Consider the following 72,089-nt stretch of genomic DNA (forward strand, 5'->3'; position numbering starts at 1 on the left):
GAGCGGGGCGGCGCCGGCGAGCACAGGCGGCGGGGCGTGCAGACGGGCGGCGGGCGCGGCACTGGGCCCGCGGGGCCGGACGCGGGCCTGGCGGGTGCGGGGCAGATGGGGGCTGAGGTGGCGGCGCCCTATTGGAGGAGGGAGGCGGCGGAGGCAACGTGGCGCCTCATGATTGGTCGGGGCGACGTGGCTGGAGGCGGTGGACGCGTCCGGCGGCGGAGTGGACATGTCCGGCGCGGCGCGGAGGGAAAATCTAGGGTTTCGTCCATGAAAATGAACGGGGTGCACATATTTATAGGTAGAGGGAGCTAGGAGAGTCCAAATGAGGTGCGGTTTTCGGCCACGCGATCGTGATCGAACGACCGATATGATGGAGGAGGTTTAGGTGGGTTTTGGGCCACTTCGGAGGGGTGTTGGGCTGCAACACTCACGAGGCCTTTTCGGTCCCTCGGTTAACCGTTGGAGTATCAAACGAAGTCCAAATGGCACGAAACTTGACAGGCGGTCTACCGGTAGTAAACGAAGGCCGCAATACAAGTCTCGGTCCAATCCGAAAACGTTTAACACCCGCACATGAAAAGAGGTAGAAAGGGACACCGGGTGACATAGGAGCGCCGGATTGCAAAACGGACAACGGGAAAAATGCTCGGATGCATGAGACGAACATGTATGCAAATTCAATGTGCATGATGACATGATATGAGATGCATGACATGCAAACAATGACAAGGCAACAACAGCGAATAACTGGAGGACACCTGGCACATCGGTCTCGGGGCGTTACAATAGGACCTCTCTGGCACCTTGTCGGAGGGGGCCATCATCACTGGAGGGCATGTAGGAGGATCCCGGAGGGGCCATCATCACCATGAAGGCCAAGTACCAGAGGGGGAGCCTCTCCCCATCCAGGGGGAGGCCATGGAGGAGGAAGCACAAGGGGGAGAACCTCTCCTCCTCTCTCTTGGTGGCACCGGAGTGCCATCGAGAGGGGAATCATCGCCGCAGTGATCGTCTTCATCAACATCACCATCCTCATCTCTTTTTCGCGGTCCACTCTCCCGCACCCCGTTGTAATACCTACTTGAACATGGTGCTTTATGCCACATGTTATGATCTAATGATGTGTTGCCGTCCTATGATGTTTTGAGTAGATATCTTTTGTCTTTGGGTTGATTGATGATCTAGGTTGGTACGAGTTGTATGTTTTATTTTGGTGCTGCCCTATGGTGCCCTCTGTGTCGCGCAAGCGTGAGGGATTCCCGATGTAGGGTGTTGCAATACGTTTATGATTCACTTATAGTGGGTTGCGTGAGTGACTGAAACACAAACCTGAGTAAGGGGGTTGTTGCATATGGGATAAAGAGGACTTGATGCTTTAATGCTATGGTTGGGTTTTACCTTAATGATCTTTAGTAGTTGCGGATGCTTGCTAGAGTTCCAATCATAAGTGCATATGATCCAAGAAGAGAAAGTATGTTAGCTTTATGATATTAATGCTTTATGATATGCTCTAATGCTGTTAACAATTACCTAGGACAATTCTGCACACCGATCCACCATTATTCCACACTCGCTATTTATAATATTTAGTAATATATTCTAACTTTATCATAACAGCACCTACTTTCATATTTTAGCTCTCCGATATCATGCAAAGTTATCCACTTCATACCCACAACATAGTTTTATTTCTCGTTGCTAGTTGGAAGCAAACGTTCGGTGTACGTAGAGTCGTATCAGTGGCAGATAGGACTTGAGAGAATATTGATCTTACCTTTAGCTCGTTGTGGGTTCGACACTCCATACTTATCACTTCCACCATTGGGAATTGCTAAGATGATTCCTTGCACTTGGGGATTATCATTATGCTTTTGGAAAACAAAGTTGATATCATCATACTAATGTGGACCACTACTTATAAGAAAATCACGATCTGCCGCGCTGCTTAAATGAACAAGTGCATGACCAAAGGGGCATCTAGTAATGGAAACAACACCCATCCTCTTGGAATGGAGGAACTCCTAGAGTATCTCTCTGACATTAGTGAAAGCAACCTCACCGTGCGACATTGGGATGATGGAGACAATGGCGATATCTTCATTGGACGACACTAGATTGTCGTGGATGACGCGGTGGCGAGCAGGTCAGCCTTCGACCTTAATAGCATGGTAACCTGTGGGAAGAAAAGGTGCAGGGTCGAAAGGGAAGGTGGCCATTGATGGCAACTCGAACGGAGCATAGGAGGAGAGAAACCCTGACGGAGGAGTAGAGAGCTGCAGTAGTGGTGGATTTGGACGGTGGGAGTGCGAGATGGCAGGGGCGGTAATGCTAGTGGTCAGTTGATTTGACTGAACAAGAGGATTTGTTATCTCTCTAGGGGTGGGCCAGTAGCAGAAGCGAGGCGGTTGCCACGGTCACTGGCCAAAATAAGATTTTGTGGTTGATTCGGGGCCCTGACCGCGAAAGATGGAGTGTTAACCGCGCCACCAAAATGGCAGGTGACCTGGATATGGCCCAAACACTTGCATCCTCTACACCTAATTCTGCTGGTGCATTTGGGCCGGAGATGGCCTGATGAGAGGCAGCGGACACAGAAATTGGGCCACGACCCTGAGCCCCCGATGAGAAGAGCGAGGCCCTGGCCCAGACATTTGAATGTCTGAGGATCCTGCCCTGCCTAGAGCAACATTATTGGGTGAGGTTAAGACAACATTAATGGCAGGCACTGATTGAGCCAAGCATTCCGAAACTGAAAGAACACGCGGATTACTGTCATGAACCCCATGAACTGGAGAATCAGAATAAGAAGAAAATGGGGGGTTTGAAAAACAATGGCATAAAATCGACGATCACTAGGTCGGTCAACAAGAGTCCATTCCTATTCTAACTCTTGGAGGTAGAGTTGATATTATTTGCGAAAATCTGGACTGCCATGGCCCCAGAGAAAGAAACCCACGTTAAAAAGCTCATTCACATAATTTCCACTTTTGATTATCGCAAAACCCACATCTTTGGACGAGACACTAAATTTGAATGACCAGTTCTGAAGGCAAGAGACTTTGAACCAAGAAGCGTGCCCACCGAAGCAATAATGGAGGATGAGACTGATCGATTCATTGTTGATGTGAAGCTTTGATCTGTAGATCTCGGCGACAAGGAATAATTCTCTGAGATTCCCACCGTCCAAATGATTCATCAGAACTCCAAATTGCTTCCAGATGTAGGCTTAAAATGCGAGACCTGGTTCAAACTTGAGGTCCGAGAGGGCCATGCTGGGGTGATCTTGTGATCGTCGATGCCGGAGTGGCGCCTGCCGGAAGGCTATGGATGTCGCGGCTGCAGTGGCAGGCAACAGGTCTAGTGGCTGTCGCGGCCGGAGTGGCTGATGACAGGTCTGTTGGCTGCAGCGGCAGGAGTGGCCAGTGGCAGGGCTAGGTGCGAGGGTCGGGAAGCTAGTTTAAAAGGCATCACCAGTTTGCAGGTAAAATTCTACTCGACGAGGTGGAATATCTCGACGATATGAGATGGTGGGGATTCTGGCGATAAGAGTCATAATCCTTTGTGAGTGGTCTAGACTATAATGGTGTGAGAGAAGGCCCCCCTCTAAAATGCCCCTAGTTCCTATTGTGTATCACAACTTATGAAAGGCTTCCATGTTGGTTCATAGGCAGTAGAAGGCTAGGACTCTGGCCCTTACGTCGGTTAAGACACACATAGGATTTCTTTCCTTGTTCGTAGAGTCCTTCCTTTCTCCTATATGTTTTATGGCGATGTTCTTCCTCCCGAGATGGTGGCGAACCTTATGGGGTCTCAGGATTTTTGGGGCATCTTGGCATCGAAAGGAGGCAAGCCAATAGGTGATTAACGTGTCATTGACAAGTCCCCCATGAGTACTCGTAATGGAGCAAGGTCCGTTGGTAAGGTTGATATAGATACCCCTGGTCGCCTTCGTCTTGTCATCTTGCTTGGGAATTGTGATAGTTTCTCCTTCATCATCTTGTCTTGTGGTTGATATGTATTTGGTGACTCTATCAATAGGAATAATGATGTTTTCAATGTTCTATGTCGAATGATTTCACCATGTGTCGATAGGCAGTCTGTTGGTGCAAAGACCTTGTGCCTCCATGTTGATATTGATGAGCAAAGATCCGATGTAAATGCTCTAGTTGTGGATCAGTTCTCCATAGGTCATCCCCAACCTGTCAGTGGGAAGTAAATATTATTCCAATATTTCTTGTGTCGAGGGTTTGTGTGGCCACATTTTATACTGGCTATTGAGTTCTTGATGTGTCCCTGCCCATGGGGCTCCACGTATCATAGCAGGATGTGTTGGCATGTTGACCAATGGTAATTATGTGTGGTGGTGTTAAAGAGGCCTTCTTACCAAAGCCCCTGAGTTTTGATCCTCTCTTGGCCTTGGTAATTTTTTGTCTTCCTGAGTAAATTCATACCAGATTCCTACTTCGTGGTCCTTTGTCCTTCAAACCCTGGTTATAAATATCTTCGTGAGGTGAGACTTTGCTCATTCCTTTTCTCGCCTCCTTCTATTGCCTTCGGCTGGGTTTCCTTCCTTTACCTCTGTTAGAGCCTCATGGCATTCGACAGTGAGTGGCCACTTCTCTTTGTGGACGAGTCATCTATGGTGGTGATGCTAGAGGATGACAAGCTTCCTTCTCATCTTTTCTTCCATGCCACCATAATGATTCGTCCATGGTTGTGGCTGAATCTTTTGGTCAAGGCTTGCGCTAATCACTTCTCCCTTTTTTCTATACTCTTCTTATAGTGTACGGGATATCGGTGGTAAATCTTACCCCATATTCACTTTATCTGTCACTATTTACGTTCATTTGTGTGAGGCCTATCTAGGCTCGCCTCCAAATTGGTACTTAGTTTGGAGCTATTTTCAGTTGATTTGCCGGAAGAGGGGAATGAATTTTGGTCATATTTGTTGCACTCTAATGATGTGGTGATGTCCCTCCATGTGAGTGTTATGATCATCATGTCGAGGTTTGACAGGGTCAAGCTTCGTTGAGGATTTCCTCCGTCACCGCATTCGCCCGCTGCGGGATAGGCCCCGGGGTGCTCACGAATTTCTGACCCCATAGGTAACCCTTATAATATTTTTTGCTATTCTTCTCTTCTAGCATGATATCATTCTCTGAATTTTTCTTCCTAGAGTCCCTTCGGATTTTTTCAAGGATTGGGAAATTGAACGGGTACTTTTTGAGTATTTTGTCGAAGGTTCCTTGGCTTGGGTTTCAGGTGATACTCTGAGAGCCCTTGTGATTGCAGTTGAAAGTGCATCTAATCCCCTAGGTGGATTTTGGTAATTAATGTTAACATATCAAGGAATCAATGCCTCATACAAGTTTATATAAAAAATGTTTCTTGTGGGTGCAACTAAGGAATCGAAGGTGACCCCTACAAAATGCATGAAGATAAGTTTTGGCTAAGCCATAGGATTCCTATTTCTAATTTTAGCGACCCAAGATCACATCGAGTCCATAGGCATCCCGATACTATCAAAAGCAAACTTATGAGCCTTATGAGCCGTCTGAAAGTTGGTACCATTGTGCGCATTGAAATTTTCGAGATGTGTAATAAAGTTGGTAATGGTCAGATTTCTGGTTCCTCCTATTTATACCACCACCTATCCCTCTAGTTCACTCAAAGCAAACTTCATTCCTCTATCATATATTGTGAAACAGAACCCCACCTCCTTGTGCTAACTAAAAAGGGCTTTGTATTCCAGCCAGCCAATCCAATCCTTTGGGTTATAATCCCCTCTTGCTTTCGACTTATACTTCCCCAATCCAATAGCCAAGTATTGATAGAGTTAGAGTGTTGAGGAGATTAATTATCTTTCGAAGCAAAAGAGCAAGGGATTCATCACCAAGCAACCTCGATCTTGTTGATTTTGGAGGGTGTGTGTGCCTTCTATATAGGCTAGGTGCTTGGAAGTCTTCAAAGATGTGAAGAATCCAAGAAGTTTGTAAAAGCTTGGAGATCATCTATTTCATGAAGATCTACCTTAGTGAGGCTAGTCCTTCCACTACAAAAATACACATTTGTGATTATATGCCTTTGTCATAGTAGGTCATGTTTTCTCTCACCCATGTACATCCATGAGAGTTTTATGAAGGATTCAAGATAGTCATACTTGTGTTGTCGGGGATGTGTTCCATGACAATAATCACTTTTTCATCACCGAAGTGTCCACTTCTATGATGATAAATGGCGCGTCATGGAAGTGTTTTCATCAAGGGTAACCAACATGTGGCATCCACCATAAGGGGTTGCCGTTAAGCTATCAGGTGCGAGTTCCGGATCTCATACCCATTAACAACCCCAACCAATGACAATTTTCCATGTATCAGATTCTCATTCGCTAATGGAGGCACGCGTTAGCTCTACGTTGTGAAAGGTGTCGCCCATCGAACAGATGTATGCGCCTACGAAACATCAACACGTGGCACAACCCAACAATGTCCCATTTAGTTAAAAAGGTCGGCCCGATAAAAGACCCACAAGATTTAGACCAAAGTTAGCGGGACGACCCGCTCAAGGACTACTTGTAAATAGCCCAATTACAACACCGGTCCATTTAGCGAATAAGGACCGGTGCCAATTCGATTTTTCACCGACCCATTGGATATTCGACATCATTGCGGCCCATCGGAAGTTCTGGCCCGTTAACAGACTATTGTTCCTTTGGGCCCAATTACGACTAGGTGTGCCTTCCGACCTACTAAAGGCCCGTGGCACACTTGGACCCATTTGCGGCCCGATGTTTCTTTCGGTTTGTCAGCAGACCGTGCTAGAATTGGGTCATTTTCTGGATGGTGTGTCTTTCGGACTGTTTGCGGCCCATTATGAGTTGGGCCCTTTTCCAGCCCAGTGTGTCTTTCAACCTATTAACGAACAGTGGTATAATTGGGCGCGTTTTTGGTCCATCATGAATTTCGGCATGATAAAGCCTGCTGTATATTTTAGCCCATTTATGGCGGTAGTTGGTTTTGGCATGTTAATGTTGTGACGCCCTGAGTCCGATGCGCCAGGTGTCTTCCAGTTATTCGCCATCATAGCCATGTCACTCGCTTGAGTGTTTCATCTTGCCATGTCATCATGTGCATTGCATCATCATGTTTCCAAAATTTGCATCCGTCCGGTTTCCCCCAGTTCTCTCCATTGTCCGTTCTGAGCCCAGACACACTTGAACGCGCCCGCAGCACCTCCAAAATATTGTTTTATAAGTGTCCAAAGAATGTTCTCGGAGTGGGATGAAAGTTGGCATGCGGTCTTATTATAGTGTAGATAGACCACCTGCCAAGTTTCGTCGCATTCGGAGCTCGTTTGATAGCCCAACTGTTAAACATATAGCAACATTATAGTCGGTTTATTCGTCGGACGTTTCGGTCCCCGAAACTGCCGCCGAGCCTCTCCTTCTCTTCTCTCCTCTCAGCCCACTCCCACTCTAAACCAGCCCACCAACCCCCCCCCCCTCTGCTCCGAACCGTCCGATCAAGATCGAACGGCTCCAAATTGGCCCCAAACCCACCAAACCCTAGCCCCTACCCTATTTAGGCACACCCACATGCCATTTTGGCCTTCTCCCCCCCCTCAAAATCCGTGCCCCAATCATCAGCGCCGCCCCCACCTCCATTTCCGCACCTCCCTAGCCGCCAGCCGCCACTTGGCGCCATCTGAGTGGCCGCGCCGCCACCCAGCGCCTCCATAGCCAACGCTGCGCCTCCACGTCGCCCCCTGGCCTCCCCGCGCCACGCAGCCTGCGTGAGGCCCGCGAAACCCAGATCGGGGCCCGCCCGGACCGGATCTGGTCCTGAGTGCCCCCTCGCGCGCGCCACCTGCTCGCTGCCGCTCCTCCCGAGCTCCGCACCCGCCTTGGTCCTTGCCGGGCCGCTCCGTCACTGCATCAGCCAGCCGCGCCGGCGAGCGCCTCGCCGCCGGTGAGCACCACGTCGCGCCGCCCCGTCTCTCTCCCTTTTTCCGCCGTCCCTTTCCTGTAACCTCTCTCTCTCTCTCCGTTGCCAGGAAGCCGTGCCACCATCGTCGCTTTTCGCCGGCCCGTTGGCACCATCATCCGGCCGGATCCAGGGTCCCCAGGCCCGGATCTGCCCTGTCCCGCGCCGCTGGACCTCCTCCCTCCCTTGCCGGAGGCCCGCACCGCCGTCAAGACCTCCACTCCGGTCCCTCCACTCTCTGCATCGTGCACGAGCACGAGGGTGACGCCCGCCACCACCCGACATGGGCCGCGCCCGCGCGAAGCCCAGCTGCCTCCCCAGCGCCCAAGCGGCCTGCCAGGCCGCCTCCTCCACTGACTGGCCCATGAGGCTTGGTGAGCAGCCCCGCCCTCTGTGCACTGTTGGGCCAGCCTCTGTTTCAGCCTGTTCATGTTTTTTCCAGTTATGCGAGTTTGTCTAATTTCCAGAGAAAAGCAGTTTTGCAGAAAACCCCTTGTGGTTCATGCATATAATAACTTCACAACCATGCATCATAATTAAACAAACTTAATATGTAAAATGCTTAGAATTTTATATAGTTTCATAATATGCTAATTTCATTCATGTTCAAAATGTTTAAAATGTTGTTTGTTTAAACTTTCTTAAATGACATGTTAAAATGTTTTAATTCATAACTAATTAACCGTAGCTCGGTTTTAAATAAACTTCATATGTAAATGGGGTACAAAAATGCATAGTTTAACATGGTGGCATTACTTTGCATGTTTAACAACTCTAAAATATGTTTTAGGGCAGAACAGTACCAAATTCATAATATGCATATGGGGATTTTCTGGAATTGTTGTTTGTTATTTCCGGCCTTATTTAAACTTGCCTAGATAGTTATTTTATATATGTTCACCTCTTGCCATGTTTAACAACATTTAATATTGATGAGTACATAACTGAGAGAGAACTAAATAAGTCATGTGGTGTTTCGTCAATATGCAACTCGTTGCATATTGAGCTCCTCTTAACTTGTAGTGTTGTTTGTGCACTTTGCCATGCCATGCCTCATTAAACCGTACATGCATCATAGTTGATTGTGCATCATGCCATGTTTATGTGATGGTTGTTTACCATGTTGTTTGCTTCTTTCCGGTTGCGCTTCTCCTTGATAGGTCCAGTTACATTGCGTTTGTGAGGATCCATTCGACTACGTTGGTTCGTCTACTTCTTGGTTTGTGTCTTCTTCCTAACGGGATTTCACGCAAGATGACGATTACCCTCGATATCACCTCTATCTTTGCTTGCTAGTTGTTCTCTCTATCGTTATGTCGCGCTACCTACCACTTGTTTATCATGGCTCCCATATTGACATGTCCAGCCTCTAACCCACCTTCCTAGAAAACTGTTGTTTGGCTATGTTACCACTTTTGCTCAGCCCCTCTTATAGTGTTACTAGTTGCAGGTGCCTTGCAGGTTGTTCCATGTTGGAACATGGATATGTTTGGGATATCATATTATCGATTGTTTTAATTTAATGCATCTATATACTTGGTAAAGGGTGGAAGGCTCGGCCTTTTGCCTGGTGTTTTGTTCCACTCTTGCCGCCCTAGTTTCTGTCATACCGGTGTTATGTTCCTTGATTTGCGTTCCTAACGCGATTGGGGTTATGGGACCCCCTTGACAGTTTGCTTTGAATAAAAATCCTCCAGCAAGGCCCAACCTTGGTTTTAACATTTGCCACCACCACCTATTACTTTTCCCATGGGAGTCGCGCTCCCAAGGGTCATCTTTATTTAACGCCCGGGGCCAGTGCTTCTATAAGTGTTGGTCCGAACTGAGTAGACTGCGGGGCCACCTCGGGGAAACTTGAGGTCTGGTTTTACTCATAGGATGTCTCATCTGGTGTGCCCTGAGAACGAGATATGTGCAACTCCTATCGGGATTTGTCGGCACATTTCGGTGGTCTTGCTGGTCTTGTTTTACCATTGTCAAAATGTCTTATAACCGGGATTCCGAGTCTGATCGGTTTGTTCAGGGAGAAGGAATATCCTTCGTTGATCGTGAGAGCTTGTGATGGGCTAAGTTGGGACACCGCTGCAGGGTATAAACTTTCGAGAGCCGTGCCCGCGGTTATGTGGCAGATGGGAATTTGTTAATATCCGGTTGTAGATAACTTGACACTTAACTTAATTAAAATGAATCAACCATGTGTGTAGCCGTGATGGTCTCTTTTCGGCGGAGTCTGGGAAGTGAACACGGTTGGGTTATGTTTGAACGTAAGTAGTTTCAGGATCACTTCTTGATCACTTGTAGTTTAACGACCGTTGCGTAGTTTCTCATCTTACTCTTGTACTCGTAAGTTAGCCACCATATTTTCTTAGCGTTTGCTGCAACTCCACCTCATTACCACATCCTACCCATAAGCTTAAATAGTCTTGATCGCGAGGGTTTTGAGATTGCTGAGTCCTCGTGACTCACGGATACTTCCAAAACAGTAGCAGGTGCCGATGATACCAGTGCAGGTGACACAACCGAGCTCAAGTGGGATCTCAATGAAGATCTTGGTCATTGTTATGTGTCTTTTCCGGATGATCAGTAGTGGTGCCCAGTTGAGACGATCGGGGATCTAGCATTTGGGGTTGTCTTCTTTTATTTTGGTTCCGTAGTCGAACCTTGACTGTACTCTGGATGATGTATGTTTAACTTGTTATTTGTGTGTAGTGGCGATTGTAAGCCAACACTTTATCCCTTTCTTATTCAGTACATGGGATTGTGTGAAGATTACCCCTCTTGCAACAAAACCACCATGCGGTTATGCCTCTAAGTCGTGCCTCGACACGTGGGAGATATAGCCGCATCGTGGGTGTTACAAGTTGGTATCAGAGCCATCCCCGACTTAGGAGCCCCCTGCTTGATCGAACCGTTGACGTTGTCGAGTCTAGAACAAAAATGTTTTGAGTCGTATGATTATATATATCAGAGAGTAGGATTCTTTTTACTCCTCAGTCCCTTCATCGCTCTAGTGAGGTCTCCTGACGTAGATGTTTTGTCTTTCCTTTGCTCAATTTTCACTAAATTTTTTTAGGATCATGCGGGTATCTTGGGATCGTTCCGATATTCTTGTGACGAGCACATTGTTCTTGGTGCCTCCTAACATTTAGGGGTTGTGGCAGTGTCCCGGGGAGTTGAGCTCTGAGGTGTTGTCGTCACAATTTTATCGTTGCAGTTCTGGAATACCTGAGTTTGCCAACATCGAAAATCTCTTTTATGCAATTAGTGGTGAGATAACCTCGACGCCACCCAGTATTGGGGCGGGAGTTTGGGAGTATTGCCAGATATCTTATAACGGATGCTTTTCGAAGGTTGAGGTACACGATTTCCGGAGTTTTCTTGGTTATGTGTTGACGGATGGATACAGTGGAGCGTAGGGCTTGCTAGTTATGTGATATATATTGTGCCTCCCTGTATCCCCAACACCAGATTGCATAACTAGAAATTTCTGGGAGTTTTTAGGTGGGAATTCAAGTATCATGTAGGATATCTTTCCAACAAACACATGATACGATATGGGGTCTATCATATGTTTGTTTCTGGCTTATTATGCAAGCCAAATCCTTTGTTTTGTTTTGAGTTGTGGTATTCGATTTGCTTCGATGTCAAGTGTTGGTTCCATACCTCATTCTAAGAGGTGTTCTCATGTTTCTATGGGAGTGCTAATCCTTCTTGTTCATCAAGATTGTCTTGTCAATCCTTTCTCAACTGGTGCTTTCATCTTCAAGTTATTCCATCCACTTCATCCTTGTAAGATCAACTCTCATCTTCTCAATGGTGTCGTTTCCCCATCCCCATTTATTTTATTTCCCACCCTCCTGCCCTTTTTGTTCATGGAGTCTGAAGTCGATAATTGAGTATCCTTTTATTCATGTGGAATGGTCGTGCCAATTCTTTTCCATCCGAAGTGCTCCTCTTCAAGAGGATCCGATCATTTTCAACATCCGCAAGATCAACTCTAAGTTTTCTCAGCGGTGTTTGTGTCATCCGTCCCAAGTTGTCTTTGTTTTCGCAACCCTCCCACCCTTTTCTTCAAGGACTCGGATTTCTTATTCAAGTATCTTTTATTGATGGGAAGTCTCTCCATTCTTTTCCAACAATGTTCTTATCCGGTGATTCTCAGGAAGATACTAACAGAGCTTCAAGTTATCATTCTTCGTTCTCTTTTATTTTCCGGTGGACTCATGTAACACCCTCGATGCGACTATATCTCCCACATGTCGAGGCACGACTTAGAGGCATAATCGCATTGAAGGCATATGTCGCAAGTTAGACAATCTTCACAACATCCCATGTAATATAGATGTAATAAAAGGGGAGATAACATAGTTGGCTTACACTCGCCACGTCAATCAAGTACATAATTAACATTACATCATCCAAACACTCATGGCCCGACTACGGCGCCAAAATAAAAGAGAACCCAACATGCGACACGGTCCCGATCACCCCCAACTGGGCACCACTACTGATCATCAGGAAAGGAGACATAGTAACGTTGAGAGTCTTCGTCAAACTCCCACTTGAGCTCAAGCGCGTCACCTGGAGTGGAATCATCAGGCCCTACATCTGGTGTAATAGTAATCTGTGAGCCACATGGACTCAGAAATCTCGCACCCTCGTGATCAAGACTATTTAAGCTTATAGGTAAGGCAAGGTAAAAGTATATGGGGAGCTGCAGCAAGCGACTAGCAAATATGGTGGCTATTCTGAACGCAAAAGAGAGCGAGAAGAGGAGGCAAAGCGCGAGCGAGAAACTAGAGGACAACCTGCGCAAACATTACTCCAACACCGTGTCCACCTCCCGGACTCCGCCGAGAAGAGGCCATCACGGTAACACACTCAGTTGATTCATTTTAATTAAATTAAGGTTCAAGTTATCTACAACCGGACATTAACAAATTCCCATCTGCCCATAACCGCGGGCACGGCTTTCGAAAGTTCAAAACCCTACAGGGGAGTCCCAACTTATCCCATGACAAGCTCTCACGGTCAACGAAGGAATAGACCTCCTCCCAAGACGTTCCGATCAGACTCGGTATCTCGGTACTTCAAGACAACTCCGACAATGGTAAAACAAGTCCAGCAACACCACCCGCTGTGCCGACAAATCCCGATAGGAGCTGCACATATCTCGTTCTCAGGGCACACCGGATAAGCTAAGCGTACGGGAACCAACGTAACCCAAGTTGCCAAGGGACGGCCCCGCACGGTGCTCTAGGTTGGACCAACACTCAGAGGAGCACTGGCCCAGGGGGGGTTTAAAATAAGATGACCCTTGAGTCTGCGAAACCCAAGGGAAAAGGCTAGGTGGCAAATGGTAAAACCAAGGTTGGGCATTGCTGGAGGAGTTTTATTCAAAACGTACTGTCAAGGGGTTCCCATTATAACCCAACCGCGTAAGGAACGCAAAATCCGGGAACATAACACCGATATGACGGAAACTAGGGCGGCAAGAGTGGAACAAAACACTAGGCGAGAGGCCGAGCCTTCCACCCTTTACCAAGTGTATAGATGCATAAAGATAACATGGCAATATAATGATATCCCAACAAGTAAAATAAATGTTCCAACAAGGAACGGCCTCCAATCTTCACCTGCAACTAGCAACGCTATAAGAGGGGCTGAGCAAAGCGGTAACATAGCCAATCAATGGTTTGCTAGGACATGGTGGGTTAGAGGTTTGACATGGCAATTTGGGAGGCTTGAAAGCAAATGGTAGGCATCGTATCATTGGCATAGCAAAAGAGCGAGCAAACTAGCATAGCAAGGATAGTAGTGATTTCGAGGGTATGATCATCTTACCTGCACAGTTGTCAGAGTTGACTGGATCCTCGAAAGCAAACTCAACGGGCTCCTCGTTAGCGAACTCGTCTCCCGGCTCTACCCAAACAAGACAAACAAGCAACAAGGACACAATCAACCACGTGCAAGACTCAAACAATATGATGCAATGATGGTATGCTATGCGGGATGCGATGCGGGATGCATGAACCTAGCCTCAACTTCAAAATCCAAGGGTGCCACTGGAAAGATGAGATGAAAACACTTGAAAACGATATAAGGAACGCCGGAATCGGAGTTACGGTTTGAAAATGGCAAGCGATTCAAAAATGACACCGGTCTGCGATTTACAGCAAGTAGCCTTCTAAATGCAATGAGATGAACATGCTACAGCACTCAAACATGACAACAAAATACATGGCAGGGATGAATTCAAGATGCTTAACAAAAGTCTAGCACTGAGCTACGGCCAATTCATCCATTAACAGGTTCAAACAAGCATGGCAAAAATAAATATGGCAAACAGATCTCAGACTTAGTGAAATTAACACTTATATGGAATTTCAGATCAGGTAGCACTCTTTGGAGCAACAAAACTACATGCTATAGGACCTGAACATGGCAAAGTAAAGCATGGCATGGAGCTACTCAAAGAGCTTAACGAAAGTCCCTTAGTGACCTTGAGCCAAAAAGGACCAGAAAATACAATTGCAAGCATGTGAACAAGGCAAAAACATAATCAGTTTTCAGACTTAGTGAAAACTGACACATGCTGAAACATAACTCAAGTAGGCATGTTTACGAGCTCGATGCACTCAACACGGAGCAAGTCATGACTAACTAAGCATACACCCATCAAGAATACACAAAATTCAAGCTAGACATGGCAAGAACAATAACATAGCATGCACGGATCAACTACAATATCATCAACAAAATTGCAAACAAGTTGACAATCTGCCCAGATTCACAAAGTAGAAAAAGTAGAGCTCGATTGACTCAAGCTAGGTTGCTCCATAATTGCAACCAAAGACATGGATGGATAGAGAAATACAAGATTAACAAAACATCCTTACTGATCATCCTCAAAAGAGGCACAGATCACTAGGAATCAACATGAACATATGGCATCATGAGATAAACAGCTCAAGGACTTAGTGGAAATGCTAAGTCCCTGAAATCAGAATTAACAAGTGCACCACTTAACAAGCTTGTGCTAGACACCACACACATCACAAAAATACATGGGTTGCACCTCTGGAAAGATGACAAGACCCTTAACAAAACATATGTAGAACTCATGGGCATAGCATGCACACAATAATCATGGCAAAAATGACAAAAAGCTAAATGAAGTAACAGATCTGACAATTATCTCAAGTAGCCCTCTTCTAACAGAATTTCGGGCATCAGGATGAACTCAAATTAAAATGATGCAATGGAATGAAATGGTTTACTCTCTGAGATGAACATTTTGATATGCTATATGCCCAAAACGGAGCTACGGATGCAAAGTTACGAGGCCATGAACAGGAGCATATGGATCTGTGGAAACAGGGACTTAGAAGAAAAAAACACCTCCGGATCTAGGGTTTGACCTGGGCACGCAAAACGAGGCGGCGGCGCTGCTTGCCGGAGTTTGAAGACGGCGGCCGGCGAGGTCGAGGTCGCCAGATCCGGTCGCTCCTTGACCGAATCTGGACGGAGGAGGGAGGGAACGGCGAGGCGGCAGCGGAGAGCGGCGTCGGCGGGGAGGCGGAGCCGCGGCGGCCGGCGACGAGCTCGGGCAGCGCGCGGATGCGGCGGCGCCGGCGAGGGCGCGTGGTGGCGGCGGCGAGGGCGCGCGGTGGCGGCGGGAGCAGCGCGGGCGGCGCTCGGGCGGCGGGGAGGCGGGCGAAGCGGCGGCGGAGACTCGGGCCGGGAGGGCCGCGGTCGGGCCCCGCGGGCCAGCGCAGTGGGAGGCGGCGGAGCCGCCACGTGGCGATCGCTGAGAGGGCGCGGGCGGCGGCGGACGTTGTCCGGCGCGCGGAGAGGAGCGGGGAGCTAGGGTTAGGGTCGACTTGATCCGAAATTTTTGGGGAGGAGGCTATATTTATAGGTAGAGGGAGCTAGGAGAGTCCAAATGAGGTGCGGTTTTTGGCCACGCGATCGTGATCGAACGCTCTAGATGATGGAGAGGGTTTAGGTGGGTTTTGGGCCAAATTGGAGGGGTGTTGGGCTGCAACACACACGAGGCCTTTTCGGTCCCTCGGTTAACCGTTGGAGTATCAAACGAAGTCCAAATGGTACGAAACTTGACAGGCGGTCTACCGGTAGTAAACCAAGGCCGCTTGGCAAGTCTCGGTCCAATCCGGAAATGTTTAATCCCCACACACGAAAGAAAAGGTAGAAATGACCACCGGAGGAGAACGAAGCGCCGGAATGCAAAACGGACAACGGGAAAAATGCTCGAATGCATGATATGAACACGCATGCAAATGCAATGCATATGATGACATGATATGAGATGCATGACAACGATAACAACACACGGAGGCAAAAACCCGAACCCGAGGAAATAAAATAACTTAATGCCGGAAACGGACAAGAGTTGGAGTACAAATTGGGAAAGTTACATCCGGGGTGTTACAACTCAATTCAAGCTTCGGTGTTGAGCATATTCCTTTCATTTGTCCAATGCTTTCTCATGGTGGTGCACCTCTCAACCATCTACTTCTCGCCATTCATTTGTTCTGGAGTACTGAAGATATCTCAGGAGATTCGTGTTTTCATTCCTAATCCGTTCAAGATATCTCGAGGTTGTTATCTCATTCAAGCCATTTAATTCAACCGGCGCAATCTCTCTTTAAATTGTTCAACGGTGTATCTTTTGAGTGGACCCTAACCCACAGGTCTTTTACCAGGATCTTACCTGACTCTTCTAAATTTCCCGGAGCTATTCCCAAATTCATTTCAAAGTTGGACGTAAGTATGAGTTATCATCAGTCAAATGTCTTTCTCTAAGATCTTTCGAATTATTTTCATCGTGGGTTCAACCTTTCTAATTTTCATTCCGGAGTGCCTCAACAATTCATGATGGTGTTTCTCATCGTCATTCTTGGGTTGTGAAAACCGAAGAGGAGTTCCTCTTATATCCTTACCCGTTCTTCCAAAAATGCGAAATTCAAGCTTGATGCCATCCTCTCATAATTGTTTTTTGATTGTGAGAATTCTTTTCACCCATCTGAAGCATTTCAGAAGTTTTTCTCATTTCTATATCATCGGAAGGCCATCATTTCTGAAGATTCTCTTTGTTCTAAGCTTTTCGCTACCGGTCTCCAAATCTCACCAGTGCATCGTTCAAGTATTCTCTATTCAGCTTGCCATCTCTTCATTCCCTGGTATCCAAATTCACTCAAGCATCTTCGTTCGTTTTCTAATTCTTCCCGGTGATTCGTCCCTTCTTGCTACATCCAGTTTCAATTCTTATGGTGGTTCGTTCAAGATTCATCTTCCTTTGTTATCATACCAATTCATTTGTTCCTTTCCAAATCCTACCGGTGGTTTGTTCAAGTCTTTGCCAAGATTGCGCTATATCTCGCCAATCCATTTCAAGAAGAACAAGTATCATGCCTATACATTGCTTGTCATCAATTTAATTTGATGAAGATAAGCATACAATAAATCTTATTCTTTTTTCCTCGAGGTGTTTCAATTCTGTTCTTCTAGAGATTGTTCATGATGAGTAAACTCTTGATTACAAGTGATTCATCTTTCTTTCTGGAGTTGTTCATCGTGTCACATTCTCGGTTCGAGATGCTTCATATTTTCTTTTCGGAGTTCCAAGCTCTCTCATTTATCTCGTCGCGAAGCTCTATCTGAATCATTGCAAGGCTTCACCTTGTGTTTTCAACCTATCTTTCTTTCTATCATCCTTTTATTACCGGAGTTCTTCATGGAGGTTCTACATGGTGGTTCGTCAAGGATTCTTTTCATTCTGAAATTGTTCTTCAAGATTTCTCTTGAAGTTCAGATCCGCCAAGCTATACTCGAAAATAAACATGGTGCTCAACGCATGTCTTGTTTTCAGGAGTTCAAGCATTCTTCATCTTGCATTCTGAAGTGCAATTCTTTCTCTCTTATCTTCTGAGGTGGTGCTATGTCATTATTGACAATTTCCCTTCGTGATTCAACTTGTCAAGAATGAGATATTTTAAATCCATCAGTTTCCCTTCCGTCAGGAGATCCTTTGCAACCAATCAATCTATTAGTTGGAGCTATCTTGGTCTAGATTTCACCTAAAGCTTTTCCAAAGGAATGTTGCTATTGTGGTGCTTATCAATGATCCAATCTTATCCTTCCCATCTCGGTGAAGAAGTTTTTCATCTCTTCATTGTCCTCTACCAATCATTGTTTTCGGTGGCAGAATTTCACCTCAGTTTTGAGATGTTTTCCATAAGCCCACTACAAGCTTATTCGTTTCGTTGTTGGTTTTTCCAACAACTCCGTTTTAACCTTCTTGGAAGGGTGCTTTCCTAGTTCATTGGTGGCAGACGTTGACTTTTTCTTCTCCATTATGTGATTCCAATGATCTATCTTCTTTCATTTCTATCGGAGGCATTGTGATGTTGCTCTCTTCACTCATCATCTCGAATTGAGGATCGTGTTATTTTCATGCTTATCCTTTTAACCGGAGTGTTGTGTCATATCTTCAAGTTCTTTCCATATTATCAAGTCTTGCATCTCTTTTCAACCGGAGTGCTGTTCGTATTTGTTCTTCCTTGTTCCTTGTTCATTTCGTTTCAACCAGAGTGGTTTGAATTCCTTCTTCTCCATTGTGCTCGGCATTCATAGTATTGCAACCTCCAAGGTTCACATGGTGTTCCTTGTTCCTCTTTCCTAACGGAGTGTTTTCAACTTTGTTTATCTCCGTTGTATTTTTTTCTTTCCAATTGTTTAACCTCGCAAGGTTCTTTGGTTTCACTCGTTTGTACAAGAAGCAACTTAGTTTACCTCTCCCCTTCCTTTTCTGCTTCTCTCCAGTGCCATACTAGATCTCGGGACGAGATCCTCTCGTAGTGGTGGAGTGTTGTGATGCCCCGAGTCCGATGCGCCAGGTTTCTTCTAGTAATTCACCATCGTCGCCATGTCATTCGCTTGAGTGTTGCATCTTTCCATGTCATCATGTGCATTGCATCATCATGTTTTCAAAACTTGCATCCGTCCGGTTTCCCCTAGTTCTCTCCATTGTCTGTTCTGAGCCCAGACACACGTGCACACACCCGTGACACCTCCGAAATATTATTTTATAAGTTGGCGTGCGGTCTTATTATAGTGTACATAGACCGCCTGTCAAGTTTCGTCGCATTCAGAGCTCATTTGATACCCCAACTGTTAAACATATAGCGGCATTATAGTCGGTTTATTCATCACACGTTTCGGCCCCCGAAACTGCCGCCGGGCCTCTCCTTCTCTTCTCTCCTCTCAACCCAAGGGCTCTCTTCACAGCCCACTCCCACTCTAAACCAGCCCACCAAACCCCCCCTCCGCTTCGGACCATCCGATCGGGATCGAACGGCTCCAAATCGGCCTCAAACCCACCAAACTCTAGCCCCTACCCTATTTAGGCACACCCACATGCCATTTTGGCCTTCTCCTTCCTCCACCTCGAAATCCGCTCCCCCCCAATCATCAGCGCCGCCGCCCACCTCCATTTCCGCACCTTCCCAGCCGATCGCCACTTGGCGCCATCTGAGTGGTTGCGCCGCCAGCCAGCGCCTCCGTAGCCAACACCGTGCCTCCACGTCGCCCTGGCCTCCCCGTGCCGCCACAGCCGGTGCGAGGCCCGCGAAACCCAGACCGAGGCCCGCCCAGACCGGATATGGGCCCGAGTGCCCCACGCGCACACCAGTCGCTCACTGCCGCTCCTCCCGAACTCCGCCGCCTCCTTAGTCCTCGCTGGGCCGCTCCGTCACCGCATCAGCGAGCCGCACCGGCGAGCGCCTCGCCGTCGATGAGCACCAGGTCACGCCATCCCGTCTCTCTCCCTTTTTCCACAGTCCCTCTCCTGTAACCCCCCTCTCTCTGCATGGCCAGGAAGCCATGCCGCCGTCGTCGCTTGTCGCCGGCCCCGTTGGCGCCGTCATCTGGCCGGATCCGGGGTCCCCAGGCCCGGATTTGCCCTGTTCCGTGCTACCTGTTGAGCTTGCGTTCGTTTTCCCTTGAAGAGAAAAGGCTGATGCAACACAGTAGCGTAAGTATTTCCCTCGGTTTTGAGAACCAAGGTACCAATCCAGTAGGAGGTAACACACAAGTCCCCTAGTACCTGCACAAACAAACAAGAACCTCGCAACCAATGCAATAAAGGGGTTGTCAACCCGTTCACGGTCACTTACGAAAGTGAGATCTGATAGAGATAATAAGATAAATATTTTTTATATTTTTGTTGTATAGATTGGAAAATAAAGATTGCAAAATAGAAATAGCAAATTGATAGGAAAATAATATGATGGAAGATAGACCCGGGGCCGTAGGTTTCACTAGTGGCTTCTCTCAAGATAGCAAATTCTACGGTGGGTGAACAAATTACTATTGAGCAATTGATAGAAAAGTGCATAGTTATGAGAATATCTAGGCATGATCATGTATATAGGCATCACGTCCGTGACAAGTAGACCGAAACGATCCTGCATCTACTACTATAACTCCACACATCGACTGTTATCCAGCATGCATCTAGAGTATTAAGTTCATAAGAACAGAGTAACACATTAGGCAAGATGACATGATGTAGAGGGATAAACTCAAGCAATATGATATAAACCCCATCTTTTTATCCTCGATGGCAACAATACAATACGTGCCTTGCTGCCCCTGCTGTCACTAGGAAAGGACACCGCAAGATTGAACCCAAAGCTAAGAGCTTCTCCCATTGCAAGAAAGATCAATCTAGTAGGCCAAACCAAACTGATAATTCGAAGAGACTTGCAAAGATATTAAATCATACATAAAAGAATTCAGAGAAGAATCAAACATTGTTCATAAACCCACAATTCATCGGATCTCGACAAACACACCGCAAAAAGAATTACATCGAATAGATCTCCAAGAGAATCGAGGAGAAGTTTGTATTGAGATCCAGAGAGAGAGAAGAAGCCATCTAGCTAATAACTATGGACCCGAAGGTCCGCGGTAAACTACTCACACATCATCGGAGAGGCTATGGTGTTGATGTAGAAGCCCTCCATGATTGATTCCCCCTCCGGCGGAGCATCGGAAAAGGCCCCAAGATGGGATCTCATGGGTACAGAAGGTTGCGGCAGTGGAAATAGGGTTTTGTAGTGCTCCTGGATGTTTTCGGGGTATATGGGTATATATAGGAGGAAGAAGTACGTCAGTGGAGCTGCGAGGGGCCCACAAGGGTGGGGCGCGCGCTTGCCCCCTGGGCGCGCCCCCTGCCTCGTGGCCTCCTCGCTTATTTCTTGACGGCCACTCCATCTCTCCTGGGTCACGTTTGTTCCAAAAATAACTCTCTCGAAGGTTTCATTCCGTTTGGATTCCATTTGATATTCCTTTTCTGCGAAACACTGAAATAGGAAAAAAACAGCAATTTGCACTGGGCCTTTGGTTAGTAGGTTAGTCCCAAAAATAATATAAAAAGGTATATTAAAGCCCATTAAACATCCAAAACAGATAATATAATAGCATGGAACAATCAAAAATTATAGATACGTTGGAGACGTATCAAGCATCCCCAAGCTTAATTCCTGCTCGTCCTCGAGTAGGTAAATGATAAAAATAGAATTTTTGATGTGGAATGCTACCTAGCATAATTCTCAATGTAATTTTCTTTATTGTGGCATGAATGTTCAGATCCGAAAGATTCAAGAAAAAAGTTTAATATTGACATAAAAATAATAATACTTCAAGCAAACTAGCAAAGCAATCATGTCTTCTCAAAATAACATGGACAAAGAAAGTTATCCCTACAAAATCATATAGTCTGGCTATGCTCCATCTTCACCACACAAAATATTTAAATCATGCACAACCCCGATGACAAGCCAAGCAATTGTTTCTCACTTTTGATGTTCTCAAACTTTTTCAATTTTCATGCAATATATGAGCGTGAATCATGGATATAGCACTATAGATGGAATAGAATGGTGGTTGTGGAGAAGAGAAAAGGGAGAAGATAGTCTCACATCAACTAGGCGTATCAACCGGCTATGGAGATGTCCATCAATATATATCAATGTGAGTGAGTAGGGATTGCCATGCAACGGATGCACTAGAGCTATAAGTGTATGAAAGCTCAACAAAAGAAACTAAGTGGGTGTGCATCCAACTCGCTTGCTCACGAAGACCTAGGGAATTTTGAGGAAGCCCATCATTGGAATATACAAGCCAAGTTCTATAATGTAAAATTCCCACTAGTATATGAAAGTGACAACATAGGAGACTCTCTATCATGAAGATCATGGTGCTACTTTGAAGCACAAGTGTGGTAAAAGGATAGTAACATTGTCCCTTCTCTATTTTTCTCTCATTTTTTATTTGGGCCTTTTTCTCTTCTTTTTTTATGGCCTCTTTTTTTCTTTTATTTTTTTTATTTTCGTCCGGAGTCTCATCCCGACCTGTGGGGGGATCATAGTCTCCATCACCCTTTCCTCACTTGGGACAATGCTCTAATAATGATGATCATCACACTTTTATTTACTTACAACTCAAGAATTACAACTCGATACTTAGAACAAAATATGATTCTATGTGAATGCCTCCGGCGGTGTACCGGGACGTGCAATGACTCATGAGTGACATGTATGAGAGAATTATGAATGATGGCTTTGCCACAAATACGATGTCAACTACATGATCATGCAAAGCAATATGACAATGATGGAGCGTGTCATAATAAACGGAACGGTGGAAAGTTGCATGGCAATATATCTCGGAATGACTATGGAAATGCCATAATAGGTGGGTACGGTGGCTGTTTTGAGGAAAGGTATATGGTGGGTTTATGGTACCGGTGAAAGTTGTGCGGTACTAGAGAGGCTAGCAATGGTGAAAGGGTGAGAGTGCGTATAATCCATGGATTCAACATTAGTCATAAAGAACTCACGTACTTATTGCAAAAATCTATTATTTATCAAAACAAAGTACTACGCGCATGCTCCTAGGGGGATAGATTGGTAGGAAAAGACCATCGCTCGCCCCGACCGCCACTCATAAGGAAGACAATCAATAAATAAATCATGCTCCGACTTCATCACATAACGGTTCACCATACATGCATGCTACGGGAATCAGAAACTTTAGAACAAGTATTTCTCAAATTCACAACTACTCAACTAGCATGACTCTAATATCACCATCTTCATATCTCAAAACAATCATCAAGTATCAAACTTCTCATAGTATTCAATGCACTTTTTATGATAGTTTTTATTATACCCATCTTGAATGCCTTTTATATTAGGACTAATTTTATAGCCAAAGAAAATTACCATGCTGTTCTAAAAGACTCTCAAAATGATATAAGTGAAGCATGAGAGATCAATAATTTCTATAAAATAAAACTACCACCATGCTCTTAAAGATATAAGTAAAGCACTACAGCAAAATTATCTAGCTCAAAACATATAAGTGAAGCACTAGAGAAAAATTATCTAGCTCAAAAGATATAAGTGAAGCACATAGAGTATTCTAATAAATTTCGATCCATGTGTGTGTCTCCAAAAGGTGTGTACAGAAAGTATGATTGTGGTAAACTAAAAAGCAAATACTCAAATCATACAAGACGCTCCAAGCAAAACACATATCATGTGGTGAATAAAAATATAGCCTCAAGTAAAGTTACTGATGGACGAAGACGAAAGAGGGGATGCCTTCCGGGGCATCCCCAAGCTTAGGCTTTTGGTTGTCGTTGAATTTTACCTTGGAGTGCCTTGGGCATCCCCAAGCTTAGGCTCTTGTCACTCCTTGTTCCAAAGTCCATCAAATCTTTACCCAAAACTTGAAAACTTCACAACACAAAACTCAACAAAAAATCTCATGAGCTCCGTTAGTATAAGAAAACAAACCACCACTTCAAGGTACTGTAATGAACTCATTATTTATTTATATTGATGTTAAACCTACTGTATTCCAACTTCTCTATGGTTCATACCCCCCGATACTAGCCATAGATTCATCAAAATAAGCAAACAACACACGAAAAACAGAATCTAACAAAAACAGAACAGTCTGTAGTAATATGTAGGTTTCGAATACTTATGTAATCCCAAAAATTCTGAAATAAATTGGTGGACATTAGGAATTTCTCTATTAATCATCTGCAAAATAATCAACCTAATCGCACTCTCCAGTAAAAAATGGCAGCAAATTGCGTGAGCGCTAAAGTTTCTGTTTTTTACAGCAAGATCACATAAACTTCCCCCAAGTCTTCCCAAAGGTTCTACTTGGCACAAACACTAATTAAAAGCATAAAACCACATATAAAAAGAATTTAGATGAATTATTTATTGAATAAAAGAAAGGAAAAATATTGGGTTGTCTCCCAACACGTGCTTTTCTTCAAAGCCTTTTAGCTAGGCAAAAGGTTTCAACGATGCTCACATGAAAGACAAGAATTGAAGCACAAAGAGAGCATCACAAAACACGTGAAAAACACATCTAAGTCTAACATACTTCCTATGCATAGGCATCTTATAGGCAAACAAATTATCAAGGCAAGCAAAAACTAGCATATGCAAGGAAGCGGAAAGAAACAATAGTAATCTCAACATAATGAGAGGTAATTTAGTAACATGAAAATTTCTACAACCATATTTTCCTATCTCATAATAATTACATGTGGGATCATAAGAAAATTCAACAAAATATCTATCACATAAAATATTCTCAACATGATCCACATGCATGCAAAGTTGACACTCTTCTGAAATAGTGGGATTATCATTAACTAAAGTCATGACCTCTCCAAACCCACTTTTATCAAAAACTTCATAGGATTGAACATTCTAAAAATATGTGGGATCTAAAGTTGACACTCTTCCAAACCCACTTTCAATATTATTGCAAACATTATAATCAATCTTATATTCATCATGGGGCTTAAATAAATTTTCAAGATCATAAGAAGAATCACCCCAGTCATGATCACTGCAACAAGTAGTAGACATAGCAAAACTAGCATCCCCAAGCTTAGGGTCTTGCATATTACAAGCACAATTGAAATTAATAGAATTTATACTATCATCATTGCAATCATACTTTATATTCAAAGATCCATCGTGAATCACTCCATAAAGTACTTCATCACAATTTTCAGATTCACGAATTTCAAGCAAAACTTCATAAAGATAATCTAGTGCACAAAACTCACTAGCAATTGGTTCATCATAATTGGATATCTTAAAAAGATTAGCATGCGGATGAGGATCCATAGATCTTAGGTTCTTCGTTTAGCAATAAATAAGCAACTATTCCAACCAAACAAGCAAACGAGCCAAGTAAGACATCAAAGCAAATGGAAAGACGAACAGAAGAAGGGCGAATAAAGCGGCAAGGGTGAAGTGGGGGAGAGGAAAACGAGAGGCAAATGGCAAATAATGTAATGCGATGGATAAGAGTTTGTGATGGATACTTGGTATCAGCACCGGAAATCCGCACGTTGGTGCGAGATCAAAGCTTCACTTGACTTGGTGTGAACCTCCCCGGCAACGGCGCCAAAAATCCTTCTTGCTACCTCTTGAGCTTGCGTTGGTTTTCCCTTGAAGAGGAAAGGGTGATGCAGCACAGTAGTGTAAGTATTTTCCTCAGTTTTGAGAACCAAGGTATCAATCCAGTAGGAGGTAACACACAAGTCCCCTAGTACCTGCACAAACAAACAAGAACCTCACAACCAACGCAATAAAGGGGTTGTCAATCCCTTCACGGTCACTTATGAAAGTGAGATCTGATAGAGATAATAAGATAAATATTTTTGGTATTTTTGTTGTATAGATTGGAAAATAAAGATTGCAAAATAGAAATAGCAAATTGATAGGAAAATAATATGATGGGAGATAGACCCGGGGGCCATAGGTTTCACTAGTGGCTTCTCTCAAGATAGAAAATTCTACGGTGGGTGAACAAATTACTATCGAGCAACTGATAGAAAAGCGCATAGTTATGAGAATATCTAGGCATGATCATGTATATATGCATCACATCCGTGACAAGTAGACCGAAACGATTCTACATCTACTACTATTACTCCACACATCGACCTTCCGCTATCCAGCATGCATCTAGAGTATTAAGTTCATAAGAACAGAGTAACGCATTAGGCAAGATGACATGATGTAGGGGGATAAAATCAAGCAATATGATATAAACCCCATATTTTTATCCTCGATGGCAACAATACAATACGTGCCTTGCTGCCCCTGCTGTCACTGGGAAAGGACACCGCAAGATTGAACCCAAAGCTAAGCGCTTCTCCCATTGCAAGAAAGATCAATCTAGTAGGCCAAACCAAACTGATAATTCGAAGAGACTTGCAAAGATATTAAATCATACATAAAAGAATTCAGAGAAGAATCAAAAACTGTTCATAGATAATCTTGATCATAAACCCACAATTCATCGGATCTCGACAAACACACCGCAAAAAGAATTACATCGAATAGATCTCTAAGAGAATCGAGGAGAACTTTGTATTGAGATCCAGAGAGAGAGAAGAAGCCATCAAGCTAATAACTATGGACCCGAAGGTCCGCGGTAAACTACTCACACATCATCAGAGAGGCTATGGTGTTGATGTAGAAGCCCTTCGTGATTGATTCCCCCTCCGACGGAGCGCCGGAAAAGGCTCCAAGATGGATCTCATGGGTACAGAAGGTTGCGGTGGTGGAAATAGGGTTTCGTTGTGCTCCTGGATGTTTTCGGGGTATATGGGTATATATAGGACGAAAAAAGTACGTCGGTGGAGCTGCGAGCGGCCCATGAGGGCGGGGGCGCGCCTGCCCCCCTAGGCGCACCCCCTGCCTCGTGGCCTCCTTGCTTATTTCTTGACGGCCACTTCAAGTCTTCTGGGTCACGTTTGTTCCAAAAATAACTCTCTCGGAGGTTTTATTCTGTTTGGACTCCGTTTGATATTCCTTTTCTGCGAAACACTGAAATAGGCAAAAAACAGCAATTTGCACTGGGCCTTTGGTTAGTAGGTTAGTCCCAAAAATAATATAAAAAGGTATATTAAAGCCTATTAAACATCCAAAATAGATAATATAATAGAATGGAACAATAAAAAATTATAGATACGTTGGTGACGTATCATCCCGCGCCGCTGGACCTCCTCCCTCCCTTTGCCAGAGTCCCACGCCGCCGTCTCGACCTCCACTCCGACGCCTCCACTCTCTGCATCGTGCATGAACACGAGGGCGACACCCGCCTCCACCCGACGTGGGCCGCACCTGCGCGAAGCCCAGCCGCCGATCCAGCGCACCGACCTCTCCATTGCCCAGCCGGCCTGCTAGGCCCCCTCCACCGATTGGCCCATGAGGCCTGTTGAGCAACCCCGCCCCTGTGCGCTGTTGGGACAGCCTCTGTTTCGGCCTTTTCATGTTTTTTCCAGTTATGCAAATTTGTCTAATTTCCAGAGAATTTTTTTTTGCAGAAAACCCCCTGTTGTTCATGCATATAGTAACTTCACAACCATGCATCATAATTAAACAAACTTAATATGTAAAATGCTTAGAATTATATCTAGTTTCATAATATGCTATTTTCATTCATGTTCAAAATGTTTAAAATGTTGTTTGTTTAAATTTGCTTAAATGACATGTTAAAATGTTTTAATTAATAACTAATTAACCGTAGCTTGGTTTTAAATAAACTTTATATGTAAATGGGGTAGAAAATGCATAGTTTAACATGGTGGCATTACTTTGCATGTTTAACAACTCTAAAATATGGTTTAGGACAGGAAAGTACCAAACTCATAATATGCATATGAGGATTTTCTGGAATTGCTGTTTGTTTTTTCCGGTCTCATTTAAACTTGCCTAGATAGTTAGTTTATATATGTTCACCTCTTGCCATGTTTAGCAACATTTAATATTGATGAGTACATAACCGAGAGAGAACTAAATAAGTCGTGTGGTGTTTCGTCAATATGCAACTTGTTGCATATTGAGCTCCGCTTAACTTGTAGTGTTGTTTGTGCACTTTGCCATGTCATGCCTCATTAAATCGGACATGCATCATACTTGATTGTGCATCATGCCATGTTTATGTGATGGTTGTTTACCATGTTGTTTGCTTCTTTCCGGTTGCACTTCTCCTTGATAGTTCCGGTTATGTTGCGTTTGTGAGGATCCGTTCGACTACGTTGGTTTTTCTACTTCTTGGTTTCAGTCTTCTTCCTAGCGGGATTTCAGGCAAGATGACCATTACCCTCGATATCACTTCTATCTTTGCTTGCTAGTTGTTCGCTCTATCATTATGTCGCGCTACCTACCACTTGTTTATCATGCCTCCAATATTGCCATGTCAAGCCTCTAACCCACCTTCCTAGCAAACTATTGTTTGGCTATGTTACCGCTTTTGCACAGCCCCTCTTATAGCGTTGCTAGTTGCAAGTGCCTTGTAGGTTGTTCCATGTCGGAACATGGATATGTTTGGGATATCATATTATCTATTATTTAATTTAATGCTTCTATATACATGGTAAAGGGTGGAAGGCTCGGCCTTTTGCCTGGTGTTTTGTTCCACCCTTGCCGCCCTAGTTTCCGTCATACCGGTGTTATGTTCCTTGATTTTGCGTTCCTAACACGGTTGGGGTTATGGGACCCCCTTGATAGTTCACTTTGAATAAAACTCCTCCAGCAAGGCCCAACCTTGGTTTTAACATTTGCCGCCGCCACCTATTACTTTTCCCTTGGGAGTTGCACTCCCGAGAGTCATCTTTATTTAACCCCACCAGGCCAGTGCTTCTCTAAGTGTTGGTCCGAACTGAGTAGACTGCAGGGCCACCTCGGGGAAACTTGAGGGCTGGTTTTACTCGTAGGATGTCTCATCAGGTGTGCCCTGAGAGCGAGATATGTGTAGCTCCTATCGGGATTTGTCAGCACATTCGGGCGGTCTTGCTGGTCTTTATTACCATTGTCGAAATGTCTTGTAACCGTAATTCCGAGTCTGATTGGGTTGTTCTGGGAGAAGTAATATCCTTCATTGACCGTGAGAGCTTGTGATGGGCTAAGTTGGGACACCCCTGCAGGGTATAAACTTTTTAGAGCCGTGCCCGCGGTTATGTGGCAGATGGGAATTTGTTAATATCCGGTTGTAGAGAACTTGACACTTAACTTAATTAAAATGAATCAACCGTGTGTGTAGCCGTGATGGTCTCTTTTCGGTGGAGTCCGGGAAGTGAACATGGTTTGGGTTATGTTTGAACGTAAGTAGTTTCAGGATCACTTCTTGATCACTTGTAGTTTAACGACCGTTGCATAGTTTCTCATCTTACTCTTGTATTCGTAAGTTAGCCACCATATTTGCTTAGCGCTTGCTGCAACTCCACCTCATTATCACATCCTACCCATAAGCTTAAATAGTCTTGATCGCGAGGGTTTTGAGATTGTTGAGTCCTTGTGACTCACGGATACTTCCAAAATAGTTGCAGGTGCCATTGATACCAGTGCAGGTGACCCAACCGAGCTCAAGTGGGAGCTCGATGAAGATCTTGGTCGTTGTTATGTGTCTTTTTCGGATGATCAGTAGTGGTGCCCAGTTGAGACGATCGGGGATCTTGCATTTGGGGTTGTCTTCTTTTATTTTGGTTCCGTAGTCGAACCTTGATTGTACTATGGATGATGTATGGTTAACTTGTTATTTGTGTGAAGTGTCGATTGTAAGCCAACTCTTTATCCCTTTCTTATTCAGTACATGGGATTGTGTGAAGATTACCCCTCTTGCGACAAAACCACCATGTGGTTATGCCTCTAAGTCGTGCCTCGACAGATGGGAGATATAGCCGCATCGTGGGCGTTACAAATGGCCCGTGATATAATTGGGCCAATTAAGGCTTGGGGTATGTTTTGGCCTGTTAACGACCCGTTGTCTCATCGACACAATTAAGTCCATGCACATTCATCATATAGCACAAATTTATCACCAATTCGACGATACAAAATAAAAGACAATTTCGTTACATACCAAAATAAAATTCAACAATGCATACATATATAGGTGATACACGAATGATTCAAACACCTCCATTGTTGCGCTCTTTGATCCTCTTCTTCAGGCCGATCAACCACTGCTTGCCTTCATCATCCAAGATGTTAGTGTCCTGCAACATGACCCTCGACCCATCTGTCTCTATGCAAGCCTCATCTTCTCTCCCTCGAGCTCAGTTCTTTGCAATGTTGCCGCCCTTTCAAGTTCCCATTTTGCATACTTCTCTTGTTTCTCCAATTCTATTTTCTCCGACTCCATGTTGAACCTCTGCCGGTCAAACTCCATCTTCTTCCTTTGCACATCTATGAACATCTTGTACCTCTCCTCCTTCTTCACCTCCTTGGCGGGAAAAATGACCGCCTAAGTGTTAGACATTTTGCTTGTTGCGCCATCACGCGCGATCATGTCCTTCTCCCACTTGTTCTCCATCACGTGTTGGTTCTTCTTTGGCACCGTGGCTCGTATGCCTGCCCCACCATTTTTCTCAGTTTCGTCATCCAATCCAATTGATTGATTGGAGCTAGACCCATCATTTTTCTTCATATTCTTGGTGACGTTTTGGATGTCCTCAAGGACATTTTTCCACTTTGGTTTCCCATTCAATTTCATCTAACAATGGGACAAACTGAATGGCCTTTTGTCTGTTTGTTGGCAAAAAGCCACCGCCAAAGTTGCATGGCTTTGGACTTCGATACCGCTTTGGTTCTGGCCAACCAATTGTTTGAGGAAACAAACAAACTTGCTCACGTTATCCTGGATGGCGGACCATCTTCGTTGGAGAGAGCACGCGTCGTGGTTGCTAGTGATTAGGTGCGGCATCACATAGTGTTTTTGCTCATGATAAAGTTCATGATTTTTCCCAATATTTGATGCCTTTTTGCTTGGTTCCACATACCAGATCCATGCTTGTGTTCAACCAACAAAACATCTTAAAACCGTGTGAATCTTGGACCTCTTGGCTTCACTACCTTCTTCTTTTTAGTTTGTGATGGTTGTCCAACTTCAAACAAAGGGGAACTGGTATCCCCCATGCCAAATTGCAAAGTCTCTTGCCCATCATTTATCTTGTTTAGCATTATTTACTCCTACAATATGCATCACACTTAAACTATCATCCTACGAGGTTGGTTGAATGGTATGTGCAACAAATGAATCAACCAATGCAAATGTCATATGGGGCAAAGAATGTAATGGGTCTTGCCGGGGAATATTGTCGAACAACATGTTCGCAGGCCCGGCTCTGGCCTTGACCGGCGTAGTTCAGTGTCGTTGGAGTTACGGCGAATCAGCCATCGTGTTCTTGGTCGTGGCGGTGTATTCCGCAAAGCTACCTAGGATGCCCGACCATTGGGAAGATGGAACGTAGTTAGGCTCTATCAACGAGTTCTTTTTTTTCCATGACCACAACAGACGGATCAGTCGAGGTCGCCAGACTGCTCGCGCCCAGGTCCGTCTCGTCATCATCGGCCATCTCCACACCGGCCCTCTACGCAGCTACCTTCCAGCGGCACTCACTCCGGGCGACATTCTCTGCCTTGCAACTAACCAGCACGGTCGGGATCCCCACTGATTCCGCCGAGGAATCATCCATGTCGATGGTGCCGAACAGGGTAGTTAGCGACGACACCGAGCAAGGGTGGGGGTGGGTGGGTGCACTGAGGTGAAAAAGGGAGGGCGGGCACGGGAGGAGTGCGGTCAAATTGATGGACTAGTTAATTCGGAGTGGATCTGAGATCGGTTTTGTTTATTGGAACCGTAAAGGGAGGGCGGGCACGGGAGGAGTGCGGTCAAATTGATGGACTAGTTAATTCGGAGTGGATCTGAGATCGGTTTTGTTTATTGGAACCGTCATGACGGACGCGTCCGGACATCCCTATATCCGTCCAGATATAGAGTAGGTATGAGAAGTGTCGGTTAGCTTAGACGTTTAAAGCGCATATAGGACGTCCGGCTATAGATACTATTAGAGAGAACAATATGGACCTAGGCAATGCTGCCTCCAACCACTGTGGGCGTCCTTACAGCACACGTCGGCGTTTACCTTACACTGTATTCTTTCTTTTATTTATTTAACATATCTTACAGTGTTGGGTGGCAGCTTCTTTCGGTACCCCGTCTCTCTCTATCTCTTCTATAGTGAATCTAGACATTGCTGGCCAAGTTAATTCATTTTGATCTGCGAGGAAGTACATGCTACTCCCTCCGTTCTAAATTACTTATTACGAAAATAAATATATCTAAAATTAAAATACATATAGATATATCTATTTCTGTGACGAGTAAATTCGGAACGGAGGGAGTAGATTGCAAGTTGGTGTGGCCGTGTGTGTGCGGCACGGAATCCTCCGTTGATTTGATGGGGAGAGTGCAATATGCACAGAATCCCCCGCTGAAACGTACTCCTACAGCTTTGTAGGGGCTACATGCTTCTTTTTAATTATAGTATCAGTACTCACTCCACTACAGTATCCTCTGTAGCAGGTACTACGCACACAACTCCTGCAGAAAGGAATTATTGTGAAATCATCATAATTAGCAAGTACTCCCACTGTCTTGCTCATGTCAGTTGCTTAGCTACTCCCACTGTGCCTCTGAACTCGTATTTGGCAGCTTCCTATATCAGGCTTAGTCATGTTATTTGGATTATGAGTAGTATCAATACAAGATTCTGACTAGTATAGCTTTTGTTAGTACGGAAATATAACACTAGTTTTAAGTATTATTTCATGATAAACTGATTGTCAAGGTGAGTTTCTCGCCCGACCCCCCGCGCCGCCACCCAGGGCGACGCCAGGGGGACCAACTCCTCACGCCGTCAGCCCTCCTGCGAGGCAAATCCCTGCTGCCGCTGCCGACGGCACTGGCCATGGTAGTGGCGGGGCCCAACGCCTAAAGGGCTAGGGCAGAAGGGAAGCGGCGGATCCCCCATCAGGCGGCTGGGGCGCCTCGTGCGGGGTGTCTTCGCGCGGCAGCCACGACGGCATCCTGGTTGTGCGGCGGCAGCCGGCAAACCCAGGGCTGGCGAGGTCCTCCGGTGGGATTCTCTGCTATGCAAGGGCCGCGGCGGTGGCTGTGGATCTGACGTCCCGGCTAGATCTGTCGTGGTTCTGCTATGGCCGGCCGACGACGCGTGATGGGGACGGGGTGGAGCGGCCGGAGGTCCTCAACCGGCTTTCCGACGACACCATACGTCTACATGGCGAGGGTGTGCTCGGATCCAGTCAGCGGCGAGATCATGGTGGCGCTACTTCCAGTGAAAATCGCGCCGACTTCGGTTATGGCGGACGATGACGACGTCTCCGACGCCTCCTATTGAGGCATCGTTGTTGCAAACCATGTCAACATGATCGGGATGTTCCGGGAAAAACCTTAGATCTGGGTCTACCAGATCGGACGACGACGACGCCTTCAGTGTCGTGCTCCCTCCCGAGGGCATCTTTTGGAGCAGGAGCTGGCTGGAGGGGACGAGGAGGAGCGGTGTTTCATCTACTGCAAGGCCGACGACGGATCCCGGTGGCATGGCGCTGAGGAGTTTCGGCGATGGGCGCGTGTGCATGGATACGTGCAGGATGGTGGCGTTGCCTGGCGTCGTGGTGGCGTCGACGGCAGGCCTGTCAAGGTCGGTGCGTTAGTACTCGCTCTGAAGATGGATCGGTGGAAGACGGTGGCGGCAGCCTCGGTGAGTCCGCCGAACCGGTGTGTGATCCAGTCCAGGTATATGACCGGGATGGGACATCCGGCACTAGATGTTAGGTTTTGGTGTGATGTCTGTTTGATATTAGACTCGGACATTCGATACCACTACTTCAAGGGGATAGGAATAGCGACAAGTGTTGCCTAGAGGATGGCTTCATGCTTACTGTTGTACTTTGTTGTAAGGTTTTTTGTAAATAATTAATAAAATGAACGTATACATCGCTAAGATGCAGAGGCCAGAGGTGCATCCTCCTTTTATATATAAAAAAGTAGTACTCGTAATTATCAACCAGAAAACATCGAGTGTGCTCCTACGCAGTTTGGAGTGCTCGTAGAAGCTGCCAACAGAACGCAAGGGACACACGGATCGATGGATGGAGGTTAGCCATGAGGAGCACAGTCACCTACTAGAAGCTAGAATCATGGGAGAAAGCCAGGAAACCCTCCCAAGAATCATCAAATCATGGAAACCAAAGTCAAAAAAGGAGGAAGGGTTGATTAATTTGGCTGGCAGCAAAAGGAAGGGGTGGTAGAGGGAGTAGCTAATTCCTAGCTACTCACAGTTTCTTCCAGCCTAAACCCCCTGATGTGATCTTTGTTCCAAAAAGCAGCTCGGACTTATGTCAACATGTTCTTCTTTTTGTGAACACGACGTGATTTGGGTTTGGTGGTGATCTGACAGATATTGATTGATTTCCTTTTTGTTCCCATCTGCCTATATTTTTCCTGTGATATTCATCGCATTGGTCTGCCTCTGCCAATCTTCACGTAGAGATCCGTTCTCATCAGACCGAGATCCAGTGACTGGCAGTCACGCCGTAACTGGAGGGAGGCCAGTCGTTGGATGAAGGATGTGCAGCCCAGGAGTGAACATTGAAGCAAAATCACTGTAGACGGTACTGTATGCGAATCACTGTAGCTCGAGGACTGTTCACAAGTTCCTGTATACGTGCCACTGTAGCTCAGGTACTGTTCATGAAGATCCATCCGTCGATCTTTGATCCAACAGTTTGAAGAGAGGGGCCAGGCCACAGCAAGTCACCGGATCTCAGTCTGCTCTCATCTTATAAAAATGGTAAAGAATGCTGAAGGTGAGGACAAGTTTTTTTTCTTTTTGTTTTACATTTACATCTACAAGCAAACAAACGTACAGGTGCATTCACTGTACCTGTGACCGTGAGGCTGTGAATGATTGCTGGAGTGGTGCAATTGCGTACATCCTCCCAGCCGTCCAATATTTTCCTAATCTTTTTCTTTGTATCCTAGCCGTCCGTTATATCCGTCCGAGAGCTGACAATGTCCACGAGCGGTTCCATTCATTGCTCAATGGACTACTTCCAGGTAGAGTGGTCCTCCTCTCCTTGATGTCCATGGCGAGCCACTGAACAACAAGAGCCAGCCTCACAAGAAACGTCCAATTCTGCATCAACGCTGGCCTCGGCCATCCGAGGAACTCACAATATATTTGCCTTTGCCGCGACTAAGGGCATCTGCAATCCATAAATATACACAGACGTGTCTGCTAACAAGGAGAACCTGCTGATGTGTGCCTCATTCAGCATCGTCTGTTAGTATAATCTTGATTGTTAGGTTTGTATTAGTTTGTGCATGTACGAGTTGGCTGGGTCGTGTTTGGTTAGGACACAAGTGATTAAGGCGGCCGGTGATTAGTTTAGGCTGAGATTAGGAGTCCTACCAGTAGCCTAAGTTGGAGTCGGCTTGCACGTTTAGTCCGTGTCATGTAGGCGTAGTTGTACGTGGCCGAGTCCAAGTGTGTTTAGGTTTCCGGCTAGGTCTGCTAGCCATGGCCCTTTTCAGCTGCGTGTGTATATATATACACAGGGTTGGCGTGAGTTTATTGTAACACCGTGAAGAGAAAAACAAGAAAAAAATAAAGAGGAAGAGAGGCACGACACGTGCCTTTGGCAAAAAATTTTTGTGTCTGCGTGTTTATCGTGGTTTGATGTGATCGATCCTCTGGGCGAAGTTCCAACATCGTCGACGTGCTGGACGTGCTGCTCTGACGCATCATCGTCCTCGCCTTCAAGGTTCTCAAAGAGCCACCCCTGAAAGAGGCTGTTGATGTGGACCTTGTGGTGCTTGTGCTCGATAGTGCGGTGGCTCTGCACAAACGAGAGCATCACCCGATTCTGGTCAAGGACGCTAGGGCTCCACGGCAGCGGCATATGAGCGCTACACCTCGATTTTAGCCAGCGTCGCATGGTGCTCCTCTAAGAGGGCCATGTGTGTACCGCTACTCTGCCTGTGGCAGTGTGAACTCGAACACTACGGGCGGCGCGGCGGCGGCGGTAATCGTCTCTTACTTCGCCAAGGACGGCTCATCCTCCATGACCTCCGCAATGGTCATGGGGTCGCCCTGCTCCTCTGAGTTTTTCTCTGGAGAGCTCGGAGGTTAGCCCGCCTCAAAGTCAGCCTGGCGCCAAGAGTCTGTGGCACGGACCGTAATTTTGACGCGGCACCCTGGGACAACTACTTTGAACCATGTAGCTGCGAAGTCAGCCATTGCGACGACGGACAATGGGCGCAAATGCAAACTAGGGGTGGCAGATGCGGATGGAGGCTCAGACAATGGGAGAAGGGGCTCAACGGGGGCTGGGGTATGTCCGACCGACTTAAAATAGTCTGAGCAGGTGGAACGGCGAATGCATGATGCGGGAAAACAGAGTAGGCTACGATTCTCAGTCGCAGCGCCGACGTGAATGCGGGGTACCTGTGGGTGACTAGTAGTGTTGATTATATCTTGTAGTTGATTATTATATGATTTATTTGGTGGGAGATTATATGTTCAGATCTATTATGCTATTTAGTACCCCTCTGATCTTGAGTATGATTATATTTTTTTAGAGCACGACGGTGGTTTTATTTTAAAGAAATTGATGAACTCTCATGCTTCACTTATATTATTTTGAGAGTCTTATAAATAGTATGGCAATTTTCTTAGATTATGAATTTAGTCCTAATATGATGGATATTCAAGAGGGATGTAATAAAAACTTTCATATAAAGAGCATTGGATATATGAGAAGTTTGATTCTTTGCATTTGTTTTGAGATATAAAAATGATGATATTAAAGTCATGCTAGTGAGTAATTGTGGATTGGTAGAAATACTAGTGTTAAAGTTTGCGAGTTCTGAAGCATGCACGTATGGTGAACCGTTATGTGATGAAGTCGAAGCATGATTTATTTTTTAATTGTCCTCCTTATGAGTAGCGGTTGGGGACGGGCGATGTACTTTTCCTACCAATCTATCCCCCTAGGAGCACGCGTATTAGTACTTTGCTTTGATGGCTAATAATTTTTTGCAATAAGTATATGAGTTCTTTATGACTAATTTTGAGTCCATGGATTATACGCACTCTCACCCTTCCACCATTGTTAGCCACTCTAATACCGCGTAACTTTCGCTGGTGCATTAAACCCACCATATACACTTTCTCATAACAGCCATCATACCTACCTATTATGGCATTTTTATAGCCATTCGACGATATTACCATGCAACTTTCACCGTTCCGTTTATTATGACACACAACATCATTGTCATATTGTTCTCATATGCATGGGGCATTCATATAGAGTTATATTTTTGTTTTAGTATCGAGTTGTAAGTAAATAAAAGTGTGATGTTCATCATTATTAGAGCATTGTCCCATGTGAGAAAAGAATGATGGAGACTATGATTCTCCCACAAGTCAAGATGAGGCTCCGGACCTAAAAATAAAAAGAGGTCAAAGAACCAAAAAGAAAGAGCCCAAAAGAAAAGAGGAAAAAAGAAAAAAAATGAGAGAAAAAAGAGAAGAGGCAATATTACTATCCTTTCCACACTTGTGCTTCAAAAATAGCACCATGTTATCACTACAAAAAAAATACACTTTCGTGATGATACGTGTTTGTCACAGTAGGTCGCTTTTTTTGTCATGCATGTACATCCATGACAAATTTATGATAGAATCAAGATAGTCATACCTGTGCTGTCGTAGAAGTGTTTCATGACATTACCAAAATTATCATCAGGAAGTGTCCATTTCCATGACGATAAATCGCGCGTCACAGAAGTGCTTTCGTCAAGGGTGACCGACACATGGCATCCACCGTAACGGAACGTCGTTAAGCTATCGGGTCGGGTTTTGGATCCGATAACCCGTTAACAGCCCCGATCAATGGGGATTTTCTACGTGTAAAATCATCATTGGCTGGAGAAAACACATGTCAGCTCATCGTTGGGACAGATGTCAACCACTCATTGGACGGAAGGCGCCTATGATACGTCGACACGTGGCACGGCCAAACAGAGGCCCATTCCTGTGAAAAGGCCGGCCCGTTTGACTTGGTCAAAAGGTGGCGGGCCGGCCCATGGAAAGCTTGTTAACGGCCTGTTCACATATAGTCCATTTACAACCCGCTCACCCAAGGCCCGTTACGCCCTATCCGAATTAGGCCCAGTAGCGTAATCTGGGCCATCCAATATGATTCCAGCCTGTTTTTACTTCTGGCCCATTTATGGCCCATGACGTCTTTCGGCCCATATGAGGCCCTATGTAACTCTTGGCCTATTAACGGCCCGTGGTGAAACTGGCCCGTAATGAACAGTGTATCACTTTACACCCATTAACGGCCCGTGATGAAACTGGACCGTAATGAACAGTGTATCACTTTATACCCATTAACGGCCCCGTTATTCCGTTGGGCCATTTTCAGCCCATGTTATCTTTCGTCCTTCTCAGAGCCCATTTATTTTTGGGCTCATTTCCAGCATTCGTTTATTTACGGTCCGTTACTGTCATTTTCTGCTTGTGGGCCAAATTCAGCCCGTGGTTACAGTCGGCCTGTTTGTGGTCCGTTAATACGTTGGGTCGTTTTCATAGCGTCATCAAATACGGCCTATTAACGATGGCCCGTGACGGTCGGCCCATGAACGGACAATTCCAACTCTAGCCCGTTTACAACCATAATGCGGCCTGTTATTGGCCCATGTTTGGCCAATCGATCATACGGCCCGTATAAGGCCCATTGATGATACGGCCCATAGAAGGCCCATTGTTTCTACGGCCCGTAGAAGGCCTACTGTTTCTACGGCCTGTAGAAGGCCCACTGTTTCTACGGCCCGTAGGAGGCCCAGTGTCACTACAGTAAATATTAGCCCATGGTTATTGTGGCCTAGTTTTAAAAAATAGGTTATTGCAGCCACTAGTTAACCGCGGAAAAAGAACTGCAATGACTACAAGCAAAGAAATAAACAAGACAACAAGGAAATAAATAAGCAAGCAACTAACGCTAGGCTATCACGGCTATTACACATATTACATCCACTGGGCATCAAAGTTCGCCACCAGTGCAAATATAGGGAACAAAGTAGCATATCATATACACTGGCCGTCAAAATTGGCCACCAGTGCAAATAAACGCGGCAGCAAAATAAGAGCATAACTGAAACAACTTTAGAAGAGCTCAAGAAACGTTATCCTGGGTATCCACCATGCTGGCAATAAGCTTAGCAAGCTGATTAGCTTTGTCCTGTTTGGCGCTAAAATCCTCCAACGCTTGCTGTTGCACCAAAAAGTATGCATCTGAATGCTCCAGGGACTTCCGCAGTCCTTCCGCTTCTTGTCGCAGCACAGCTGATCGATGTCTTTCAGCTTGTAGTTGAGACTCAAGAAACCGAACTGATTCAGACAGTGAGTTGGAATAGCTTGTGCAAGCAGTAGTGGCCAGTAACTCCAACACTAAACCAAGACAGGATGTGTCACTATCCTGAACCTTATCTGCATTACTTCCTTTACCGTTGCTTAATAAGGCACTCTTCCCCAACATTCTGTCAGCATTCTAAAAGAAGAAACAAGCAGACACATAACAAGTTTAGCATGTACTAGTATATGAAACTCATTTCGGTGAACCAGTTCATTAGTAAGGTGGACATGATTAAACTACCAAGTCTTCTGTTGCCAAGTACTAGTACATAATAAAAGCATCAAACAAACATATATCTATGTCCTATGGTAGCAATGGAATCTTAAATTAGAACAGTTGTTCTTCAGGTTTAGGCACTTGTTCTACATGAACAGAGTATAGTAAGACGCAAGAATATAATACTTAAAAAATAGAAAATGAGCTCATAGACCTTACCACATTCTTGGTTCGGGACCAGTACAGAACAAGGCGTTCCCAATCATCGTCCAGTAAATGTGTCTCAGGAGAACGTAAGGGAATTTGATGAGTTTCTTTGCCAGTGAAGTACGTTTTCTTCAGGTAATTCCGATACTGCCACCAAGCATTCTTGAAGATAGCAGAGGTATTAGCACAGGTTACCTCATCCTGAGTTTCCAAATCGGTCCTTCTCTATAGAGAAAAATGAGAAAATTTGCTTTATTATAACCATCATGGAGGTAGGATGTATGGGACGAAGCAAAGTAATTGCCATGAATAACATTACTTACACATAACTCCTGGATAAACACCTGCAACTGGCATTTTCCTTCATCTTCAGTATAATATTTCCAAGATGGGAAGATACGCACATACAATTTAACAACATCAAATGCGATAGATGCTAAACTACGACTAGCTGGTTGTGCTTCCTCCACAGGAATAGGCGTACTAACTGGTGGAGTTGGGGTTCGCCGTGATAGTACTGGCCCTTTGGGCACTGGAGCTGCCTTACTAACTGCTCTTGTTTGGGAGCTCTGTGGTGGAGATGGTGCTGTGTCAACAGGAACTGGGTTACTATCGGCTGGGGTTGGGGTTAGATTGGGTGAAGCTGGTTCTCTGTCCATCGTAGTAGGGGTACAATCTGCGAGAGTTTGGGTTATGTGTGGTAGGGCTGGTTCTTGTGCATGTACAATCGGGGTGCTATCTCCACCAAGAGGTAGCACTGTTTTATTTGAAGACCGTGTTTTTAGTCCGCTAGATACTGGCATCACCCGCTCTAATTCAAATGGCTGATAAACAGGAAACATAGTTGAATGTACATACATTGTATGAGAGACAGATGCAATAGATAGTGTGGAAAAAAGAGGGCATGAAATAGTTTACATGTATATTGTTTAACTAAAACGGATAGCATGACATAATTTCACATATATGATGTCTATCTAAATTAGATAGCATAGCATAACATAATTCAAAGATATGATGAATAACTAAACAGGATTGCATGTCATAATTCACCTACATGTTATCTAAGTAATCAGGATCACATCATTTAATTCACATATGTGATTTATATGCTAAACAGAGGGCATTCGATATGATGTCTGAACTAAGAATATGGTGTTGAATATTGTGTATATGATGTCTAAACTATGTAATGCAAGACACCGTATGCATGATATTAGCAGTATAACCGTGCCAAGTTAGAGTATACACCTCAGTGGGGGAATAGGACTAGTCATCTGTCTCTGAATCCATCTCTGAGGAGCTATCGGGACCCAACAAGAGATCTGCTTCGACAGGTAGCACTGTCTGCTCTGAAGGCCTTGTTTTCACTCTAGATTTTTCCATCTCCCACTCAAATGGCTGATTCACAGGAAGAGTAGTTTAATGTACAAACATTATCGACAAATGGAAATGTAATGAAGAAAAGGATGGGCAAGGTATCATTCAAATATATGATGCCTGGTTAAACAGGATGACATTGCACATTTCACATATATTATGGCTGGCTAAAAGACATGAGACTGCATAATTCCCATATATGATATAGAAACTAAACAGGTGGCATTACAGAACATGTCTAAACTAAGCAGATGACATATATGATGTCAAAAGTAGGCACTGCAAGGCAACATATGCATGATATGACTAACATCATCATGCCAAGGTAGAGTAAACACCTTGGAGGGGTAAATAGGAGTGGTCAGCGGCGTCCGAATCCGCCTCAGAACATATATCTTCCTCTGGATTACAATCTGGAGAGGGGTGGGGAGGGTTTGCCATTGAACCCACCATGGAGCGATGTCTGGATGACATTGTATTGCCGCGCAAAACTCTTCTCTTTTTCTCTACATGTTCAGCATGACTGTGTGCAATATCTGACATGCATACGAAAAAATATGGTGAGATTATGTAAGGAGAGCATGCAGAAATTTAGAGTGATGGTAACAACCAGTGGATCGATGTTTTTCCGTTGAACCAAAATAGCCCTAATGGATCGACGTGAATGTATAGTAATAAATGATGCAACAAGTGTACAACGTCTTTGCCGTAGACGTGTCGACCTCAGCATCATTGGGTTGGTCGCTGAAGCAGTTGAGGCAGAGGTGGCTGTCGAAGGTGTGGAGGAAGATCTGAGGGCGATGTAGACGACGTCCAGGGCACTGGTCTGTTGTGATGGATCGTTCTGTCGTTGGAGCAGCTCCGGTGAGTCGCAAGACGTTAAGGCTGAAGCAGCACAGGACAGACATCGTCAATCTCAAGTGGGATTCTATTAGCATCTCCAATAAATGATGTAAAATGGATGTAAAATTAACATCACCAAAAACCACCTGACTACAACAGATGAGGTAAAAACTGTTGACTCTGAACTTAACTGTCAAAACTGAAATTTACTGTGGAATCTGAATGCTACTGTCGAAACTGAACGCAATGGTAGCAGAGAGGCACTTGACATGTAGTTTAGGGAGGGCCTGCAGTTCATCTTCAACCTGCACCCCCCTGAGCCGCCAGCCACCACCGGCCGAACCACCGGCCCCAGCGCTGCCTCACCGCCCCGAAACAACTCGCCACCGCCGCCCCGGCCAACCCTCTAGGCCCCCCGCCCCCACCCTGAACCCTAAGATAGATAGTGGGGTACCTCTCCGGCGAACCCCCATCCCCGCTGCGGGTGGTTCTTCCTTAACTCCAGTGAGCCCCCCCAACCCCTGAAAATCGACTGTCCCAAAAGTCGATTCAGTCGACTGAAGTGTGGCTTAATCGGAGCAGAGCAGCAGCACGAGCGAGGGGGAGAGCAGCAGCAGCTGGGCGAGTGAGCGATCGAGCGAGAGCCGAAGCAGCAGTAGCAGATCCCGCTGGTATGGCCGCCGCCGCCAAAGGGGCCTCGCACTGGGGGAGAGCCACCGTGGAGATGTCGCCCGCGGCGCCGGCTTCAAGATAGCCACTCCATGGGGTGCAGGATGGAGCACCGTCGGCGTCGGGAGGTCGAGTTAAGGAGAAGGTGCGATGCGATGAGTGTACAACCTCTTTGGTGGCGCCGAGTAGGCCTCGACTTCGTCCGAGGAGTCGGTGAGGATGCTGCGGTTCCGGTGGAGCAGGTTAAGGAGGCGCTGTGGGGATGGAGCAGCCGCGATAGATGAGGCGATCGTCGGAGCAGCTCCTTGGAGGTGGAGGACGGGGCGGCTAAACTGGCGGGACGGCGAGATGGAGGACGAATCCTCATCCGGGGAGGTGGACGAGGGACGTCGAGCTGTTGCGGTGGACGACGTCGTCGGGGAAGAGGCTCCGGCTAGGCAGCGGTGACGTGGCGGACGGAGGAGGGTGGGGTTTCGCGACTGGAGCGGAGAGGTTATGGCGGCCTGGGATTTCGAATGGAGAAAAGGGGGCGATGGGAGGGGGTGAAGCATGACTTAGGAACGCGCTTGTCCAAAATGTAGGGTGTGTTAAAAAAGTACCCCCACCGATTTGAACTAGTGGCCCTTTCGGCTCAGGGTTAGAAGGGGTATTTCGTGTGTCGGGATTTGGCAGCTGGAAGGAGTTTTCACGCGCGTTGTAATTTCGGGATAGCAAGGCGCGGGTTGTGAAGGCGCCAGTTTTGGGAGCACGATATCTGAATTTTCGGGATATAACAAGACGCGAATTGAATTTTAGGGACAAGCCTAACGTGTAGTAATATTGTACTTGTATGTACCAAATCAATTCACACTTCCCTCAACCAAAAACAAAACAAAAAAAATAAAACTATTCACACCACACAAAGAGAGAGTCTTGCCCCGTTTTACTATACAAATGCTATTCAAAGCTACTCCCTCCTTCCATCTATATAGGGCCTAATGCGTTTTTTGATGCTAACTTTGACCAAATATTAGAGCAATGATATATGACATGCAACTTACACAAAGCACACCGTTAAATTCGTCTGTGAAAGGTTCTTTCAATGATATAATTTTCACATTGTGCATGTCATGTACTATTAATCTTATCAATAGTCAAAGGCGGTCTTAAAAATCTCATTACGCCCTATATAGATGGAAGGAGGGAGTATGAATCCATGTTATGTCCGATTAATTTTTTTCGGTTACTGTATAATGCATGTAACTTACTCATACCAACATTTTAGTGCATTCCAAATGTCTATACTACCGCTGCAATTCGAACTAAATTTGAATTCGTTTCTCTATTTCAATAAGAATCTACAATCATGATTGTTGCAAACTTCAATCATCATAGTTTCCTTGCTATCCGCCAGATATAAATCAGACGGCCTATAATGTAGGATGGCAAGCACACCATCATCAACAACTCCGTTTTTTTACAAGAGTAGAGATAAAATATATTAAATATAGTATACCATGTTCATAACCACACCATGTGTATCACCGTTATATATATTCACACATCCGTCGGTTTGAAACACTATGATAAATTCTTCAAATATCCAAATTCGCTTTTTATAATGAAGTATATATGATCTCTACTCGTCTTTTACACCCACACAACCCTCTTATCTTTGTAGCTAGCGCTAACTTTCTCTTGTGCATGCACACGCCCGCATCCCTCTCACCCTCCCTCAGCATTCTCTAGCTCCATCACGCAAATTCGTCTTTTCACTTTAGGTCGTTCACCCACGGTGTGTGTAGGCCCCCCAGCTCCTTCTTTACGGCACACATCGATCGATATGCCTCTCTAGCCAGGTGTGCCTAGCACAAACACAAGCTTCCCCTCTTCTCTTGTCACCGTCCATGCCTCACTCCCACCACTCTTTTCATCGTTCTAGTACTCGCACACTCCTCCCCCTCGATATAGTATGCCTCTCGTACCACCTCCTACATGCATCCCCCTCTCTCTATCCTTCTCCTCGTGCCTCATTTGCTTCTAACACACACATGCATGTATACCGATCGATCTCCCAACATATACCTAGATCGACTTTAACTACCCCTCCCCATCGATCGACGTACCTCACAAGTTATGTCTCTACTTTCTCTTACAAATGGTGATTGATCTTCCTATGTAGTTACGTCTGCTTACCACAACCACATCGTCCCCCTCTCATTTGTGCATGCCTCCTGACCCGTCTCTCACACGCACATGCACAGACAACAAGCAGCCCTCTCCTCTCTTATTGATATTGCGGGCGTGCCCTTCGTTTGTCTAGCAAGCCTATCCCACCATTTGTTAGAAGCAACTCCACTACCACCCCCTCCAACACTCTAGCTCCGTCTCTCTCCCAACCTTATTCATCTCCTGCACATATGCATGGATGCCGATCGATCTCCCTTAATACATGAGGCAGATCGATCTGCTTAATACATGAGGTAGGCCTCTCTCCTCCTCCACACATATACCGGCCATTGTACCTCTATAGTTAATTGGGCCTCCCTCTTCCCCCACCACACACCGATAGTCGAGCGCTGCAGGTAGGTATCCATGCCACAGAGACAAACTGCACATGTCCCATCTCATGTTCCAGTAGGCCAACCACTCTATATCTTTGACGTGGGCACACACAAATTCGATGGCACTCTTTATCGACCGCGCGCGCTTGCACACACACACACACATCATCCCTCTCTTCGATTCTATGGACACCTCAAGCCGATGATACCTCCACTCTCTTCTCGTGGATCGCCCCCTCTATATATATGTTATATCCAGGACTCTATTTCACACACATTGCATATGTTAAATTTTTTGATTGACCCCCCACAAAAAAAACTATCAAGAACCCACACACTATATCTCTCTAGGTTTGTATCTCTCTCACACAACCCCACGCAGGTGGTGTATGTATACAAGAAGAGAATAGGTGCACCGTGCACGTACTCACGCTTCGTGCCCAGCCACACCTGCGCAGGTACATGGTGGAGCTCATTTCTTTACAAAATGGCAGCCCACGTGCTAATTTGAACGCCTGTAGCGGTTGTTTACCTAGGGAGGTCGTGTACCACGCATGCACGAAACAAAGTTCGACTTGACGCGTTGCCGCATTGTTTTTAAATAAAGGTATAGCGCTCAATGGCACGTACACAGAATATAAAACGATTTTTATGGAGAAAAAGGTAGTCCTCTCTTTAGAGTATCTCACACAAGGCTCCGGTGGCCTCTCTCTCTCTCTCTCACCGTTGGTCACTGATCCGGCCGCATCCCGTCCACCGGGGGAAAGGGAGTGCGGTGGCCTCTCTCTCTCACCGTTGGTCACTGATCCGGCCACGTCCCGTCCGCCGGGGGAAAGGGAGTGCGGTGGCCTCTCTCTCTCACCGTTGGTCACTGATCCGGCCGCATCCCATCCGTCGGGGGAAAGGGAGGAAGTGCATCGTTTCTCCGTTCGACGGTGCCGAGGCGGCACATCCCGATCTGCGGTACACGCCATTCTCTTTGACCAAGCTTCGGCGCGGCAGGGCCTACGCCACCTGCTCGCAGGTTCCGCCCGCCGCTGCTCACCTAGTTACATCCCGACGACCTCCAGGTATCCCCTCCGGCGTTGCTCCACTGCCCGTTTTCCCACGTCGCTGCATGTGGATCTTCCATAGTTCTTTGCCCAAAATGTAGCTTGTCCGGCGTACTTTCCATATTGCATTCTCGTCCTCACACCGTTTTAGACAAACACAACCGTGTTGTTATCTTCCCTTAGGACAAGGAATATGCTTCTTTTTTGTCATCGCATGTGTCGTCAACTGTTATTGGCCAGAAATTATTTCCTTTCTACCTCTTTTTTGCAAATAGGGCTATCCATTTCACATCGTTGCTATTGCGACCTTTTGGTGAACTGCACAAATCACTTTTTTCTTAAGAGTGTTTTGTGTAGTTGTACTAAAATGTCACACGGGCAACGTCTCTACATTTCAGTGCGACTGCACAAAGGGAGATTGGTTTTGCTCTATCCTCCTCATCCAACTCTGAGCCTAATCTTCTCCAACTAGTTAGTCTTAAGAGAGACTGCAAAGGTGACCGTCTTCTATTTGTGTGTTTATTGTTTCATCAGCAGTCCTCTATTATCGTAATCACACTTGATATCTTTGGAACAGAGACGCTCAGCTCTATTTTAGTGGAACTGCACAAAATGATCGGAATGTTGCATGCTCCAGACAACTACTTTTTTTCCCAACATGCCTTGTTGATTTAGATAGAGCTGGGGGGACGTTGCTGCCAATGAAAGCATGGATCAATTTTAATTTAACACCTTCTCACAACTTTGTCTTCAGTTGTAATGTAATTATTAACTCTGATATGCTAATAATTGACATGCATTAGCAAGGAAGTTAGTTTTTTATTGTTTCCGAAAGAGCATCGATGGCAAGACACGCGAAACAAAAGCTGAAAGCTCACACCATTGTACAATTTCATGTCACTGGAAAATTATTTGTATAGTACGTCAATTATGTAAACAAATGATGGAAGCTTGATAGCATTGCCAGAAGCCTCTTCATCATCCGGGTCCATGTGCCATGCACAAAATTATACTCCTTCGTTCCTAAATATTTGTCTTTTTACAAATTTCAAACGGGCATATTTTAGAGTGTAGATTCACTCATTTTGCTTCGTATGTGTACTCCCTCCGTTCCTAAATATTCTATTTGTCTTAACAGAGATTTCAACAAGTGACTACATACGGAGCAAAATGAGTGAATCTACACTCTAAAATATGTCTATATACATCCGTATGTGCCAGTCCATTTGAAATCTCTAAAAAGACAAATATTTGAGTAGTCACTCGTTGAAATCTCTAGAAATACAAATACTCCGGAGTATATTTAAGAACTGAGGGGTAGTGCACAACCGCATGGGAGATTCAGCCCGGTCGTTGCGCCACATTAATAGTGAGTAATGAGCAGTCAAATCATAAGCCCCACCTTTCCCACTGTAAGTTGCTCTGAAGAAGCAACCATCAATACGCTCTTCTTTGAATCCGCTCATACTACTCCATCCGTCACTGTTTATACAGCGCGCTTCAGAAAAAAGAAAAAAAATCTGTGGGACCAAGACGACTAGCGATCGGCCTGAAAAATAGCATTGGTAGCTATAGCACGGCGTCTATTACTAGAGGGAATAATGCGTACACACATGCATGCAGTGCTTCCACCCCGGGTACACACATGCATGCACTCCGTAGTAGTACAATACATGGAGAGAAAATTGTGGACTTGATTGCGGTTACCACGCCCTAATTAATTGAGCATTATACCAAATGCGTCTAAAGTCTTTCTGGTGGTGGAAATGCATTGAGAGAAATGCATCATAATGAAGTGCGCCCTGTAAACTGTGACGGAGGGTGGAGTAGTATGAAGGTGCAAAACCAAGTACGCGTACTACTGCGCTTGGCTCTTCACCCCTTCGTGAAGTCGAACAATGATGGTACTCCGCATGTTGGGTACTACAGTGTATGCCTCTGACAATCTGACACCGAATGGACTGATGCATGTCCACCGAGGGTAGGTTGCATTAGTTAAAAGGCGTAAGCGAGCTTCACCTTGTCCTGCAAGCTTCTCCTCATTCTGCGAGTTGATGGGACACACCAAAAAGTAGTGCTAGTCCATACTCCCTCCTTTCCGGTTAATATGGGTTAATCTTTTTTGCGGGTAAATGAGAGAGCTTTATTCATGTATAAGCATTCTTAGGACGATCAGCCAAGACACTGGTCACTAGGAAGCGAGGTACCCCGCAAAAAAAGAACTAGGAAGCAAGGTGTTTCATCAAGCCAGCTCTCGGCCACATTCAAAGTGCAGCAAGCACGGTTCACACGAAGATGTGCCGCAAGGTTTGTTGACCTGTTTACATGCTGAATAACAAAAAAGAGGAAATATTACTGAGCGCTACTATTTGTAACAGGATATGAGCCAAAATTAAGCGAGAATTGTGGCGAGTGTTCCATGCAATCAACTTCCATTATCACATGCGAGAACCCTCGAAGAGAACCAAATGTGTTGAAGATTGCTTTATCACATTTTAAAATTATAATAAGAGTGCAGACGCTCCTCCATCCGATTCCTAGTACTAGTATAGTACGTACCTTTATGGACTATAGTAGTAGTTCTAGTAAACTTTGCGCTTGGCTGTTCGGGAAGTCGAACAATAATAGCACTAGTAGTATAGTGTATGCTTCTGGCAATCTGACACCGAATTAACTGTTGCACGTCCACCGCCTGAGCGAGGGAGAGCTTGCATTAGTCAAAAGTTTCTCCTTGTCCTGCGAGCCACCGCGCGCAAGCTTCTCCCGCCCTGCAACCTTCTCCTCATTCGGCAAGTTGACGGGACACAACAAAGTAATGCTAGTCCATGCTGCCTCCTCTCTGGTTAATATGGCTTAATTTCAAACGAGATAAATACACTGTCTGTCACTGTATATTTGTAAAAATACGGTCAGTGGACTTCATAATACGCTCATTGCGCTCAATATATATATTTTCTGGTGTTCATACGGTCACTAGCTCACCCTGACTGAGTATGTGTGTGCATGCACGTGTAGGTTGAGCACTTGAGCGTGACCGTGTGTGTTCCGTCGTGTGCTCGGACATGCATGCATTAGGGCGTCGCGCGCGTTTTTGCATCCATGTGTACGTGTGACTGTTGCATACACGTAGGGGGAGTACGTGTAGGGGCCACTAAGGAGCAGTCAAATCACACAGTAAGTTAGTCGGAAGAAGCAACCATCATTTCACTCTTGAATGACACGTACGCAATATAAAATGGTTGATATGGAGAGAAAAAGAAAACCACTATATATACACTAGCAGGAGCCTAAGCTACAAACCTGCTTGCTTAGGTTGCTCTCTTCACAAGCATAGAACGACGGGTCTGATCCTGCAGCTGGGGGAAGGGAACAATGTTCTGCGTAGACGCGGTCGACATCGGCGAGGGAGAAAACCCACAGTCGGTGCGTCCCAATCGGGGGTCACCCCGGTATGGGCCGATGCAGCGTCCCAACTGCCCTTCTAGCTACAGCCCGACATCCCAGGTGGTGCATCTTCCTTTTGGAGCCGGCTTGCTCCACTGCCGTAGCTCCATCTCCATGTCGATCTTTCTCTACTTCTATCAGCTTCTATTTGTGATGAGTTTATGTCTCATGAACTAGTGCTAGTACTATTATTCTAATCACACTTCTTCAATATCTTTGCCATCAGGGATGCTCAGGTCGATTTTAGTGGAACTGCACAAAAGCATCGTATGATCCGAGGGTGCCAGCCGTCTTTCCTTCCCAACATGGAAAGTGCTATGGAACAAGAGGTACCAGAAGGTGGAGAACCAAAGAGTGCTGCTTCTATTGTTGCTGACATTCTCACTAAAGAATCTCCCTCTAGCACATTCCTTCGACAGGTTCTACCTGGCCAGGAAATTAAATCATGTTTAGGGTTTAGGGTTTAAGTCATAGTGACCCCATCAGTAATTCTTCTATCGTACACGCTCTCATAACTTTTTTCTTTAGTTGTGAAGTAAATATTGGCTATGATCTGTGAATCATTGATATGCATCAGCATGCGTGTTAGTTTTCCTTTGTATTTGATGGAATGTTGTAACGGGGTAACCTTGTAATAGAAATGAAAATGCAGTGGAAAAGTTTCCGTTTTTCCGGAGAAAAAATGGAAACGGAGAGAAACTAACGTTTCGTTTCGTTGGATCGCGCCATCGAGCAAAACCAACATTTAAATCACGTCTGTTGTGTTCGTGTCTCACCCTCCTCCACGGCTCGACCCCACACGGTCGCTCGGCATGCCACTCACCGCAAACCGAGTAGTATACCATAACTTTCCCGCCTGCTTGTCGATGGATCGCACCATGGAGTACTAGCACTACTGGAAGAGATTGACGAGTTGGGGGAGGACAGCTAGCTGTAGCACGAACTCCCAAGAACTTAGTACTGGAAGAGATCGCGCATGTTGTAGCCAGCTATTGCGACCTTTGAACGCGGAGCAGCCGCGTGCACCCGGAAGCGGCGCGGGCGACGCTCTCTCGGCCGGCGCACCACAATCAATGTCGTCGCCAGTGAGAGGTCGCGTCCGCTCTGGCCGGGCATGAATGCGGCACTGACCGTTTCGGGCGGGAAGCACGGGCGGGTGATGAAGAGGGTTCGGGTTGGTCAGGACTGGCCGTGGCAGCGGTCCGGACGTGCGCAAACAAGAGATGCTGTACGTTAATATTGCTACGTATATAATTAACAACGTAAATAATGTGCCAGTTGGACAAATATGATTGGAGATGGAGATGGAAATGGAATTTTACGTAAACACGGATATGCATGCCTATGTCTATGTGTGTGTGCGCGACGACTCTCGCGACCTGGAAGCGGGGGCGTGTTTTTGATCGATTTTTCTTTCTTGGTACGTTAGAAAATCAGTTTGTCTAATTCACACCTAGATGTTATTTAAGGATATCATATCTAAGCTCCCACAAGTATATAATGTAGCAACAAGAAACAAAAAAACTAGGAAAAGACCACAAACAGAGTGGACATCAACTTATATGTGACATAACTATGTCACATCTAGATGTGTCCTAGACAGACCCTTAAAAAATTGTCCGCCAGTTTTCGTTTCTTTTTTCCGGGAACGCGCGTATTCTATTTAAAACCACTGCTATGGAGAGATTTTTTTACTCCATTATAGCCTCTTGTTTGATAGAGTTTCTCACGTCTCGCTCTCTCACCCTCTCCATATCAAAACAAGATGACAGTGTCCACTCTATCTCACTCCTCACCGGTGGTCACAGATCCGGCCGAATCCCGTCTGCCGCGGGAGGTGAGGAGGTGCAGCGTTGACGTTGTCGCCGTCGGCGACGGAGGAAGCCGATGCGCACCGTCCTCTCGGAGCCGGCACTGGCGCGGAAGAATATCCTCCACGCCCTTGTTCGCTGCCGTCGTGTGGGCAGATCCCGCCCGCCCTCCTAAACGACATCTCACCCACCTGAGGTATAACTTCTTGTACTGGTCCAGCTCCCCAGGTCGCTGCGTGCGGGTTTTCTTCTATGCGACTACTCCCCAGCTCCCCATGCATAGTAGCTAGGGTTCGTCGGCTGGTCCAACGTCACCTACTAGTACTATTATAGAGGAAATGCCACTCAAAAAGTTGTCCTGATTTATGCCTCGGTGGAGGTGTACATGTTGTTTCGACAAAAAGTACATGGTGGTTGTGCGGTCATTGTCCATATGGTGGTAGTACTATCACTGGTTAAATGAAGAAATGCTTTTTTTCTCGAGTATCCTGGTTTAGTTCCCATCAAGATAATTATGATGCTTCTGTTTGTTGGTGTACTTTTCATTAATTCTTATTGACAATTGAGATGTCATTGCTAACCCTTTTTTATATTTTTGGAAACAGCGATGCGTGTCTCCATACCCGGGCATGTCTTCCTCAATTTTAGTGGAACTACACAAAATTGGATGGCCATTGTTGTTCCGCCTCACTGTCCTCTGCCACGTGGTTCTTCCTTCCTCGAGCTTGATTACTGAGAAGAAATAGACCACACTGAGGATTTGTCGAACTTCTTAGGTGCCTCACCCAAACTTGATGCCAAATGGATGATGCATCACCACGATGACCTATCGATGCTCATGGTTGTGCCTCATGGTTGCGTCGGCTGGTGAAGCTGATCGATTTTCGATGAAAAACAAGCTGTCTTCCATCAGTGCTGTTTGCTTGTTACGCACAAAGATGATATCCTTTGTCAGTTCACCTTGGTTGCGTTGGAGGCGCAGTCGTCTTTCATGTTGGTGCAATTTTCGCTAGGGTTTTACCACAGGTGGGCCCAAAATGTGGCTGGCTCACCTGTCATACAGCCAAAAGCAGGTGCAGTGAAGGCACCAGAGCTCAGTCCGTACTACAGTATATATATATATAAGCGGGAGCCTCAGCGCTTGTTCGCTAGGGTTTGCACTCTCCACACGCTCGCTGCACTACATATATGTTACTCCCTCCGTTCCAAATTACTTGTCTTAGATTTGTCTAGATATAGAGGTATCTAGCACTAAAATGAGTCTAGATACATTTGCTAGGGTTTGCTATATTCACAGTCTCTCACCCTCTCTTCACCAGATCTAAACAAGACTGTGTTGGCCTCTTGTCTCTCTCTCCCCCCTCACAGCTGGTGAAGGAGGCGTCCGTATCCCATCGCACCGGGAAGGGGAGGAGGTGCAGCGTTCACTCTATCGCCTTCGGCGAGGGAGGCAATCCACTGCCGGCTACGCTATTCTCTTTCACCCAGCGCCTGTGCGGGAGGGCCACCGACCCCTTCTTCCTCGCTGCCATACTTAGTGTGGGCAGATCCGGCCTCCCACCGCACGCCTTGCCACATCCCGATGACCCTAAGGTATAAGTTTCTTTGAAACCGTCGTTGCTCTAGCTGCATGTGGATCTTTTTCGATCTATAGTCGAATCTAGGTCTTGGTTCAAAGAGGAAAGAAGGGTGCGGTGGGCTGGAGCAAGAATCTAGGACGTGGTTCAATGAGGAAAGGAGGGGCGGAAAGTAGTATAGAGTGGCTATCTAGCCGCTTTGTAGGTCGAAAAGGGAAAAAGGGGGTAACCCAGTACACACATCTGTAAGGAACCGATCTCTTTGTTGAAAAGGGAAAGAAACTGGGGGGTCGGGTAGTTTGTGCACGACTAGATTTGCTGCCCTCACATAGGAAGAAGGTTCAAAGAGAACAAATATGGGACCAGCGCATATATGCTGCTTGGCTACATACTCTGCATCACCCATTTATTTGTGTGGACGCACATGGTGCTGGCATGTCCCATGCAGCTATTTTGCTGTTATTAATCTCAGAATTAACTACTGATCTGTTTTAAAAGAATTTCTCTGTTAATATGAATCAATGCAACGGTTTTAGAAATGCTACTGTCCTATACTTTGTTTTCCATCAAGATAAGGTAGATGCTTCTTTTTGTGGCCGCATGTTTCATCCTCCTTTATTGGATAGTAATTGTTTTCTTTTTTGCCTCTTAAAACAGGGATATCTGTTCAACTTGTTGCTATAGAAAACTTAAATGTCACACCGGCAACTTTGCTTGATTTTAGTGCAACTGCGCAAAACTTGATTGGATTTCCTATTCGTGTTGGTAGATTCGTATTTTATGTTGGTCGTCTCATGAAAGGTCAATACAAGCCTTCATCCACATGATTGTGCAGTGTGCTTTGAGATGTTGTGCTACTTGTATTGGTACTATTTTAAATAAATGATGAATTGAAGCTATTGTATTGCTGTCTTTTCCCATTAAGTAGTGAACAAAAAAGGGGACCAACCCAGACATGATGCTTGTTGCTTTGTTACAACAAATTCAGCATCACCCCCTTTATAAGCCAGTAATTGATGCCACTCTCAAAATTAACTACTGAATCTTATTTCAAAATTGCAACACTTGTTAGGGATTGGCGGGATTACCTTTTTTGTGGCCGCATGTTTCATCCTCCTTTATTAGCCAATAATTGATTCCTTTTTTGCCTCTGTTTATACAGGGATATCTATTCAACTTGTTGCTATTGTGACATTTTACTTCGCTACGCGAAACACTTTGCTTGATTTCAGTGCAACTGCACAAAACGAGATTGGATTTCCTATTCGTGTTGGCAGATTCGTACGTAATCTTGTGTGCGTCATCACAGGTTGGTACTTGCCTTCATCCACATGATCGTGCAGTGTGTTTTGAGATGTTGTGCTACTTGTATTGGTACTGTTTTAAATAAATGATGAATTGAAGCTATTGTATTGCTGTCTTTTCCCATTAAGTAGTGAACAAAAATGGGACCAACCCAGACATGATGCTTGTTGCTTTGTTACAACAAATTCAGCATCACCCCCTTTATAAGCTTTGTCGTTCTTTATACATGTTGAAACAAGGCATTGTTAAGATAATGTCTCAGTCAATATGAATGAATCACACTGATGGAGAATTGCTACTCTCCTGCTTTGTTTCCCATTAAGATAAAGTAGATCAGTAGATGCTTTTCTTCTGGGAGTACAAGTCATCAACCGTTATTTCTTAGTAATTGTTTCCCTTATACCTATTGTTGCTTACAGGGATATCAAAATTAAAGCTCGGTTTTATTTCGACTTCGATTTTAGTTGAACTGCACAAAAGGAGCCAATGTGTAAGGCAAACTGCTGCATTACTCAGTCTAGTTGGTCGTTCCACTTTGCAGAAAGAAGCAGTCACTGTTTGCGCTACATTACAGAAGGAATGAACGAGAAGCTTTACAGAGTATTATTAGACACCGGTCACATGACTAGTCTGTAGAGACCATTGGCAATTTAACAATACGTGGAGTGCCCTGGGCAAAAAGTGCCCAAACAAGTATAAAAGCTACGACATGACTCCACAATCATAGGCATTACATATTTTGAATGGGAAAAGCTTGTCAAAGTTTAATCATTGATGTTAGCAAGAATACGTTAGTTTAATATATTGGAATTGGAAAACCTTGTCAAAATTTGCTCATTGATGTTAGCCAGAAGACATGCATTTGATATTTTTGAGTGGGACGCCCTTGCTGTGAGCAGCGTCGAGTGTTTTTTCCTATTCCTGTGTTCAGTTTAGAAGTAAATAGTTACTCTGCTAAGATATTCCTGTGTTAAGAGTTTGTTCTGAATATTGTCTATGTAATGCCAGGCCTTGTGTTTGATTGCAATGTTGAGCTTGGAATGTTGTGGCATGCGACATCACGAGCTGTTCACCATGCCTCTTGAGAATAATGCTTCGTATTGTTTTGCATGTCGATCTAATGCCAGTGTTTTGCTTGTTAAGAAGATCATCCTCTTCTGTTGTTTCCGTGCTTAAGAAGTTCATCGTCTGATGTTTCATTCATTAAACCAGAACAAGGCACATGAGGGATTTTATACTAGTTCGGCCCCTTCGATGAAGGTAAAAGCCTACATCTAGTTGTGGTTGGTATTGCTAGGGTTTCGATGACCAGGGAGCGAATCCGCTTTGCCTGGCTCTTGAGTAGTTGTCTGTTGTCCCTAAACCGCTGCCAAGTCATCCCTTTATATACATAGGTTGACGCCTGCCGGTTTACAGAGTCCCGAGGCCTGATCATACACGTCTCCGGCTCGGTCTCTATTCCTTCTAACTTATAATACAAGTTACATGAAAGAGTCGGTTTACATCTACATGCCTTAACTCGCCTTTGGGCCTTGGGCCTTCGTAATGCGCCACCATCCTCACGTCTTGATGGGCTTCTATATTCATGGAGTTAACCCGGCCACTCCTATCCGGTTTACCTCCAGTAATCATATCCCCAACATTAGGCCCCAGATTGATTTGAACTTGCTCATGTCAATCTTCAATACTTAGAAAAATTCTTGCCCTGTCACCTTCATATAGATCTGGTAAACCGTCGTGATGTCATCCTTTAGATCCGTAGTAAAACGCCATGACGTCATCTATTCGTTGAAGCCGAAGATACCCTTCATTAATGATTATCCAACCATCGAGGCGACATCCTTATTAACTATCCATTTTAAGCTCCTCGATTCACGCACTTGTCGCTTATCGCTTCACCTTATAAATAGGACCATGGGCCCTTCTCTTTTCCCCCTTTGTCTCCTTCACTTCTTCTTCCTCCTTGTGACGCCTCTGCACCCGAGTGCCGCCACTGTTGCCGAGCTTCGCCTCCACCTCTTCGTTGGCCGCTGCATCAACCTGGTTGCATCAGAGATCCGCGGTGTACCTCCGCTGCTTCAACAGCCGTTGTAAGTCCTTTCCTTTCCTCCTTTGTAGATTTGCCTAGGGTTTCCTTCTTCGTCGAAGTTCATCGAGGCTCCGACACTGTTCTTCCCTGTTTCTCCTTAGTCCACGGATGAGAACTTCAAACTTGATGTATTCCATGTAATGTCTTATCTCTGTTACCACAACAAACCCTTATGCGCATAAAAACTGATCTGGTCCTTTGTGAACTCCTTCGGGACCAACCCTTTTAGGTCTAAATCTTTTTGATTTCCTGTCTTATGGTAGATCCAAAATTTCCCTGCAACCTTGTGAAATCTGTTTTACCTTAATTAGTCATTTTTGCCTTAGATCTGTATCCTCTTTACCACATAGGCGGTTTACCTTTGTAAAAGCAATCTATCACATACCATTAGTCCCCTGGTGAACCGGCAAGCCTTTTACCTCCGTTGTTATACTCCGGTTTAACAGCATGCGTATACCTTTGTTCTGATATAGCCTTGTCATTCATTATTGTATCAGCCTCCGATTTACGCAATTTACATACTTGTATATATTTATTCCGTCGCATCTTATGCATCACCATGAATGATTTGTAAACCGGTATTTCCTTTCAGCTTTTCGCTTGCAATGTCCAAACAGTTTTATGCTTGTAACTGGGCTCCTTCCCGGGTTACCGAGGAGCAACTTAACGGAATGGTCAGAATTGGTACCTTGCCCAAAAAGAATGAGATCCGGTGGCGAGTTCCTGGACCGGAGAATCCTCCCACCCCTAAACAGGGTGAGGTAGTAGTATTTGTTGATCACATAGCCCGTGGTTTCAAACCGCCTGGGTCAAAGTTTTTCTGGGATGTGCTTGCCAGTTTCCAGCTCCACCCTCAAGATATTGGACCTAACTCAGTATCTAATATATGCAATTTCCAAGTCTTCTGTGAAGTGTACTTACAAGAAGAACCAACTGCTGAGCTGTTCCGGGATTTTTTCCATCTGAACCGGCGTACTGAATTTGTAGATGGACCCAACACTGAACTTGGTGGCGTCTCTATTCAAAAAAGAAAAGAGGTTGAATTTCCTCACTCCAAGCTGCATAGTCACCCCAAAGAGTGGAACCAAACTTGGTTCTACTGTAAAGACACCTCCCTTGAAGACGAGAACCCTCTGCTGGGTTACCGTGCTCACCGGCTTTCCTACACTCACCCACTGCCGCAACGTCTAAGTGCCCAGGAATGGGCCTCATATGCCCCTCAACTCGCCAAGCTCCGAGACTTTATGGCCAACGGTTTATCAAGCGTCGCCTTTGTGCGTTGCTGGATATCCTGGAGCATCTTACCATTAAGTCGCTGCTCCGGTTTAATGTGTGAGTACACTGGTGAATTAGAAGACTCCCAACGTCACATCAATATTCAGCTAACCGATGAACAAGTTACTGAGGGTGTCAAGAAGATTTTGAATGAATTGGAATCTGTCTGCCGCCAAACCGGCTTGAACCCCTTCTACGCAAAAAACAAACCGCCTGCTGTAAGTACTGTCCTTCCGCTTCACACTTGATATCTTGTAGACTGTACAACCTGTGAATACCATTCTGCTTGTTTATAAACAGGGCGATGATCCATTCTAGAAGAAGAAACCTTAGGAAAAAGCGACAAAGCCTTCCCGTCCCAAGACAAAAGCTGTCAAGAAAACCTCAAAGCGGAAGGCAGCTGAACGTATCAGCATGGAGCTGGATGACGACCCGGATGAACCGGAAGTTGAGGTAGAACTTGATTCACTTGGTTCCCTTTTCATGCATCTCATTAACCATGATATTTATCAGGAGGGCGCGGAGGGCAGCCAAGCTGACGATGTAGAGGTAATTATCCTTTCCTCTAGTTCAGACTCTGTGCTAACACAAAAAATCCGTCAAGCGATCCGGAAAGTAAGCTTTTCACATCCTCTTGCTCACTTGGATCCAACATTTATTTTGAAGAAACAGCAGCACGAGGCTCGCCGCACAACCCGGCACAGCGGCCAAAAGGTCACTTCGGCCGGTTTACCTGACACCCCGCTTCGAAAGCGCTGATCTAAGGTCTCACCTCCTTCTGACAATTCTTATCCCAAGGCAGGTTATTTCCAACAACCTCTTAATCCGTTCGATTCGAATTATCGGGTGACACCTCCCTCACCTTCTGGCGAGTCAACAGCGACCCAACTTCCTCCTCTTAAAACCGTAGCTGGGTAAGTATTTGAACCCCTTCTTTGAATATTTCCATACTTTGTATACTATGCTTAACTTTCACATCTTTTTCTGTTTTAAGAGCCAAGGCCAGACCCAACAAAAAGGCTCGGGTGAATAATCCGTCTGAAGACCACGTGGTTTTTGAACCGGAGCAAATAGGTGAACCGGACCAAACTGTTGAACCGGAGGGTCCCAATCTTGAAGCCACCTTTGATGAGCCACCCCCTCAAGAGCACAATGTCGATGAACAACCAGAAGTTGATATTGCTGTGGCTGATGCTGAACCGACAGATCCAATCCGGGCTAGTCTGGTGAGAGCTACTGAAACTCCATCATCTCCAGAAAAAGCTATCGGAGATAAAGAAGGCGAGGTTACCATTACTGGTATTGGTCACACCTCTCCTGGCCATCCTGTAATCTTGGCCAAACATAGTGCTAAGGAAGAGCGTGCTGCCATGGAAAAAGGCAAATGGAGCACTAACTTGTCAAGCTACGCCCATCTCAGCGCTCAAGAGCTCCACTCCGGTTTTCTAAACCGTCTGCACTCAAACCGTGACTATGAAGCCGGTTTGGTGAATTTGATGAAAGAGCGCTATGAGGTATTTTCATCACTTTCCTTTCTTAAATCCAAAGTACAAGCATCAACCCAAGTAGCCCCCAAAGGCCGGTTTATGATGACAATCATAAACCGGGACTTTATAAGACATTAGCTTTTACCAACTTGTTCTCCATATACCAACTGATCGTTTGAAGTAAATCAGACGTGATCATTATATTCCTGTAGTTTTTCGCCTGTGTAGCCCCCAAGGGCCGGTTTAGCATTGTGAGGTAAACCGGGTCTTCCATCAATGCGTCAGCTATGAACAGATGTACATTAGCCCCCAAGTGTTAAGGACAATGCTTGCATTGTACTTGAGACTTGTGAAAAATATGTTGATGATAGAACAAATAGGCATTAGCCCCCAAGTACAAAGTGCATAACTTGTTATACGCTTGGTACTTCATAACCTGTTTTGATGATATATCTCACCTTTGTAGGCTGAGCTGAATAAGAAGGATGCTCAAACTGCAGACCTTCAAGAGAATGTAAAGTCTCAACAAGCAGAGGCTTCCAAAGCCAAAGAAGAGCTGACCAATGCCTTGGCAGCTATGGAGAAGCCGGAAGAGACTTTCAACAAGGAGCGTGCTGACTGGGAAACAGAAAAGGCCGGTTTGTCCAAAAAGGCCGAGGACGCAGAGGCAACCCTGAAGCCGGTGGTGGAAGAACTGACTGGCTTAAAGCGGCAGATTGACGCCATGACTTCTGCTGTGTTTGGTAAGTGCCCTGTAGGATCGAAAGTATGTCTAGGGGGGGTGATTAGACTACTTGACCAAATAAAAATCTAGCCTTTTCCCAATTTTAGTTCTTGGCAGATTTTAGCTATCTTAGCACAAGTCAAGCAATCTCCACACAATTCAAGCAAGCATGCAAAAGAGTATATGAGCAGCGGAAAGTAAAGCATGCAACTTGCAAGAATGTAAAGAGGAGGGTTTGGAGGATTCAAACGCAATTGGAGACACGGATGTTTTTGTCGTGGTTCCGATAGGTGGTGCTATCATACATCCACGTTGATGGAGACTTCAACCCACGGAGGGTAACGGTTGCACGAGTCCACGGAGGGCTCCACCCACGAAGGGTCCACGAAGAAGCAACCTTGTCTATTCCATCACGGCCGTCGCCCATGAAGGACTTGCCTCACTAGCGGTAGATCTTCACGAAGTAGGCGATCTCCTTGCCCTTACAAACTCCTTGGTTCAACTCCACAATCTTGTCGGAGGCTCCCAAGTGACACCTAGCCAATCTAGGAGACACCACTCTCCAAGAAGTAACAAATGGTGTGTTGATGATGAACTCCTTGCTCTTGTGCTTCAAATGATAGTCTCCCCAACACTCAACTCTCCCTCACAGGATTTGGATTTGGTGGAAAGAAGATTTGAGTGGAAAGCAACTTGGGGAAGGCTAGAGATCAAGATTCATATGGTTGGCATGGAATATCTTGACCTCAACACAAGTGTAGGTGGTTCTCTCTTAGAAAATGTGTATTGGAAGTGTAAGTATGTTCTGATGGCTCTCTCCACGAATGAAGAGTGGGTGGAGGGGTATATATAGCCTCCACACAAAATCTAACCGTCACACACAATTTGCCAAACTCGGTGGGACCGAATGGTTAAACTCGGTCGGACCGATTCAGCAAACCTAGTGACCGTTAGGATTTTCGGTGGGACTGAGATGCAACTCGGTAGGACCGATATGGTTAGGGTTAGGGCATAACGTAATCTCGGTGTGACCGATTACACAAACTCGGTGGGACCGATTTTGGTAATAAGCTAACCAGAGAGTTGGTCAGGTAAACTCGGTGGGACTAATTCGCTCATCTCGGGGAGACCGAAATGTTACAAAAGGGAAACAGAGAGTTTACATTGCAATCTCGGTGGGACCGATCGCTCATCTCGGTAAGACTGAAACGTTACGAAGGGAAACAGAGAGATTACAATCCCATCTCGGTGAGACCGAGATCCCTATCGGTGGGACCGATTTGCCTAGGGTTTGTGGCAGTGGCTATGACATTTGAAACTCGGTGGCGCCGGATAGAAAGAATCGGTGGGGCCGAGTTTGACTTTCGGTTTAGGTCATATGTGGATGTGGAAAGGTAGTTGAGGATTTTGGAGCAGATCACTAAGCATTTTGAGCAAGCAAGCCATTAAGCAACACCTCATCCCTCCTTGATAGTATTGGCTTTTCCTATAGACTCAATGTGATCTTGGATCACCAAAATATAAAATGTAGAGTCTTGAGCTTCAAGCTTGAGTCAAACTTTTTGTCCTTAGAATTTTGAGGGATCCACTTTCCTCATCCATGCCATGCCATTCATTGAGCTTTTCCTGAAATATTATTCTTGGAGTAATGTTAGCTCAATGAGCTATATGTTGTTAGGAATTACCAAAACCACCCATGGATAGTTGCACTTTCATGCCCTCACGTGCAGTTTGTCTAATTCATAAGATCTTATCAATGGCCAGTTTACTGATGCTGAACCATGACAGGGACCCGCATTGCTCATCTGGGCTCTGACATGCGGATGAAACTGAAAGCGGCCTATACCTTAATAGAACAGCTGTTCTCTGGATCCCAGCGTGCCATTTGCACTGCATCCTATAACAAGCCGACGCCATCATTGATAAAGGAAACAGTTGAGAAGCTGGCCATGCTACCTGCCCGGATCAACGAACTGAAGAAATCAGCTGCAAGATCAGGAGCGCTGACCACGCTAATCCTGGCCAAGGCATGGATTCTGGATCTTGAACCGGCAGATATAATCAAAGGATATCCTGGCATGAAAGAAGACGACTCAGACTTCAATAATGACGATCTGCGAAGGCTGACAAAGGAGATGCAGCCAATAGCAAGCAAACTGGTAGAGGACACCGATTTATCTCATTTCCAACCGGTTTATGATGCTGAGGGAAAGAGACAGCCCGCGGTGATCCATGATGTTGAAGATCTTGTGCCTCCAATCCGTAAGCATACTTACGCTCCTGACATTGACCCCTCTAGCCTTATCCATGAAGAGGCCGTGTTTCAAGTTTTAACCAGAATCGATTGGTCAACGGTTGATTTCCAGCGTCTGGGGAGGGATGAAGAGGATGTGACTGCACAAGATGACCCTCAATCGTCAAGCCGTCCCGATGAAGAATCCTAAACCGGCGGCCGGTTTATCAGCTACAGTCTGCCACTTCTTGAAAACAATTATTCAATTTGGGCCATTTTGAAGCGCCTTGTAATAGGATAGCAGAAACACCTTGATCTGCCATGCCATCGAGCATGTTTGTGTTGCTTGATACCTTGAAAACTTGTTCCACTTTTGGGATCTATGTATGCGTAGTCCATTATGATTTGTGTTCCTGCATATAAGAACTTGAAAGCGTCCTAGTGGTTTACCACTGGACGGGTCATGATGCCCAAAAATATAAACATAACTTGGATGGATAACCAAGATTTGTATTAACCAGATAAAATAGATGATATCTGTGACACACCTCATTGGCTGACCAACTGCTTGTATGGTAATAGTGAAAAACACCAATTCGGAGTGTTGATGACTCCTTGCCCTCTTGCTGGTTTACATAAATACCGTACGGTGCTATAATAGCCGTTTGTTTGTTCGTATAAGGCCGGTGACATCTAGTCAAAACCAGACCGGAGCAATGTATTACCGGTTTAAAACTGACCATGTACTGACAACTAAGTGTTGAAAGTCACGCCGGGTTGTAATGAACACCGGTTTATCAGGAAATATTCATAAATACTTTATCAAAAGATAAAAAAACAGCAAATCAAAAAGAAATATACAAGGCTTTTCATGGGCTGCCAGGCCCTAAATCGAGGTTGTTCATGGGCTACCAGGCCACTGAGTTAAACCATTTTGCAAAGCCTTTTAAGATGGACCTCAATCTTTAACCAATCACCGTTTTAACTTTGACAAGTTCAGGGTCCGTGGGATTGATTTGTCAAACATTCGATGGGTCATACTAGGTTTACCTGGATGGAGTGGCCTACTTAAAGAGGTAGGATAACCCGGGGTTTTAGGTGAATACACCTGGCTTCCAAGCCTGGCTTGATAGCCTATTACAAGGGTGCAAGCTCATTGTTCTTTGAGAAGCAAGGAGCCCCCAGGTAATATTTGAGCTGTGCTTAGTGGTTACCTATGCTTGAGCTGTGCTTAATGCTACAGACTCTCTTTGGTTCCACATAATTTCCTTTTGGCTTAAAGCCTATCAATAGGTGTAGCTATGGTGTGAAGATAACCAAGCCCCCTAGTGATGTCCCTTTTTGGTTTTAAACCGATCAAGAGGTGTAGCTATGGTTCGGATACGACCAAGCCCCATAGTGACTTTCTTTATATCTGTGTGGCCTTATAAGACGGGTTAATAAAACTCCACTTTTGTCAGTAGAAACCCTTGTGAAATCACACATGATGTAAAAAAGGAACAGAGACCCCGCTTTAACTGAGGCTCTGGTTTATTATATAATATATACATTGTCATAAGTATGTACATAAGAAGAGCCTGTGGCTCAAGTATAATAAGGCCGAAGAAGGGCTATATTCCACGGCCGCTTGGTCTCCTCCGATTTACATGAGTCTTTGTGCTCTCGAACATCAATGAGGTAGTATGATCCATTGTGCAGATTTTTGCTGACCACAAAAGATCCTTCCCAAGGTGGGGATAACTTGTGCATATCAGTCTGATCCTGGATGAGCCGGAGCACCAGATCGCCTTCTTGAAAAGTTCTGGTCTTAACCCGGCGGCTGTGATAACGTCGGAGATCTTGTTGATAAATCGCCGAACGTGCTGCTGCCAAATCACACTCCTCATCTAACAGGTCCAGTGAGTCCTGGCGTGCTTTCTCATTCTCCGCTTCAACATACGCCGTCACACGGGGTGAATCATGACGGATGTCACTAGGGAGAACCGCCTCCACTCCGTAAACCATGAAGAAAGGTGTGTAACCCGTAGATCTGTTAGGTGTGGTGTTGATACTCCATAACACAGAAGATAACTCCTCCACCCAACAATCCGGTGTCCGCTTTAAAGGAACCATGAGCCGGGGTTTAATACCTCTCAAAATTTCTTGATTTGCACTCTCTGCTTGACCAATAGATTGGGGGTGAGCCACTGATGCTACATCAAGCCGAATGCACTACAAAAAAAATACACTTCCGTGATTATACGTGTTTGTCACAGTAGGTCGTGTTTTTTGTCATGCATGTACATCCATGACAAATTTATGACAGAATCAAGATAGTCATACCTGTGCTATCGTAGAAGTGTTCCATGACATTACCAAAATTATCATCATGGAAGTGTCCACTTCCATGACGATAAATCACGTGTCACAGAAGTGCTTTCGTCAAGGGTGACCGGCATGTGGCATCCACCATAACGGAACGCCATTAAGCTATCAGGTCGGGTTTTGGATCCGATAACCCGTTAACAGCCCCAACCAATGGGGATTTTCCACGTGTAAAATCATCATTGGCTAGAGGAAACACGTGTCGGCTCATCGTTGGGACAGATGTCATCCACTCATTGGACATGAGGCGCCTATGATAGGTTGACACGTGGCACGGCCCAACAGTGGCCCATTTCGGTGAAAAAGGCCGGCCCAGTAAAAATTAGCAGGCCGGCCCATATAAGGCCTACTTGTGTCAGGTCCATTTATGCCCACGGCCCATACGAGATGTGCCAATTCGGCCCGTTAAAGATTTGACACCATTGCAGCCCATCGTCAGTTCGAGCCCGTTAATAGCCCGCTATATATTTGGGCTCAATATCGGCCCGATGAGATTTCGGCCTGTTAACGGCCCATTTAATGGATGGGACAATTTTTAGGATGTAGATCTTTCAGCCTTTTAGCGACCCATTTAAATGTTGGGATAATTTCTGGCCTGGTGTGTCTTTCAGCCTGTTGACAGCCCATAAATCTGATGGGCCATTTGTAGTCGGACCTGAGTTTCGGCCTTTTAGCGGCCCATTTAAGTGTTGGGCCAATTTCTGGCCCGGTGTCACTTTCAGCCTGTTGACGGCCCATAAATCAGTTGGGCCAATTGTAGTCGGACCTGAGTTTTGGCCTTTTAGCGACCCATTTAAGTGTTGGGCCAATTCCTGGCCCTGTGTGCCTTTCGGCATGTTAACGGACCATAAATGAGTTGGGCCATTTGTAGTTGGACCTTAGTTTTGGCCTCTTAACGGTCCATGCCCTTCATGGTCCAATACCAGCCCGGTTTCTCTTTCGGCCTGCTAAAAGCCCACAACACAGTTGGGCCGTTTACAATACGACCTGACTTTCGACCTCTTAGCGGCCCATGCTCTTCATGGTCCAATACAAGCCCGCTGCCTCTTTCGGCCTGCTAAAGGCCTACAGTATAGTTGGGCCATATGTAGCCCAAACTTAGTAACGGCCTGTTAACGGCCCGTGAAATAAATTGGGGCCACCTGTTGCCCACTTCGATGTCGGCCTGTTAATGACCCGGGAGGTAAGAGGGCCGACCATTAACTTTCAGCCTAGTAACGGCCCATTAACTTAATGGGCCCACTAAAGTTCGTTCATGTCTTTAGGCCAAATTACATAATTTGAGCCCATTACGACAAGCAAAGGTACGACATACAGGGAATAATGTTGCACATCCAGAATATATTACAGGAAATTACATCCACTAGGCAATCAAAGATTGATGCCAGTGCAAATAAATGAGCAGAACCTAACCATCTACAATGTCACAATCTGCAACCTCAGCACAGATGACGCCCCTAAGCATGTGGGCAAGTTCTTGCTGCTTTGCCACACTGTCTCTGAAAACATTGATTAGTTGTTGTGTCGCACGACTCTGCACCTCTGATTCATCCACCATTTCCATCATTGCTTCAGCCATTAATTGGTTCACAAACATACATTTATTCCGTTGCATTCGAGATAGAGGATACTGAACAGATTCAGATGGCGATTTTGGCAGGCTTGTATTATTGATAGTGGAGAGTGTCTTGACCACTACATCATAACATAAATTAGGACGGGAACCAAACAGATTAATCATGAGTTATTGCCATATTACCTGGCCTAGATTTACTGGAAAGAAACAATGGGGTTGCCTTGCTGTTTTCAGAGTTTGTCTTCTTATCTTCAGCAGCCTGCACAAAATTAACACAACGAACGTTTGGGCAACTAGCCTACACCAAATTAACACAACATGACACAGCTATCATCAGCCAGGTAAGGTAATACGAAAGCAACATTGACACAATGAATGAATGGGCAACCAGAGAAGCACTACAATTCAGTAATGTGCGTGATATGAGATAGCACATTCATGCAGCTCAGTACGCAAAACTACCAGGCAGTTTTCCTTACAAAAATCACCATTGGCGCCTTTAACATTTTGCTACAACTAATTTTAGATCAGATAAAGGTTAGATTCACGCCGATTAACAAAATACATGCTGATGTAAAAATATAGTGATATACAACAGGTACTTACATCAGCACTGGAGCACAGAGAATTCCCGCAAGATATTTTCCTCAAATACGACCCCAATGGAGGAAGTCTTGTATCGTTTAACCTTATTTTCTAAAAGAGAGACGGGTAAGAAACATGTAGAAAATATGATCAGAATGCTATAAAATTTCATGATGCGAGGATACACACACGCTTCTTAGAATGGAGTTGACATTCTTTTGCTGGACTGGAGCGGACTAGTTCTTTGGCCACTGGAATCTGCTTATTATCAGTGGGAGTTGGGTTTCTCTGTGCTGGAGCAGTATCTATGAAAAATGGAGTTGGTTTATTATCAAATGGCATTTGGATCTTTTGCAAAGACCTGGTTTGTAACCCTTCAGATTCTAACATAGCCGTCTTCCCCTTGCATGCCTTATATAGAAGAATGGTCATTCAGTTATAAAACATGCTACATCAGAGATGGAACATGTACTGAAGAATAGAAAGGCATGACATATTGACATGTATTCACTCCATCCGGAAATAAATGGATGGGTCTAGGCGTATTTCAGTTCTAGATACATCCAGTTTTATCCATTTTTGCGACATTTAATCCGGACGGAGGGAGTATGATGTAAGAGCTAGGGATATGACAGGACAACACAGTAAAAAAAACACTGAAAAACCCACTGCAGAACCAAAGTATTCAAACCCACTTATATGAGATAGTACACTCATGCAGCTCAGGATGCAAAACTACCAGGCAGTTTTCCTTGCAAAAATCAACATTGTGGCCTTTAATCATACGTTTTGCTACAACTAAATTTAGATCAGATAAAGGTTGGATTCACGCCAATTAACAAAATACATGCTGATGTAAAAATATAGTGATATACAACAGGTACTTACATCTACATTGGAGCACAGAGAATTCCTGCAAGAATCTTTCCTCATAAACGATACCATTGCAGAAAATCTTGTATATATTAAGCTTATTTTCTAAAAGAGAGATGGGTAAGAAACATGTAGAAAATATGATCAGCATGCTATAAAATTTCATGATGCAAGGATACACACACTCTTCTTAGAATTGAGTTGACATATTTTTACTGGACTGGAGCGGACTAGTTCTTTGGCCACTAGAATCTCCTTATTATCAGTAGGAGTTGGGTTTCTCTGTGCTGGAGCAGTATCTATAAAAACTGGAGTTGGTTTATTATCTCCTGGTGTTTGGATCTTTTGCAAAGGCCTTGTTTGTAACCCTTCGGATTCTAACATAGTCGTCTTCCCCTTGCATGCCTTGTATAGAAGAATGGTGCTTTAATTATAAAACATGCGGCAGCAGAGAGATGGAATAGGTACTGAAGAATAGAAAGGCATGACATATTGACATGTATTACCTCCATCCGGAAAAAAATGGATGGGTCTAGGCGTATTTCAGTTCTAGATACATCATTTTTTATCCATTTCGGCAACATGTAATCCGGGCGGAGGGAGTATGGTGTAAGAGCTAGGGATACGACAGGACAACACAGCAAAAAAACACTAGTTGAATGTAAAACTGTATGCTAGCGGAATACGTACAGAAATAACTAAGGCAACATACATGTGTATGATTGGGAAAATAAGATGGCATTGCAATAGAGCACTAGAACAACACTTCAATGTAAAAAAACATGGTATGGTAGACAGATGAAGTACATACTGATGAATAACAATGGATATGATATTCAGACGCATGATGTCCAAATTAAGCAGACGGCATTGCGATAGAGTAGAATGACAGTACTTGAATTTGAAAACATGTTATCATGAATGGAATAGGTACTGAAAAATAGGAAGGCATGGCATATTTACATGCATGATCAGCATGCTAAGCACATGGCATTGCAACAGAGTAGATACACTCCAGGACATTATATGCTTGTTGTACCCATATCACAGGCCAAGTTAGAGCAAGGACCTCATGGGGTGAAGAGGATTCATCATCTTTCTGCAAGTCTTCTGAAGAACTGCCTTTACATGTTCCATCATATTGGGTATCATTGACATCAAGTTTATTAGCCTTTACATTGCTCCGTGAGGTTCTTGTGGATATATCAGTGTGTGCAATTATATCTGACATGCATGGAAGACAACTAGTAGTTAGATTTACGTAATGAGTGCCTGTAGGAGACGACATAAATAGTAGGACTGGGGTTAACTAGCAGCAACAGGTCTCATAAACTAAAGGGAGAACACAGATGAAAGCTACAGAATATGTATCATTTGTACTCGAGATTAACTAGATGGCACACAAAAATATTAAAGAACAACATAGGAAATACTAGAAGTGGTACAATACTATAATCACCAGCCTGTGGGATAGCATTGGCTGATGGATGATAACTATGGAACAGTGTTACCTAAAGAACAAGTATCTTAGCTGAACTATGGAACAGCGTTAACTCCTGAACAAGACCCATAAGAGATCAGCATGAATATACAGTGAAATGTGATGATCTATTTTCCATGCTTAGATGAATAACAAAGCCATAAATGTTGCACATAAGTAAGATGAGGGTACAACCTATCTGGCTACCATCCATAGGAGTGAGCATCATGTGCTGACTTGTCGATGGCCCTGCAGTTGTTGTGGCTGTGCATGTCGGGCACGCGCATTCGATGCAGGGAACTATTGAGTGGGGACTATAGCTCCCTTCTGGTGTATGCTTCCCTTGTTGGAGCAGCTGCGGTGAGTCGGAAGATGGTGTGTCTGAAGATGCAGATAACGCATAATGTTAAGAACGACATATCTCTTTGATCTGAAGAAATACACTAAGAGATCAACAGCAAGGTACGAGAGTGGTCACACGTCTGTTGACTGAAGACTAAATTGGGGTCACATGATTTTATTTTATTTTGGTACTGTCCAATCTACGCCGGATGGCTGGCCGTCTTGTGCCTCCCGGCTGACACTGTTCGGAATCTTCCCTGAAGAGCCAGCGACCAACGGCAGAGCAGTCTGCCTCCGCCGTCCGTGGCCCCGGCCAAAAGCCCGCTCCCCTCCCCACCGCACTGCCGTGGTTGCGCCGCCACCGGGCCAATCCACAAAGACTCCCCGTCATCCAGATCCGGCGGCGGCAATACCTTCAACCCACGCAACTCTAAAAGATAGCCATCTAAGCGCTGCTTCCGCGGCGAACTTGCGGCCCCGCACCCCTACGTTAGACACCAACCAACCAACAGCCTAGGAGCTCCGCCGCCTCGAGGGGTGCTGCTTCCCATTGCAAATTGATTGGCCCAGAATAAAAATTCAGACAACTGACACCTAAATAAAGTGATTTGAGATGAGGGTGCGACCTATCTGGCGGCATGGTGAAGTAGGCAGGTCCAGCTGCCGAGTCGGTGAGGCCGGCGCGGTTGCGGTGGCGACCGACGGCAGGGAAAGAGCGATGTCGCGACGGTCGACGGCTATGTCGAAGCAGCGCCAGGACTTTGGACAGATCCGAAGTTGGAGCCACTCCGGCGCCGTGAACAACGGCGGGGGTGAATCGGCTCCGGTACGGTTCACGCGACCGTCGTCGAGGAAGCACCAGCAGCACGGAGTAAGAGGCACACGGCCCAGTGCACGACGGCAAATGGATAGCGTCTCCGGCATTAGGGAGGAGGGCGGCTGTGAAATTGGTGCGGTGGGGGCGCCATGGAGGTGGGGCTGAGGTTTCGCGGCTCGGGAGAAGGGAGCTTCCCGGGGAGAAGGTGATTTGGCGCCCACGAGGTATGAATGGGGGCGGGCGGGGGAAATTGGGAGGGGAGTGGAACCATACCTTACGGACGCATTTGTCTGAAATGTGAGGGGGAGTTACAGTTCTACCCTTGCCTATAGGCTTCTCGGCTTGGGTCTATGTACTAAGGGTTAGGGATAGTAGAGTAACTTTGCTTCTCTGGGCGGGAGCGATTTCGGGTGAGGAGGGCAAGTTTTGAACTATAGTGGGCGTGAGCGATTTCGGGCGAGGAGAGCGTGTTTTGAAATAGTGGGCGCGAGCTATTTTGGGCGAGGAGAGCGTGTTTTGCCGACCATGGTTTATGAATTATTCAGCACATGTCATTTCGGCCGAGGAGAAGGCACGCTTGCATGAAGTTATGAACCTACCCTCGATGTACAACGGGCCAATTGTTGCGTGTCCCACATAGGACGGTAATTTCACATCTCCCATTTATTTGCTCGGGCGAATTCCACTGAGCAGAGAGGATGTTTAACGGTTCGTTCAAATTTTGGGAGAACGAGCATCCACGTCTACCTTACCAAGTCGATTCGGATCAAATTTTGAAATATTAGCTTGCCACTTCTTTTTTAGATGGAGAGATGATGCTCGGGAGTAATGTGTTTTTACATGCTCGTTGCTAGCGATTTACTATATGACAAATAGTTGACCCACTCAAAAACGAGAATCAAACCCAAAATGAAATATCTGGATTCAATGAAATAGCTCGTTCAGTAGGTCAAAATAGTGAACTAAATCCATAATTGAACACCTCAATCGAGTAGCATGTTGTACAGTATTATAGTACTCCATGAACATGTTGAAAGTCAAATTAATGAACTTGTTTGATATACGCATATATCCGTTCATATGTGGATTGCAGACAACATGTTCTCCAATTTAAATATTTGAATGCAAGTTTATATCGAAACATGGTTTATATCAGTCTTTGATGCATAAAACTCAAACTCCCCCTCCCCCAGACTCCTGTTCTCTCTCTCTCTATCTCTCTCTCTCCCGCCGACAATCTTCAATTCTGTTGCACGCATCCGACACAAAAACCTTGTTCGTGCCTCTCCCTTTCTCTCCATCTCTCTCTCTCTCTCTCTCTCTCTTTGTGTGTGTGTGTGTGTGGGGGGGGGGTCTTTCTAGTACGCATGCATATATACACCATCTATAGGCTTCTCTCGCACACTATGTATGATACTCTAGCTAGTCCAAGCTAGATATCTTGGGTGCACTCATCGTACGCACACAGATTCCTTGGCTCTTTGCCTGTAACTCTCTCATGCACCACTATGTCGTCTCGGAGCTCTTCCCCCCCTCTCTCAAACTCTCCATCCACCTGGGTCACACATACACATGCATATCTCACTCGCACTCGATAGGCCCATCTAAAACTCTATCTCTCCCCCTCGTTCTCTCTCCATCTCACACGCGCACACACGCAATCTCATGCCCAGCTAGCCAAGTATGATGGTCTCTCACTCAATTGTAGGCACATGCAGTCCCCCCTCTATGTATATGACTAGCTAATCTTAGTCTCCATCACAAACATGTGCATGGTCTATC

This window comes from Triticum urartu, chromosome 7A (assembly GCF_056163025.1).
Source record: "Triticum urartu cultivar PI428250 chromosome 7A, HENAU_Tu73, whole genome shotgun sequence".
NCBI lineage: Eukaryota > Viridiplantae > Streptophyta > Magnoliopsida > Poales > Poaceae > Triticum > Triticum urartu.